The 69,776-nt window shown below is 44.4% G+C and overlaps 5 protein-coding genes and 2 long non-coding RNA genes across 17 annotated transcripts in view; 5 read left to right on the top strand and 2 right to left on the bottom strand.

The window, feature by feature from the left end:
• Window positions 1-12,654: 12,654 nt before the first annotated feature.
• On the top strand, window positions 12,655-14,869 carry LOC120696175. Of its 2 annotated transcripts, none has more exons than XR_005684031.1 (7): window positions 12,655-12,742; window positions 12,827-12,910; window positions 13,222-13,316; window positions 13,404-14,076; window positions 14,157-14,216; window positions 14,316-14,426; window positions 14,671-14,869. It is a non-coding gene; the product is annotated as an uncharacterized LOC120696175 (long non-coding RNA). The 2 variants fall into 2 exon arrangements; XR_005684032.1 differs by lacking the exon at window positions 14,671-14,869 and adding an exon at window positions 14,532-14,608.
• A 439-nt stretch (window positions 14,870-15,308) lies between these two features.
• On the top strand, window positions 15,309-30,179 carry LOC120689076 (pre-mRNA-splicing factor ATP-dependent RNA helicase DEAH7-like). 2 transcript variants are annotated; one of them, XM_039971419.1, is made up of 16 exons: window positions 15,309-15,651; window positions 15,757-15,886; window positions 16,066-16,281; window positions 16,692-16,753; window positions 16,874-17,138; window positions 17,224-17,403; window positions 17,522-17,652; window positions 18,280-18,377; window positions 18,757-18,862; window positions 19,340-19,517; window positions 20,078-20,307; window positions 20,394-20,573; window positions 27,343-27,591; window positions 27,910-27,971; window positions 28,094-28,246; window positions 28,337-30,179. In XM_039971419.1, exons 1-16 carry the CDS (start codon window positions 15,646-15,648, stop codon window positions 29,931-29,933), a joined length of 3,843 nt encoding a protein of 1,280 aa, XP_039827353.1. In that variant the 5' UTR covers window positions 15,309-15,645; the 3' UTR covers window positions 29,934-30,179. The 2 variants fall into 2 exon arrangements, with proteins under 2 accessions (XP_039827353.1, XP_039827359.1); XM_039971425.1 differs by having other exon boundaries at window positions 15,763-15,886; window positions 28,337-29,933.
• Window positions 30,180-32,004: 1,825 nt separating this feature from the next.
• LOC120689046 (transcription factor GTE12-like) lies at window positions 32,005-40,771 on the bottom strand. 4 transcript variants are annotated; one of them, XM_039971402.1, is made up of 11 exons: window positions 40,531-40,534; window positions 39,677-39,835; window positions 38,694-38,902; window positions 38,558-38,606; window positions 38,405-38,451; window positions 38,233-38,287; window positions 38,102-38,146; window positions 37,843-37,964; window positions 37,682-37,748; window positions 32,668-32,789; window positions 32,005-32,579 (listed from the first exon to the last, which is right to left on the bottom strand). In XM_039971402.1, the coding sequence occupies exons 2-11, from the start codon at window positions 39,702-39,704 to the stop codon at window positions 32,310-32,312; spliced, it is 1,014 nt and encodes a 337-aa protein (XP_039827336.1). In that variant the 5' UTR covers window positions 39,705-39,835; window positions 40,531-40,534; the 3' UTR covers window positions 32,005-32,309. The 4 variants fall into 4 exon arrangements, with proteins under 4 accessions (XP_039827336.1, XP_039827346.1, XP_039827342.1 ...); XM_039971412.1 differs by lacking the exon at window positions 38,694-38,902 and having other exon boundaries at window positions 40,531-40,771; XM_039971408.1 differs by lacking the exon at window positions 38,694-38,902 and having other exon boundaries at window positions 39,677-39,840; window positions 40,531-40,753.
• A 1,001-nt stretch (window positions 40,772-41,772) lies between these two features.
• On the top strand, window positions 41,773-46,203 carry LOC120689028 (protein MAIN-LIKE 1-like). Of its 2 annotated transcripts, XM_039971385.1 has the most exons (7): window positions 41,775-41,995; window positions 43,932-44,021; window positions 44,106-44,759; window positions 44,851-45,012; window positions 45,092-45,475; window positions 45,559-45,853; window positions 45,959-46,203. In XM_039971385.1, exons 2-7 carry the CDS (start codon window positions 43,938-43,940, stop codon window positions 46,126-46,128), a joined length of 1,749 nt encoding a protein of 582 aa, XP_039827319.1. In that variant the 5' UTR covers window positions 41,775-41,995; window positions 43,932-43,937; the 3' UTR covers window positions 46,129-46,203. The 2 variants fall into 2 exon arrangements, with proteins under 2 accessions (XP_039827312.1, XP_039827319.1); XM_039971378.1 differs by having other exon boundaries at window positions 41,773-41,995; window positions 45,559-46,203.
• Window positions 46,204-57,118: 10,915 nt separating this feature from the next.
• Window positions 57,119-66,652, top strand: LOC120689019 (serine/threonine-protein kinase 4-like). The gene is made up of 20 exons (XM_039971372.1): window positions 57,119-57,417; window positions 58,621-58,677; window positions 59,186-59,213; window positions 59,325-59,447; window positions 59,605-59,716; window positions 61,706-61,743; window positions 61,863-61,916; window positions 63,515-63,583; window positions 63,656-63,772; window positions 63,880-63,948; window positions 64,197-64,276; window positions 64,365-64,490; window positions 64,563-64,806; window positions 64,879-64,971; window positions 65,060-65,224; window positions 65,313-65,437; window positions 65,536-65,662; window positions 65,895-66,019; window positions 66,109-66,270; window positions 66,347-66,652. The coding sequence occupies exons 1-20, from the start codon at window positions 57,323-57,325 to the stop codon at window positions 66,384-66,386; spliced, it is 2,049 nt and encodes a 682-aa protein (XP_039827306.1). The 5' UTR covers window positions 57,119-57,322; the 3' UTR covers window positions 66,387-66,652.
• Window positions 66,653-67,463: 811 nt separating this feature from the next.
• The window catches only part of LOC120688996 (protein TPX2-like), a 5,184-nt gene continuing 2,871 nt past the window's right edge, over window positions 67,464-69,776 (top strand). The window contains exons 1-12 of one of the 5 annotated variants that reach the window (XM_039971355.1): window positions 67,464-67,606; window positions 67,641-67,848; window positions 67,984-68,072; window positions 68,175-68,190; window positions 68,266-68,314; window positions 68,416-68,452; window positions 68,535-68,599; window positions 68,693-68,799; window positions 68,902-69,094; window positions 69,176-69,284; window positions 69,370-69,465; window positions 69,625-69,720. In XM_039971355.1, the coding sequence (XP_039827289.1) occupies window positions 67,692-67,848; window positions 67,984-68,072; window positions 68,175-68,190; window positions 68,266-68,314; window positions 68,416-68,452; window positions 68,535-68,599; window positions 68,693-68,799; window positions 68,902-69,094; window positions 69,176-69,284; window positions 69,370-69,465; window positions 69,625-69,720 (1,014 nt within the window). In that variant the 5' untranslated portion in view covers window positions 67,464-67,606; window positions 67,641-67,691. Of the gene's footprint in view, window positions 67,849-67,983; window positions 68,073-68,174; window positions 68,315-68,415; window positions 68,453-68,534; window positions 68,600-68,692; window positions 68,800-68,901; window positions 69,095-69,175; window positions 69,285-69,369; window positions 69,466-69,624; window positions 69,721-69,776 lie in introns of all 5 variants that reach the window. The other 4 variants (XM_039971366.1, XM_039971351.1, XM_039971361.1 and 1 more) reach the window with 4 other exon arrangements.
• The window catches only part of LOC120689024, a 4,110-nt gene continuing 4,022 nt past the window's right edge, over window positions 69,689-69,776 (bottom strand). The window contains exon 2 of the long non-coding RNA XR_005681208.1: window positions 69,689-69,776. This exon is cut by the window's right edge and continues 459 nt beyond it. This is a non-coding gene — a long non-coding RNA (uncharacterized LOC120689024).

The raw sequence follows: 69,776 nt of genomic DNA, 5'->3' as shown, positions 1-69,776 counted from the left end.
CGGAGGCCGAGGATCGCTGACGCGTGGAGTCGTCGCTGGCATGGGCGTGCGGCATGGGCGCCGGGAGCTGTGAACAGAGGGAGAAAATGGTTCAATGAAACTTAGCTGGATTTTGACCGTCCAAAACTCAAACCTTTACATTAAAACTTGAATTTTGGCCAAAACAAAAGTTATAGAGAAAAGAAAAATCTACAACTTTTATGTTGGGCAACACTTGATTTGAGCTTTAGATTTGGCAGAAAAATAAGGATTAAGGCTCAGCTGACATGAGATGCCACTAAGCGAGAAAGATTAACATTAATGACAATATTTAAGTGAGGATTAGCGACTAAGCACGAAATTAACACCAAAATTAACATGGAGGTGTTACAATCCTACCCCCTTAAAAGAATCTCGTCTCGAGATTCAGAACGGAAAACTTCTAAGGAGTGAGGAGCAGATCAACCACCAAAAGCGGCAGGAAACAGTCGCGTCTGAGAAGATCGATGTTGATTGTAGGAGTCGTTGCAGATAAGAATTGAGAACTTAAAGAAAGTTTAAGAAGCAAAGTGTAAGATACAAGATATCTCCCACAATTTTGTCCAACGGGTAGCTTGTCCAACTTTACATGTTTTATGCCCTCTCATGCCAACAATAATGGCATATGTTGCTTGATCATTGTGGTAAGGTTCCTTGTCTACCACCTCTTGCAGTCTTCTAACATTTTCATCCATTAGCAGTTCTTTCAAGATCATCCCTTTGGTAACTTCGGAAGGAATACTCACTAGATTTAGGTCCGTTATAGAAAGCTCCAGACAGAGCAATAAGAGATAGACTTGGACAAGGCTCACGAGGAGCTAACACACCGGAGTAGTGGCCTAATGGATCATGACTAGCAACCTTGATACTAGTGTGTGTCGAGTAACACAACCATGTGTCGATCACCCACAGGGGCCCTTGGTTTCGTCACGGCACCGTCATTTGTCCATCATAACACCAATACAGAGATACCACCAATGAGAATTCCTATGTAGCATCGATAGATCATGCATGGACGGCATTATGAAAAACAGGGATAGCAAGGAGGTGATCCAATTATGACATAATAGCAATAGAGATTTTAAACGCCAAAGGCTACAAGACATAAGACTCTTGTATTAGCTTCACATACAGTTGTGCCCACCAAGAGACCGCCAGATTGATAATCAATATGAGATTTGGTCCGGTTGGCCAGCAATACGAGATCAAGCCCAATAACCATTCAGATGCCTGAGGAAAGTAGAGATGAAATAGGCAGAACATGTGAAACAAAACTGATATACCATCCAGAGACCTGGCTGATAAAGCAATGACATGATTTGCAAGGGAAAGATTCTGAGGCCAAGGCAGAAAAAAGAGATTAACATTGTACCAGATCATCTTTAGGATAAGCAATAGAGAGGTTCAACAATGAATGCCAGGTATGGTTTTGACCAACAGGCACATGAACATACCACAGACATAGACAAGCACTTGGTGAAACTTAGCTAGGGTAAGCGGGTCAACGAAAAGGTCTACCGGATGCATAGATCCTGGATTTTTGCAGCACAACAACCGTAACTAGCACCGCACATAAGATTTGCTAGCTCCATACCTTGATCAGGGTCATTTATGGAACTCAAAAGATTACGAACGCATTCCAGAACTAGGATTTTACTACTAAGGCGAAAGGAACTTCCTCTTTGCATGCAGATGGGGATGCCTCCCGATGACGACGATTGCTTTTAAGTGAACACCCGAACTCGATTCTTACACGGCTCTTCAACTAGAATGGAGAATTGAGTTGTGCAAGGTTTTCAGATCCGAAAGAAAAGTTAACCGAACAAGGTATGATGATGAGACAAAGTGGTCAGTTTTCACAATGATAAGATCATCACATGAGGAAAATAATGTCGGTGACATTCACCACAAGACTTATAGATAGAAAGGAGGATAGCACAGAAGATTGGTTTAAGAAGAGATTCTGGAACATCCTTGTTCAGGATTATATTATTTGAATGAGTTGCACGATGCTAGTTGTAAAACATGCTTATTTATGCCAATGCAATCAAGGAATAATGACAAAATATTCCAACTCATAGTGCACATGCTCGATACTCATGATGATGATGCACCCATGAGATGTATGATTGCAATGGTGGTGCAATGCAATGATGGGATGTTCCATGCACAAAATGAAATGGTGCAGCTGACACGATGCAATTGTCATGATGCTGACCCAATGATGCATACACCATGATGCAAGGATGACGATGCTCTTGTTTTATACACGTATGAAATGTATGAAGCATGATGCATACAACATGAGTTTATGATGCACACAATGCAACACACGCCTTATGATTGTTCCCTCGCTCATGACTAACCTCTCGTTAATCTTGTACCCTTGAGATGGATTAGAAGTTAGGACACTAGTAAGGGTTGTACAAGAAGCGATTGAGGTGAGTTATGTCACATATACCGAGGCACCAGCGCGCTCCTAGTGGCTCAATCATGTGGCTGCAGCGCACATGAGGCCCTAGGTTTCGTCGCGGCATCATAGTCATGTGATTAAACACCACCATAAGAAAAAGAGGAATAACAACCCAGTAGTGCCAGCATCGACAAGATAGACTTAGGAAACCGAAGACAACCCGAAGTTCTACTCGGAGCACACCAGTTAGTTAACTCGCATTTTACCGATGATGATGTGACACCATGCATTGAGCAATGACATGAAATAATGTGGTGCATAACTATTGTAGCAATGAATGTATTAAAAAAATTATGACTATCATGAACCTTTTAAGTTAACCAAATATTAACTGAGCAAGAATGAAGGTACAAGCTTCAGGTGTTGGAATCAGAATAGCCAGCAATATAAGGTACAACATCCCTGAACGATGGATTGAAGGGTTTGCTGACAATATCAAGGTTTAATCATTAAAGGAAAAAGTACCAAGCTTTGGCCGGAACAGGTTCAAGGCATTTAGCGAGGGTTTGATTTGAATGACAAGATAAGATTAACAGTAAGGTTCGCACATGATCTAAAGGCTCTGACTTTCGAAAGATCTTGTCAACCCACGATTAGGCTAGCAGATTATGTTGGCTCCACTACTACAACACAAAACTAGACGGATATTCAGATAAAAGCAACACATTTTAGTAAAACGACATAACAAGTAAGGCGATCAACCAAACCAAGACAACATGATGCATGCACGTTCTATCCTTCCTCACCTAAACAATTGCCAATAACTAGGCATACGGGGACAATCGGTAGCACAATACATACTCTCCCTATATATACTAGTCGTTCTTACGTTCATAACTTACGTAACGTGGTTAGGGTACCTGCAGAAGAACACAAGATATATATAACCACTTCTGGACCCTTCGTGCCAGCACTCACGAATGGTCCCCATGTGTCCTACGCCATATGGGTAACGCATATGCAGTTTCCCACATATTCACACATACATTACCATCCGCTATAGAGATGGCACCCAAACGTTCGATGCTGAATGGGTAGCATTTCATACGTCATAATAACATATTCACTTCTCATACACTCGTCTTACGGGACATCCAAGGGTAGACGTGTCCCAAGGGTCACAGTCATAGCCAACCGCATGACAGGTCTACATCTCGTAACATTGCCTTACGAGATGGCCGTGGTTACAATCACACGGTAGGAAATCCACGCTCCATATCAGGCGGCAGATAGTGATAGGCTCGTTTGAATGGAGCCTTATCACCTCCTCGTATGCTCAACATACGGGACCCGCGCACGTATGAAACACGTGGGCTATTCTAAAGGACTACCAAGAATGCTTACCTTAGCGTAGGTGCGTCGTTACGGAATATTAGATATCGGTCGTGCCAGAAAGTAAGTTTTAACAGAAAGTAAAGTGCTGGAAGTGCTGGAATAAAATAGATACTTAGATGCCACCATAACTAATAAAACCTAGATAGGGCATATGAGTTATCTATCTTATTCCTTAGCGCAACTAGTGTCAAATTTTCAAAACCGACAATTTTGCAAACTAAAAGTTAGTTTTAAACTTAATTAAGCATGCAAGTAATCATCCCCAGTGCGTTTCGGCTCTGATACCAGCTGTAACAGAACCGCCCAAATTAAACTGGCTTATATGCGCTAACTATCATCTTAATGGTTAATCAAATTACCACGCACTTAAAACGGTGTAATCCGGTCGTCTGTTGGGTTAAGGATCGAGAAACACTGGAAGTCTCGCACGAAGACGAGCACAAATAATTACAAGCAGACAACAATTCTCAAGTTTAACTTACAAGCAGAGCTTTACCAAATAAGTTTTAAATAAATTATCAGAGTTCAACATGCAGCAGAATTTAAATAGAAGTTTAGTTTAGAAAAACAACGATAACTACGATGACGCGAGGACGTCACATCGAGCCCACCGATGTGATTCCTGGTTAGCTCCCACCAGCAGCAGTTACCTGAAAACAGGGTGATAACAAACCCTGAGTATACTAATACTCAACAAGACTTACCCGACTATGGTATATACTTAGCCGACTCCTAGTATGAAAGGCTTTTGGCTCTGGGGTTTATTTGGCTGGAAAGCAACTAATAGTGGATCCTTACTTTCAATATTTTAGCTCAAATTTTAAGATAACCAGTACCAACTAGGTTTGCATACATATCTAGAGCAAGCATGATATAGCACATTAATCTTTCCAGAGTATCATCATCATTCCATTCTCATTCCAATTCTTTACTACGATGTGACAAAGAGATCAAGGCTCACATAACCGCGAGTCACGGTGAATCGATCCGATTTAACCTTGCAAGGTGGACCTAACCAACACGGCATGTATATGCCCCGTCGGACTATACACACCAACCCTTCACATATGCACACCGAATAGCCAAACCGCCCGCGACCCGAGACTGCTAGCCCCACCGATACCAACGAAGGGTCAGCCATGAGTTTCTATACTAGCTCCACTGGTGAAGACAGTATCGCATCCGCCTACCGGTGCGCATGTGGTACTGAGCTTACCGGTTTCGACTACCTCCTACTTCCGGCATATGGTTAGTACTGTTCAATCCTCGATCAATACTGCCAACAACGGTACGGTCCTCAATCGACACAGACAGGGTCATCTAAGACACCAGGACCCTGTCCTATTGCCATCACATCCATCTCAACATCATTCCCCGTCCGGTCTCCATTTTTCTTTCCTCATTGATTCCTTCTCAAACAACTTTGCCATAAGTAACAAGATCCTATAACTCGCGTGTGACAGGAATCACTCGACTTCTACCGAAACCAATTTAAGCATTGCAGTATTAACGACCTGCACACTAGTAGAGTAACTGAGGAAACCTAGGGATTATGCATCTAAGGTTCCAATCAACTCCTAGAAACGTAAATGCACAATAATTATATAGTAAACATTGAATACTCAAATTAAGAGTTATGCTTCAGGGCTTGCCTGGTGTAACACTAAATCAGTGTTAGTTAGATGGTACTCGCTTGGCGAGCAATCTTCCTTTGGTCATACATATCGGGGTCTATCCATCCATCTTCTAGATGTATCCATCATTCACCGTCTTCTAGCTCGGCTCCAAAATCATGTACTTCTAACGTATCTAAATGAGATGCGACAATGCATACGTATGAATGCATGGAAGTGCAACACGCAAGGCATTCATAAAAGTACAACATACTAGCATAAGCAGCTAGAGCTATTTAACTTAACCATCACTCAAGCATCTCATAGAAGATGACAAGCACATCAAGCATGCCATACAAATTAACTTAAATTAAACCACTGCAAGCATCCACCATTCAGGAATTAGCCAAACCTTCTAGCCAACAAAATTTAGCATGATTCACCCAAAAATGACATACTTGAGGTATTGAACCATGCAGAAAAGAATTGGTTAGCAATACTTTTGGAAAGAGAAAGATATAGCTAGAAACTAAACAAATGCAAAAACTTAACTTGATGACATGATCTAGCAACCAAAATTTACCAGCATGATGAGCTATTGACAAAGCATGCAACAATATTTTGCCAACATTTATTGACAATAGAAAACATTTAATTTAGCCCTAGCAAGACAAACAGAACAAAAATAGATTTACAAACATGCACATAGCTTATGGTTCTGAAATTTTTACAGTGAACTAAACATTCAAAGTTTAAGCTACTGCATAAATTTCATAATTTTTAACATCCAGAACTGCAGATATTAAATAAACAAGATAAAACAAGTATTACTCATGATTAAATCAATACAACATATAAACATTAAACAAACAGCAGTATAAATATTTTTCCGAAGTTCTACAGGTCAAAACAAGGCTAACCCAAATGGTTTGACATTTTTACCAATTTTCTACTATTTACTATGCATTTTTCAAGGCTTGCAACCACTTAAAATAACATTTAAACTACAGCAAAAACTATTTAGAAACTGAAGATTAACCTGTAAGGAAACTTGTAGATCTTAGAACAAGGAATCCAACAAATTTTAGTTTTCATTTTTCTGATTTTTTCTATGATTTACTATGATTTTCCAAAGTTTCAGACAGTTTTCTGCAAAAAGACCCTTCGCAACACTATTCATCTGAGTCTATGGCTGTGCACTTAGCCCCCTGGATTTGTTTGAATTGTTGCATGGGGTCCCTCACGTGAAGTTGGAACAGAGGGGTTCTCGGGAATTCGATTTTGGCAAGGGGAGGCCCCGGCGGCTGCAGTGGGGTGGTGGGTAAGCACAAGGGGCTCATCTAGGGCCGATTTGAAGCAAGAGCCGAGGTCGGAGGTGGTCTGTAGGGGGCCGGCGGCGGAGCAGCAGCTCGAGCTGCGAGGGCGAGGTCATTCCGGTGAGGGGGCAGCCGATGTAGGTTGGGGAAGGGGCCAGGGAGGATGAGGGCGTCGAGGGGGAACTCACCACGGCCTTGATTCGGGCGGAGGAGAACCGGAGGGAGGGCTCGACGGGCGGCCCGAAGCTTCAGGGGAGCTCCCATGGTGGCCGGCCAGAGCGAGGGCCAATTCGGCCGGGGTAGCCCTCGGCTGAGCTTGGGGATGATGGAAGTGGGTAGGAGGCCAGGTGAGGAGGCCTTGGGCGCGCGGAATCGAAAGGTGCTGCCGCAGGGGAGGTCGGGGCGAGCTCGGACGGCGGCTCAACGTGAGGGCTCGAGCGGCAACCATGCTCGGCTCTGCTCGGTTTGAAGATTGGGGAGAAGATAAGAACGGGGGCGCCGGGAGGCTTCTGGAGAGGATAAGGACGCGAAGCGGAGGCCGAGGATCGCCGATGCGTGGAGTCGTCGCTAGCATGGGCGTGCGGCATGGGCGCCGGAGCTGTGAACGGAGGGAGAAAATGGTTCAACGAAACTTAGCTCGATTTTGACCGTCCAAAACTCAAAAATTTACATTGAAACTTGAATTTTGGCCAAAACAAAAGTTATAGAGAAAAGAAAAATCTACAACTTTGATGTTGGGCAATACTTGATTTGAGCTTTAGATTTGGCAGAAAAATAAGGATTAAGGCTCAGCTGACATGAGATTCCACTAAGCGAGAAAGATTAATATTAATGACAATATTTAAGCGAGGATTAGCGACTAAGCACGAAATTAACACCAAAATTAATATGGAGGTGTTACAATGGGCGACGACCCTCGAACAACAGTACGGCTCTTGACCGGGGGCAGACCTGCCCGGCGGCACCCTCGACGTCCCACCTCATCCGACGTAAGGTACTGCGCGCCCAGCGGTCATCGCCACGCCGTCAACTGGCGCTACGGGACACGGACACGCCCTGGGCACAGTCAAAGGACACGCAAGGACGACGCTCACGCCCAACGCCGCGCTCCACAGCGCTCGGTGACAGGGAAGACTAATTGTTCTCCCCCGGACCGGAGAGAGAAGAGCTGACCCGTAGATATCCTACACGTGTAACTCTCCCCTCCTTGGTCTATAAAAGGAGGAGGCAGAGACTCATTCGCGCAGACGACCCAACGCTCGCTCACACACAAACACTCACCCTAGCGCACAAGGGACCTAGGAGCTTTCCTCCCTTTCTTGCTTAAGCTTGTACCCCTATGAGCACTTCGGTGCAAGTAATACAGCGTGCACCCCTCTGCTGGACGTACGGCCACATCGGCCGGAACAGGATAAACATGGTGTCATTGTGTTTCTTCTTGCACCAACCATCTGGAGGCAGGGACACGGAGCACATTCACTAGTTGGTGCCGGGCCGCGGGTTCAGGACACCGACAGGAACTAAATTATAGCTTGAGTTGATATTGTGGCACACAGCTAACTTGAGTCCTTCTAAAAGAGCAACTCTAAGAGACTCTCTATATCTTTTCTCATTGGTAGAAATAGAAATTTTGATAGAAAAAGACTCTCCGACAGCTTCTCTAAATGCTTATCCAAATATGACCATCCTCAATTCCACATTTCTCGCTAGCCAAAAATAGATAACAAAAATAATTTTTTAGAGTGTACTTAAGATATAGAAAAATTGTTGGAGAGTGAAAACATATACAAAGCGAATTTTGTGCAGAAGGCTCTCCAAATAATAATTTAGGGAGTAAAATTTCGAAAGATTTTTAGATATGCTGAAAAGCTCCAATTAGATATCGTGGATTCACAGATATATATTGGAATGTGCATTTATCACTGTACACAAAAAGAAGTTATAATCCAATTTGGGGTATCATAATATTTTTTCTCCATTCCCGCATGGTCGAGCTGTTTTCTACAAAATTCATGCAACAAAATCTTGGTTTAAAAAACCCGGCTATACAAATTTCTGAATGTTTTCCGACTAGATTTAAAATTCAAATCCGTCCCTCCCTCTAGTACCGACACTAACCGACCTTTGCCCGCGGGCCTGCGGCCTTTGACAATTCGCGCCCTGACCCCACCTATCCAAAAATTTCTATATGTCAATTGTGCACCGCTCGGCGCGCAGGCAGGATGTCCACGACATCAAAAATTACATACACCGTACGATTACCATCTGACGACACGCAACGCTGCGCTTTCCCCACAGCTTATGGCCCGCGACGTGTCGCACTTGGATTGGCTGTAACTTTCTCGGCTTCACAAGCGCCGCCCGTGACTCCCTTGACCTTATCGTTTGGGCTCCCTCTTCCTCCCTCCAACTTCTTCCTGCACTGGACGCCCTTCTTCCCTACCGACCAAGCTGCTGCCGCTGCACCACGCTCTTCCTCTGATCGAGCTCCAACACGGCGCATCCCCATCCCTAGCAAGCGGATCCCCAGTGTCTACGTCGCAGATTCAGTTCCATCCGTACGGTATGTCCTCTCACTATAGCTGCGCCAATCTATCCAGAGCAATTTGTGTTGGTTTCCGTATAGGCACTTCTACAAAGCTTTCTTAAACTTTGTTTGGCTCATTCAGATCTGGATCCGTAAATGTGACTCCAATGACTGCCATCTGCGCCTGTTGCTTCTCCGTGTGTGCTACCCGTTCACAAGTATGTTACATGTTTGTGAATCTGCCCAGATTTAACCTAAGTGCCCTGAGTTCTATTCTTCATTCACTGTTTACACAAATAAACAGACCTAATGCGTGTTCCTACAAGATAATGCACTAGCTTCTTAGTACCGATGCTTCCAAGTGTGCTTCTGGTTCACAGGTTGTTGACCTCACTGCACATTTGTTCAGAACTACTTAAAACCTGGCAAACACCAGCTGCTTAAACAAGGAGGTCCGTCCTACAAATTTTAGGGGGGGGAACTACTCTTCCAATTTTAGCTACCAACATAATGTCTCTCTGTTTCAATTTGCATCATACTGTTTTCCCCTAGATGTTGTTCCTCATAAATGTTGAATTTGTTTACAGACATACGTTTCACTAAGGAGTACACTGGAACCCTTGTGACTTTGACGGAGCACCTAAAACATTTCACTAAGGAGTACACTGGAACCCTTGTGACTTTGACGGAGCACCTAAAAAAATTCCTGGTACTTATTCAATAACACCACACTTTCTTTTCCATCTTAATATTCATTGAACTTGCCATTTGTTCGTGCTTCGATAAATTATTCTCTAAGGCATAGCAAGTTAATACGTATTGGTATATTAACACTCCTCAAACAAACCAAACTGCCCACTGTTACATTTCCACTATTTGCTATCTAAACTATCAAGTTGACCACCATATTGATAAATACTATATATATATATATATATATATATATATATATATATATATATATAGCCTGGACTGGCTATTATATTAGGCATGCTGTCTCATATTAAATAACTAAAAACTACTATTGTCTACTATACTACTGAGACCAGTATGTGTCTCTAAATCTTATCCCTTTCCTTGCTCTTCCTTACTCTACCTTGGCTACATAATTACACTTTTTACTACTAATATTACATTAGCCAACATTTAAAGTAATTATCTTATCTAACTACCATTTTCCCTGTGCTTTTATTTTATTTGATTTCGTTTACTGTACCTATTTTTTTGTTTTCTTTTTGTTTTCTCCTCTTTGTAAAATAGCCCTAGGAAGCAGCACTGCCATATTGTACCAAGCACACCATGATCATAAAGGAAACTTCTCCGATAGCCTTGCTTCATACTGCGGCCTTGGAATGCCACCTGCAATATGTGTCTCTCATCACTGAGATAGCAAGTGATCAGCTTTTGCGGGCCAACCGCCGGACACTACCTAGCAACCGAAACTCGACGAACCAGTGGCAGCGCCAGAACTTTGATCTTGCCAATCAAAATTAAAAAATAGAGACTTTATATATAGGCTAATGTATGTGGAACCATTAATATGACAGTCGTATGTTGTGTACCTACATATTTCATATTTGCAGAACTAAATACTTTGCAAACACTAGCTGTAATCAGACATAATACTTTTATGTGCTTCAGTGTACCTAATTATAGAATTATATTACCTACTACATGCGCCTACATAGTAATTACAAGCACGAATATAAAACGAAAATGCTACTATTTGGTTCAGATAAGCACATTCCCACTACACTATCAAAATTCAAATTATAAATAATGCCATTATTTCTTATTATTCTTAAAATAAATCCATTACGATCAACAAAATGAAAAAATAAAAAAGAAACTGTCATTCAAACTCCGCCAGCCCAGCAGCAATGCAAAAAGGGGGAAAAACTACACCTCAACTAGAAACAAATCGATAGGCAGAAAAGGATCCATACAGCTCACCCCCACAGTCCTAGAACTTTCCACACAGTAGGCCACTGACTCTAGTAGAAACTTCTCGGTTCCAAACCCCTTCCACTGCCTATAAATAAACAGCCAAACGTTCTGCCAACATTCAGTTTCAGATGAAGAGAAAAGAAAACCAGTCCACCTTAAGAAGCGCCGACACCATGCCAGAATCAGGAGCTACTTCAGATCAGGTATGTTCACCTCCTTCACTGCTTACCTAATTACGTAGCATGCAAACATGAAAGCTTCCACCGAATACCTATTGTCACATAGATATGAACCAGGTTCTTTTTCTAGCTTCAATGTTTATTACACCTTAACACACACTGCAGTACTATGATCCTTCCAAATTATCTTATTTGCATAACACTGTTGCCTATTTTCATAAATAGGAGAGTACTAAAAACATAATGATATTAACTATACTCTGTTACTTAATCCAGGAACCAATCACCATCGATATTGATAGAAAATTTCTCTTTGATACTGTATCCAAGAAGCTAGGCTTGACCATCGATGATAAAGAAATATTAGAGATCAGACATAATGACTATTCATTTAAACTTCAAGAATCTGGTATACCATGCAATGACAGCCAACAGAGAACTGCAAAGACTTTCTACGGTGATTTTGCCCCAACACCAAGCCATGCAACACAGAACACATATAATGAAGTTCTAAAATACCTTACCTCTGAGAATATTATTGCTATCAACGACTACAATTATCCTGCTTTATTGGAGACAAAGAAAGACTTGGATGAGACAACTGCGCATTTATTGATAGCCAATTATGTTGAAACTCAATTTGATATGTCACTAAGCTGCGTAAAGAGTGGCTACAATATTATCCTCTCTAAACTAGATGATATATTCATCAAGCTCTCTGATGTTCTCCCAATAACTGTAAGTCATCAGTCTGATGAAGAGAACAATCAGGCTCCTTTAATATGGAGTACACAGGTCCAGCTGATCCCAATGAGCCATGTGCATTTCTAGCAAAATTCCTAGTGGATCTAAGGAAAACTACTATTAGCCTTATGTAATTACGTAGCTAATAGGCTAACTATCTACCCTATAATCTTTTGTATGTACAGCACAAAGTTATATGTACCAGCTCTGTACGGCTTTATGCATTGCAGAAAACGTTGCCTACTTTGTAATATATTCTCCGTTTAAATATTATATTAGTACCACTTTATATTCCACTACACAGTATAATCTTCGTCGCAACCTTTACAACAACCCAACATTTGAATATTTTGCTGCAATAAAAAAAGCTAACAAAAGCTTCCAACATGCAGTAAATTGAACCAGCCCAACGGAACCACAAAATTCAGGAGTCAACCAGCCCAGCCCAACAATACTCTGTAACTTTCGAGCACCTTCTACTGCCTCCTCAAATCAACTACACACTAGCACAACACAACAGACCATATACATTCCATCGTCTTCCCTGACCATCCTCCCCACCTCGCCATTGTTCATGTTCATCATCTCTGGTAAGCTCCACTCCGATTCAGCTCACCCGTACTTTTTCCCTCCTCTTCCTCTCACGTTTCAGCCTTGTTTTGTGCGCCGCACAGATCTGCAGTGGACATCATCACTAACCATTACCATTTCCTACAAAAGTAGATCTTCCCCGCCTCTTTTTACCTCTGAACTAAATAGTAAGTTTCACAATTTCCTCCCTTCACTATTTAGTCTACCTTTGCCTCTGTCTTGCTCTTTCTTCGTATCACTTTTCTGCTCAAATATGCACCTCTATTCAGAGGAGGAAGGAAAACTAAACCTACTTGTACTAATCGAATACATAGCTCTGAAACGGCTTAAACACAAACAAATTTCTTTTGGGATCAAGGTGCCACTATTTATCTAAAATCTCATTTCCCTAATTCTACTTAAAATAATAATGACCACTCTGTTATTTAATCTTTATTATTGTGAACTAATTATTAAGCAAATACATTTTCTGTACCAGTTACGGCCACACCACGAGGAAAAACATCCCACTGAAATTAGCACTTTAAGAGTAGAAGAACACAAGTTGCTTCCGCAAGGGGAAAAATTGCGATGGTAAGAAACAGACTGTCTTTCTAATTACACATTTCTCTTTTTTGATTGATAATAAATGCAACTAATACTTAATATTCCTTATTAAAGGCATCAACTTCATCAGTTGCCCGCGGACTCATTGACCTTGGCGAGGAGATGGAAGCTGCCATAGCTAAACTCCAGTTAACCATTATTGCAAAACCAATAACAACTACTCCACAAGTACCAACAACTGCAGATGTTGAAGCAATGTTTTCTGATCATTATCGGGCATCACCTCAACCAGTAGAAATATCCTACTTCCCACCAGATTTCATTCTCCAATTTGATAATAAGGAAAACTATGACAAAATACTCGGCTATCAAATCCTGACTGATAATAAATATACATTTTCATTAACACCATGGACTAATGATGCCAGATGCCACTTAGAAGCATGGAAAACTCCAGTAACTATAGACATTCATGGCATACCTCCCCATGCATTCCATCATAAAAGTCTTTCAGTACTACTAGATCCATATTGTGAAATTGAAGCTTATACCATGGACAAGAAATCAGGTATCTGTACTGTTGAAGGCACTGCATGAAGTGTAAACTCTATCCCAACAACAGGTTTCCTCTCATATCCACAGCGTACTGGATATGAAACAGTAATACACACATTTCCAATTACCATGCAAACCAACTTATTGACTGTACCTAAATGGTACTCTGACTGGCATCAACCTCAGCACTTCAATATACAGCCGATCTGCAATAATCCATCTTGCACTGAAGGTATATGCACACATCACAACCTCTAGCACTACCACAAATCTTATCATATTTATAACATTAACCATACCTTTTCATGCTAGAACGGGAACAACAAGAAGACTCCGACATGGTCAGACAATGTGATAGAGCTATATTTGAAGGTTAGTAGCTCATTTTCATAATTTCTGACTAGCTATATCCATATAGACCATCACATAACTAGAAATGCTAGTCAAATTTATTATTTATGCCTACTACAGCTGAACTGGAAGACGAAAGAAGAATGAATAACCCACCAAGCTTTCATGGATTTGCGTACTCTGAAGAAACTTCAGATGAGGATGACCCCAATGACGCTTACTACTATGCAGGTTAGTATACATACTCTTTGCTAACTTCAAATAGCAAACCTATTTCAAACCATATAAACTACGCATTTTGATATTTAAATTACAAATTTAATAAAAAAATTACAGATCCAGATCGTGAACTCAAATATTGGTAACCTAACTAACCAAGTGCGTATTCAGTGCACAACAATATAATCTTCTTTTTTCCTTTTATTTTTCCTTTTTTGTTGAATTTAAAAACTATAACTGATTTCTTGATTGTCAGTCCCTGCAGCAAACCGGCAAGGCCCCCAAAACATTCTCGTGCGAAGCAAGTGGAAAAAATACTATCATTTCCAAGACTCCAACTCATGTCCTCTTTCTGTGTATATACTTATATATGTCTATAAAACTATCAGCTTGTGTATAACTAGATATCTATTTTGCATATCAACAATTTATGATACCCTATCGATATCCAATTAGGCCCTGTTTAGTTCCAACCCCGTAAACGCAAAAATCCATCACATCGAATGTTTCGACACATGCTGGAGTACTAAATAAAGTCTATTTACAAATTTTTTTGCATAGATGGGCTGTAAATCGCGAGACGAATCTAATGAGCCTACTTAATCCATGATTTGCAATAGTGATGCTACAGTAACCATCCGCTAAATGTTGATTAATCATGAATTAATTAGCATCATTAGATTCGTCTCGCGATTTACAACCCATCTATGAAAAAAAATTTGTAAATAAATTTTATTTAATACTTCAAATTAGTAAGATTCTTTTGAATTTTTTTTTACAAAGTAACTAAACACAGCCTTAGCTACATAAAATACAAAGTACTTTTGCACTGAGAAAGCCAACCCGCAGTATTAATCATTATAAACACACAACGATATCGCGCCAAGGGCGCGCGCAAAGCAATCGTTTCTCAATCCCCAATCCCTCCCCGCCTCCAAGCTCCAGATCGGGGGGCCCAATTCGAGCGACCTCGCCGCCTCCCCCGGTATCTCTCGCCGCCGCCGCCGCCGCCGCCGCTCGCGCTCTCCCTTCCTCCCGCCCGCCTCCTCGCTTCCCCAGCCACATGCCACTCGCACTCTGCCGCATGAAGGCCAAACCCTAGCCGCCGCCGCCGCAGCAGCAGCAGCAGCTTCGGCGGGGGTCGCCTCCTACCTCCCCGAGCTGTGATCCGAGGCGACTCAGTGCCAGCCCACGACCTCCGGCTCTCCGAGTCCTCCCGCCGACCATCACCATGGAGGTTGTCCCCTGAGCTAGTTCGTGTGTGCTTCGAGTCCGCTGTGTCCTTGGCTTGCGCTTACGTCGAGACGGCTTTCCGTGTTTGCTTCCTTTCCGTCTACTACAGGGGAACGGGAACGGGGAGGTCGACATGGACGCGACGATGGCCACCCTTGGCCCGGAGGACGACACGACACAAGGGCTCATTTTGCCGAGTAAGGTCATGTATCGGCCCCAGGCTGGGAAGTCCGTCCTAGGTATGAATCTGGTGCTTATGCGGTGTCTATTGAATGCTTGGGTGCTGTATGGACCCATGTTGCTTGTGGTTTGCTTTTCCCTGATTAACAACGTGCAGGCCTGTGGACTGATTGCTGGTTACAGTTCTATTGTGTCCATAGAATTTCAGTGAGATAACTCTAGGTCTGTGCTTTGGCAGGTCTTGATGACCTCGCTCGCAGAAAGCGGGCCTCAGAAGGCGGCAATGTGTTTAAGCCTCCCCTTCCCAAGGTAGCTGTTGCTGCCAGTTCTGTCGATGAAGATGAGAAGCCAGGACCTGCTGAGAATGACGCGAAGAGCCTGTCCACAGTGGGTCGCAGTAATTCATCGCGTCGCTATCGAGGAAGCGCTTCTGATGATAAAACATCTTTGAATGGTGTGTCTTATTCTTTGAACAAAATACATGAGTTTGAACAAAAACATCTTCGAAGGGCTTAGAGGAATGGCTACTGGTGCGGGCAGGTGCCAGTCAGTGGTGCTCACCGCAGGGGAGTGAAAAAACTGAGTGGTTAGTGAGGGGTGAGTGGTGTAGCTGCAGTGAATCTGGCAGTGGGAACACCGTGGGAACACCGCTGGCGCTAGTGATGGGAGGATGAGGATGTGTGGTGGCGACTCCCTGTCAAGGCTGGCTACTGAAGTCTTACCAGGGAATCATGGAAGAGTGACCTAATAGTGCTTCCGTTAGCTGATATATAGACCCTTCTAGTGCTATGTTTTTATGTCAGTTCATTTGCATTCATCTGTAAATTGTAACTAAATCTTTCTCTTCGTTTTTGGAACCAACAGTTGCTGATGAGGATGAAAGGGTCCCAATACCCAGCAGTAGGGATGAGGCGCACCGGCATGAGGTCAGTATCACATTGAAAATACATACCCACCTGCTTGTTTTGGAAATTACGGTAATAATTTCATCACTTTTATCTTGACCTTACTAGCAAGTCAAAATTGCTATGCCTGTTACTTTACAGACCCACATCTCTAGAAGCTCTCAAGGTTCCCGTGCTTATGACACTCCTCGTAGTTATGACTACTACGATGATAGTGGATCCCGTGATAAACGAGGTGACCGTGAGAGATCTGTATCCATTGGCTATAGAAGTAGTGGAAGGCGAAGATACCATGATGATAGGGAATCTCATACTAGGCGTGATGAGCGTGAGAGATCTGCATCCATTGGCTATGTTAACAAGAGAAGTCGACATGAGCATGGCTCGAGGAGCTCAAGAACACCTGGTACCGTTTTGGCCTGGCATTCTTTTTTAACTCGAACTCACTGGCTTGACACTTCACTGAGTATGGTTGCCATTGCGAATGTTAGCAAGATCTGATTGGGATGATGGACGCTGGGAATGGGAAGATACACCTCGTCGAGATTACCGAGATGATCGGCCTGGCTCTCGAAGGCAGCATCAAACACGATCTCCTATGCTTGCTGCTGCATCCCCAGATGCTCGTTTGGTGTCCCCTTGGTTAGGTGGGAACACACCACGCTCAGCAGGTAAATCAAGCGCAGCTAGAATATCTGCAAGACTGCTTTGTTTCTATGAAGTACTCTACATCTCAGTCACTTGAATGAATCACTAAACTAACCATAATGTGTTATTGCGAATGTCCAGCTTCCCCGTGGGATAATGTATCCCCTTCACCTGCCCCCATACGCGCTTCTGGTTCCTCAAAAGGGTCTTCTTATTCAGGTTCTGGTGGAAGATCACACCAGCTTACCTTTTCATCAACAACTGGTTCTAATGTAAGCTATAATTTGATTATGTACAATATAATTTTAGCTTTTTAGGAAAACACAATTTTACTTCATGCTATCAAATATGATTTTGTATTCTATTTTCTACTGCATAATTTAATCAACCATATGGTTTTGTCCAGTCATACAGTCATCCAATTTTGTAGTGTTTTGACAACAGTCAGTGGCTACTTCTAGATGTCTGTAATGGGAAGGTCTATACGATATAGTTATTTTGTTTGGATGAACATGTACACCTCATTGCCTGCTTTATGCTGGTCCTCTCTCTTTATGTTGATTTATACTTAAATTTAATAAACAATGAGTCATGAGCTAGGATTGTTATTTAGTTGATGTAGTTACTTCTAAAAAGCTCTATAATAATATGTGTTTTAGGGTTGCTTATCTTGTTTTAGGAATCATTTTTTTGCTTTATGTAGTCATTTAGTCAATCAACATTGTGAAACTTTATTACATATAGTCAATAAACACACTGATAGCAACCTGGTGAGTTGATGATCTTTAAATTCCATGTTTCTTTAGCTTGCCGTTAGACTCTTAAAGGTCATAATTTTATTTCCTCAGCACGTTTTTATCATGAGCTACAAGTTTATAACTGCTACCTTGTTATCCCAGGTCATTGATGCTGATAGGAGCCCCTCAGATCCTGATAGGAAACATGAGATAACTGAGGAAATGATGCAAGAGATGGATTATAATGCTGACCGTGCATGGTAATTTTCCTTAAATAAACCTTACTTAGTTTTTTTTACAGAATGGCAGTATTGTAGGTGTTGTATGATCTTTGTTGGCATCACAATTATAAGCAAAAGCTTTCCTATTCTGCATTTTGCAATGTTTGCTTCCAAAAAATATGGCAATGCCATCTGCCAAAGTGGTGAAGTATATTTTATATATATATTAGTTTACATATTGAAATTCTGAGTGTGAACATATTCTATTTGTATTTTGCATACAATCCTAAGTTCTTGTACCTTAGCATGGTTTCTTCAATGTTCTGGTGCAGGAGAATCAATACATGACCGAACAGTCTTATAGCCATAGAACACCAAATATAATTAACCAATCCTCTAACCTTTGCAAATTATTCAGGTATGACTGTGAAGAACACACAACCATGTTTGACGGTGATAATGCTATGTATCTTGGAGATGACAGTTCATACAAAAAAAAGGAAGCACCGATGCCGAAGAAGCTGGTAAGTTCCTTGTCTGTTTACCTGATATGATGCTTCCAAGTACATCATGTACTTTGGCTTCACATTTCATGTAACCACCTGGTAGCCTACTAGCGAAATGCCTGCAAGAAGTGAAAGTAGGGCGTAATAATACAACCACAATTAGAGACATGCTTTGTTTTCCTTGATCATTCTTCGACTGCCTATCTACTAGCAACATGTTAGGTTTTACTCCTACTAAGTTTGCATCCTGATGAGATTGATAGCATATGAAGTGCACCATCAACAAAGGAAATCATATTAATCTTATTGTATGATTCATAATTTCATATAACTTCTTTTCGATATAGTCAAACTGTGTGTTCAGAAATTAGAAGACAATCTAATTTTTTTGTTCCAACATTTCAATTATTCCCAGTAAATTGTAGCTTTTGTAGCCTTAACTTTTGCAGTATGCACTTGTACTCTTTTTTTTACAGCTATTTCTCTTGGTTGCAGACTCGTAGAGATGGTAGTCTGATGACACTTGCTCAGAGCAAAAAGTTGTCACAGATGACTGCAGATAATGCTCAGTGGGAGGATAGACAATTGTTGAGATCTGGAGCTGTTAAAGGAACAGAAGTCCAGACTGAATTTGATGATGAGGAGGAGCGGAAAGTAATACTTCTTGTGCATGGTATGTTCTTTGCCTATCAAGGCTTCCTTCTATCTATTTATTCTTGTTGTTTAAGATTTATGATTCGGTAAGCTTTAATCATACCACATGTTAGAAAGCATCCCTTTGTTTCTCATGGAAGGTTGTGATGGATGCAAACAATTCCTATGAAGATCATTAAGTATGTTTGTGGTAGGGATGTCACTAGGATAGTGCTATTTTACTGATCAACACGGAGCTGTTTTGTCTCTGTATTAGTTGGTATTAATGGCTAGCAGATGATGGCTCTTACCTGATAATCCTTCAGAGCAAGATGCGGCTATTGTTAACATTTATGGGATATATTGCACACAAATTTCAGCACACATGTTCCATTTGTTCTGTGTCAACCTGAAACTTATACTATATCTTAATGTAGCACCCCTTTATATTTCCTTTATGTCATTATTTGTACATAAGACACAAAATAAAGTAACATGTGTGTGAATATTTATTCTTTTACTTGTGGACAAGGCTTTCTGTCTATCTACAGTATCCTGATGCAGTTGAAGTTGACAAGCTGTTGTCTTAATCTTTGGCAGACACAAAGCCTCCGTTCCTGGATGGACGAGTTGTATTCACAAAACAAGCAGAACCTGTAATGCCACTGAAGGATCCTACATCTGATATGGCTATTATTGCACGCAAAGGTTCTACTCTGGTTAGGGAAATTCGTGAAAAGCAGAGCATGAATAAATCAAGGCAACGATTTTGGGAGCTTGCTGGATCTAAGCTTGGGAACATCTTAGGTGTTGAGAAAACGGCTGAACAGGTAGCTTTTCACATTTCTACATGTGTCTATGTATTTTTAAAAATACAGTTCCTTGTCCTTTATCTTACTCACCTTTGAAAATTCAGGTTGATGCAGATACAGCTGTTGTTGGCGACCAAGGAGAGATTAATTTTAAAGAAGAAGCAAAGTTTTCTCAACATTTGAAGGAAAAAGCAGAAGCTGTCAGTGATTTTGCCAAATCAAAATCTCTTGCTCAACAAAGACAATATCTTCCCATATTTACTGTCCGGGATGATCTGCTACAGGTTTGTACTCGGGTTTGTATTTATCTCGAGCTTTTTAGTTGTGTTGAGATTTCCATCTTAGTGTCTTACTTTCCTCTGCTCCAAGGAATTTAGTATATTGAAAGCTGTATCACAAGTTCTGTATACTGTAAATGTTCAACATCCAAAAGGATTGGAACTTTGAGCTATGGCTTTGATGAATGAAGAAATACCCATGCATAAGGAGAAAGGACATGATGCAAATTGTTACTCTTTCATTTAGAGAACTTTGATAATTTTATTGTAGGAAGGAATAATGGATGATATTCCTCCAACCCTAGAAGGGTGGGTATATATAATTCCTATACATGAGCCTCTAGATGAGCCTCTATACACATGGGCTCAATATACACCAACACCCCCCCCCCCCCCCCGCAGTCTGAACTACCGGCACAGCGGTGTTCAAGACTGGACAACAAGAAAGCCAACCCCCCTCGGTCTGAACAACCGGCGCAACGGTGTTCAAGACTGGACAAGAAGAGAGTACAAGGGGCAAATACCCCCTCCCTCCCCCCCGGCAGCCACAACTAGCCACCGGCTACGTTGAGGCTGGAGCGAAACTCCGAGAAGGTCAAGAAGGACAGTCCCTTGGTGAAGATGTCAGCAAACTGGGAGGTAGTCGGGACATGGAGTACCCGAACATCGCCTATGGCGACCCTGTCGCGCACGAAGTGTAGGTCGATCTCCACATGCTTCGTCCGCTGATGCTGGACGGGGTTGGTGGAGAGATACACGGCGTTGACGTTGTCGCAGTAGACGAGTGTGCTCTTGGCGAGCGGGCTGTGGAGCTCCGCCAAAAGCTGTCGTAGCCAGGACGCCTCCGCCACGCCGTTAGCGACAGCCCGGTACTCCGCCTTAGCACTGGAGCGGGAGACAACCGGCTGCCGCTTGGACGACCAGGAGACCAGGTTGGCGCCCAGGAAGACGGCGTAGCCGGAAGTGGAGCGACGAGTGTCCGGGCAGTCTGCCCAATCAGCGTCGGTGTAGACCACCAGCTCAGCAGAGGACGAGCGAAGCACCAGGCCGAGGTCCACAGTGCCACGGACGCATAGTCACAAAGTTCCTGGGTCGACCGGGTCGAGGAACGGGGTCGAGGGTCGTCACTTTATAAAATTGTGATACAAAGGGGGTATACCTCTATGGAACGATAAATTATTATGTGGAACGCGACTCTGATTCATCCGGGTCGATATCTTTGGGTCGATGCGTCTTTAAAAAGACAAAAACTATATATATATGTGCTACTAATGAAGAAACTAATCTGCACAAACATATAAGAAACATACAAAATAGTACATCTAGATCATACTACACGTACTCAGCTTATTATCTAACAAAAACCACATCAATCCGCTATCAATAACCTTATCCCAATTAAATTTGCTAGCAATGGGGCTACCACCCCTCTCAAACCGGGACGCGATCCAACCTTGAATGGGACACTGACCCTCTTTGACCCCGACTCTCGAATCGGAACGGCGTTCCCGGGTCGTGGGACAAGGCATCGACCCCGAATTCTGTGACTATGACGGACGTAGCGGAGGAGACGCTTTAGCGCAGTAAGGTGTGACTCCCGGGGATTATGCATATGGAGACAGACCTGCTGAACAGCGTAGGTGAGGTCCGGCCTGGTGAAGGTGAGGTACTGCAAAGCGCCAGCCAGACTCCGGTAGGCAGTAGGATCAGCCACCGGATCACCTAGATCAGCAGACAGCTTCGCCTGAGTGTCGACAGGAGTAGAGCAGGGCTTGCAATCAGTCATCCCAGCCCGCTCCAGAATATCCAGTGCGTACTGCCGCTGGTGAAGGAGAAGACCAGACGGGCGAGGCTCAACAGTGACGCTCAAGAAGTGGTGGAGCTGACCCAAATCCTTCATACCAAACTCCTGCTGTAGAGAGGAGATGACACTCTGAAGCAACTGCTGACTGGAGGCTGTGAGCACAATGTCATCGACATAGAGCAACAGATATGCAGTCTCGTCCCCACGGCGGTAGATGAAGAGAGGCGTGTCAGACTTGGCCTTGGCGAACCCCAATGTCAGCAGGAACGTGGCGAACCGAGAGTACCAAGCCCGAGGAGCCTGCTTCAGACCATAGAGAGACTTGTTGAGCCGGCAGATCATATCCGGACGACTCGAGTCCACAAATCCCGCTGGCTGAGAGCAGTAGACAGTCTCTGACAGAGTGCCGTGAAGAAACGCATTCTTCACGTCCAACTGGTGCACAGGCCAAGAGCGCAAGCGAGAGGACCGTGCGCACCGTAGCGGGCTTCACGACTGGGCTGAAGATCTCATCATAGTCCACACCAGGTCGCTGAGTGAACCCCCGGAGAACCCAGCGAGCCTTGTAGCGCTCCAGTGTGCCATCAGCCCGACGCTTATGCGTCCAGATCCACTTGCCAGTCACCACATTGCAACCAGACGGACGCGACACGAGGTCCCACGTCTGGTTGGCAAGAAGTGCCGCGTACTCCTCTTCCATCGCGCGACGCCAGTGAGGATCCGCCAAGGCGTCGCGGACAAAGGAGGGTACTGGAGAGACCCGCGGCTCTCCCTCGGTGGCGGAGAGAGTCCCGGCCTGAGACGCCATCCGCCGAGGCACCATGGGATGGATATGCCGAGGATCCCGATGGATGACTGGCGGGAGGTACACCTCCGGCTCGGCTCAAGAGGGAGCCGGAGGAGGCGGCGGCGGCGACGGCGACGGCTCCGGTGTAGTCGTCGCAGGAGCCTCCGAAGCAGGAGGCGGCACCGGTGTCGGCGCCGAACGGCGCCGGTACACCTGCACCGGCTGAGTGTACCGCTGCGGCGCCGGTGTCGGCGCCGAACGACGTCGATACACCTGCACTGGCTGAGCATATCGCGCAGGTGCAGGGGAAGGCACCGGGGCCGCGCGTGGCGCAGCGGGAGACTCCGGGTCCGCGCGCGGCACGATCGGAGGTCCGGGGGCCGCGCGTGGCGCGATCGCGGGTACCGGGGCCGCGCGTGGCGCGATCGCGGGTACCGGGGCCTTGCTCGGCGCAGCAGGGATCACCGGAAGCGGTGCCGGTGTGCCGGGAAAACCTGCAGGGAAAGGACAAACAGGTAACGGTGGCTGAACCACCGGGTCAGTCGGAAACAGAGACTCCAGCTCGGGGTCAGGAGGAGTGGAGGAGGTGGAGTAGGGGAAATCCGACTCGTCAAAGACGACGTGTCGGGAGATCAGGACGCGGCGAGAGGTGAGGTCAAAGCATTGGTACCCCTTGTGGTCAGGGGAGTAACCGAGGAACACGCAATGAGTCGAGCGGGGCGCCAGCTTGTGAGAAGCGGTGGCGGAGGTGTTAGGGTAACACGCACACCCGAAGACCCGAAGGTGGTCGTAGCGAGGAGGGGTACCGAAGAGAGCGTGGTGTGGAGTGGGAGCAGGAGAAGCAGTGGACGAAAGGCGGTTGAGTAGGTAGGTGGCGGTGTGGAGGCTCTCAGCCCAGAAGCGCGGGGGCAGAGATGCCTGGATCAGAAGGATGCGCACGACGTCGTTTGTCGTGCGAATCATCCGCTCAACCTTGCCGTTCTGAGGAGAGGTATATGAACAAGACATACGCAGCTGAACACCCCGAGAGAGGAAGAAGGAACGGGAGGTGGAGTTATCGAACTCCCGCCCGTTGTCACACTGGACGGCCTTAACGGTGAGGCCGAACTGAGTGGACACCCAGGCAAAGAAGTGGGGAAGGTCTCAGACTTGGCGCGCAAAGGGAAAGTCCAAGAGTAATGAGAAAAATCATCAACAATGATCAGATAATATTTATAGCCAGACATGCTGAGTACAGGTGATGTCCACAGGTTACAGTGAATAAGATCAAAAGCATGCGCAGCATGCGAAGAAGAAGAAAACGAAAGTCTAACATGACGACCTAACTGGTACGCATGACAGGTGCTCAGCAGGAGCCCTAGTATATGGAACATCGGTACTATGACTGAGTTGAGCCAAAACGTCGCGGCCGGGGTGACCAAGCCGGCGGTGCCAGGTGGTGGAAGAAGGCGTCACGGCAAAAGCAGTAGACGAAGAAGTCGAGGACGGAGCAGCGGAAGCAGGAAGCCGAAGAGTGTAAAGGGACCCCGGGCTGTCACATCTGAGGAGCGGACACCGGGAAGCCGAATCCTTCACAGTAAGACCAGAAGTCAAATTCGATAGAACAGGAGTTGTCAGTAATAAACTGGCGAATGGAAAGAAGGTTGTGAACCATTTGAGAAGCAACAAGAACATTAAGAAGACGAGGAGCAGAACCCACGGCGGTGACAGGAAGGCAAGACCCATCACCAACCATGATAGACGAAGGACAAGAGGGGTGGGGTCGGACAGAAGAGAGGATACCAGCATTAGGAGTGGTGTGGAAGGACGCACCCGAGTCGGCGATCCACTCGGTGCTGACCGGCGGCGTCAGTCCCATGGTGCTGAAGGACTGCGATAGAGCGGCCTGGTCCCACCCCCCAGGCCAGGTCGGCTGCTGGCTGGGCTGAGCGGGCGGGGTCCAGTACGGCGCGGAGAGGAGAGCAGCACCGGTGAACATGGCCGCCGGCTGGAGCTGAGGACAAGGCCTCCCTCCCGGGCCCTGGAACGGCCACATCGAGATGCGTCCTGACCATGGGTTGCTGAAGGATGGCCAGGGCGTACCTCCAGGGGCAGGGGCAGAAACGGGAGTCGGAGCCGGAGCCGGCGGAGTTAGCGCGCCCCGACGGCCCCCACTGGTACCGGTACCCCCAGAAGCAGAGCCACTAGTTCCACCACTACCACCATGTCCGCCCCGCTGATGACGTCCATGCCCCCCCCCCACCTCCGGTCTGCCCGGCGGGAGCAGCACCAAGGAGAGAGGTGGCAAGGGCGGCGGAGGAAGCCGGTGGAGTAGCAACGAGCGCGGTGGAGGTGGATGAGGGCGATCCGGGCACAAGACCCCTGGTGATCTCGAGGGCGAGGTCATCTCGGACCGCAGGAAGGAGGGGAAGGGCCTCTGGCGGGCGATCTAGCTCTTCAGGTGGTCATAGGTGCTGCTCAGGCCCCGCAGGACATTGAGCACCAAGACCCGATCGGACACCGGATCCCCGAGGTCGTGAAGAGCATCAGCCATGCCCTTCATCCGCCGGCAGTACTCACCAACGGAGAGGTCCTCCTGCACGAAGGTGCGGAAGGTGGCGTCGAGCTGGAAGGCGCGGTACTCGGCGTTGCCGAGGAACTGCCCCTCGAGCGCCACCCAGGCCTGCCGCGCGGTGCCGCCGTGGGTCCTGACGAGGTCCTGAAGATCTAGGGAGATGGTCCCGAAGATCCAGGACATGGCGACGCTGTCGAGGCGCAGCCACGCCACGTCCTGCGCCTCGATCGGCGTGTCGAGGAGGACGTGGTCGTCGAGGGCGTAGCGGCGGAGGGCGAGCAGGACCTGGTCCCGCCAGCGTCCGTAGGAGGACATCGGGTCGAGGAGGGTGGTGGCCAGGGCCCTGATGTTCTGGACGCCAGCAGCCTGGAGGTGGAGCTGGGCGACCATGGGGTCGGTCGTGTCGTACCGGGCTCCAGATCCAGCGGGCGGGGCCTGGTGGGAGGAAGAGGTGCCGGGCTCGGGGGCGACAGGCCGGCCGGAGGAGACGCGGAGGAAGTGCTCCGCCTCGGCGACCCGGAGAGCGGAGGCTTCGGCCGCGGCGCGCTCGCGCTCCTGGGTCGTCGAAGCCTCCGACTTGGCGGCGAGGAGGGCCGCGGCGAGAGCGGCGTCGGCCTGCTGCCCAGGGCGGCGGCGGAGAGCGGCGCATCCGCGGGCGACATCCCGAGACCGGTCCACGCAGGATCGGCGGCTGCGGCGGCTGGATCGGCGCCCGCGGCCTGCAGCGCGGCCTGCAGGGCAGCCGGATTGGCGGTCGCGGCCTGCAGTGCAGCCTGCAGGGCGGCCAAATCGGCGCCTGCGGCAGCAGGATCGGCGGCGGCGACGGCCAGGGGCCGTACGAGCGGCTGCACCCGCGTCGGGGGCTCCAGGACGGGCGGCAGCGGCCCAGACGGCGACTGGGGCGGCGCAGGCAGCACTGGCGGCTGCGGCCCGGGCGGCGCCTGAGGCGGGGGTCCAGGCGGCAGCGCGCCTCCCGCGCCCGCACCACCAGCAGCAGCGGCGGCGGGGTCGGGCAGGGGCGCAAGGGCCACCAGGGCGGCGGCGGTCGCAGCAGGGGTCCTTCCGGCGGCGGATCCGGGCGGAGCAGGGGTCCAGGCGGCGACGGAAGCGACGGATCGGGGCCAAGCGGCCGGAGTAGGGGACGCGGCGGCGCCAGGGCGCCAGGCGGCGGCGCCTGCAGAGTACGCAGCGGCCGGCCAGGCGCTCGGCGCAGAGGGAGCGCCAGCAGCAGAGGAAGAGGAGGGGAGGGGAGGGGAGGGGAGGGAAGGAGGAGAGAGGAGGGGGCGCCTGCGGCCGGTGGCCGGCCATGGCTGCCGGCGGCGGCGGCGGCTGGGAGGTGAGGGAGAGAGGAAAACCCTAACACTAGGCTAATGATACCTTGTAGGAAGGAATAATGGATGATATTCCTCCAACCCTAGAAGGGTGGGTATATATAATTCCTATACATGGGCCTCTAGATGGGCCTCTATACACATGGGCTCAATATACACCAACATTATATTAAACATCCTTTGGGATTCCTTGTGTGTACATCATGCTTGAGGAGAACAATTAATTTTGCATTTTGCTTGTTTGAAATGATAGTAGCAAGGTTTAGGAATAACCTAGTCTTATTGATGTTATCGAGCAGGTAGTGCGTGAAAATCAAGTTGTTGTGGTTGTTGGTGAAACTGGTTCTGGGAAGACTACTCAACTAACTCAGTATCTGCATGAGGATGGATATACTAGCACAGGAGTTGTTGGTTGTACCCAACCAAGGCGTGTGGCTGCCATGAGTGTTGCTAAGCGAGTCAGTGAGGAGATGGAGACTGATTTGGGAGATAAAGTTGGATATGCCATACGATTTGAGGACGTCACTGGTCCAAACACTATAATAAAGGTAATCTGCTAGTGGCTCGTTTGTTTTTATGCTAAAGTTCCAGCACATTCAGACCTTTGCCTTTCTGTCTCAGGTTTTATTACTGTTTTAGTGTTCTTTATTGCCATTATATGTTTAGGCACTGCATGTGTTTCTGCTCGAATACAGCTTTGTAGGAGGGCTTATCATTTGTGATCACATCTGACCGCGAGACTGAAACTTGGGCCAGATTTCCACTGTAAATTATTATGTTACTTTAACTTTGGTAAAGTTTTAGTTGCTTTGTATGGTTCTTCTACCATCCTACAAATAACAAAATTAATCGTTGGCCATTTGCAGTATATGACAGATGGAGTGCTGCTCCGTGAAACCTTGAAAGATGCTGACCTGGACAAGTATCGGTATGTTGCTAACTTCTCCCTTTCTCAGTATTTGATAGAGCTTTGGATGTCACAATATACCTTAGATGGTCTGAGTACGATTTGCCATACTAAAATTTTCCCCTCTCCCCGTTCTTTTGTAGTGTTATTGTCATGGATGAAGCACACGAGAGGTCACTCAACACTGATGTTTTATTTGGTATATTGAAGAAGGTTGTTGCACGCAGACGGGATTTTAAACTAATTGTCACATCAGCAACCCTAAATGCAGACAAGTTCTCCAAGTTTTTTGGAGGGTAAGATAACCTGATAGATATCTTTATTCCAAATAAAATGTTGGACATGCTTACATGTGCATGACCGCTAACTCTTTCCTTTGTTTGCAGTGTGCCGATATTCCATATCCCAGGCCGGACATTCCCAGTTAACATTATGTTCAGCAAAACGCCATGTGAGGACTATGTGGAAGCGGCAGTGAAGCAAGCAATGACTATCCACATAACCAGTGGCCCTGGTGATATTCTCATCTTCATGACTGGGCAGGAGGAAATCGAGGCTACCTGCTTTGCTCTTGCTGAACGCTTGGAGCAGCTGATATCGTCATCCACCAAGACTGTGCCCAAGCTGGAGATTCTGCCCATCTACTCACAGTTGCCAGCTGACTTGCAGGCCAAGATCTTTCAGAAGGCTGAAGAGGGCGCTCGCAAATGTATTGTTGCTACCAATATTGCTGAGACATCATTGACAGTGGATGGTATATTCTACGTCATCGATACTGGATATGGGAAGATGAAGGTGTACAACCCACGGATGGGTATGGATGCGCTCCAGGTTTTCCCTGTCAGTCGGGCAGCTGCTGACCAGCGTGCAGGTCGAGCAGGAAGAACTGGCCCTGGAACTTGCTACCGGCTGTTCACAGAATCAGCCTACCAGAATGAGATGCTTCCTAACCCTGTGCCTGAGATCCAAAGGACCAACCTGGGGAATGTGGTTCTTTTACTGAAATCCCTGAGAGTTGAAAATTTGCTCGATTTTGATTTCATGGACCCTCCTCCCCAAGAGAATATCCTCAACTCCATGTACCAACTCTGGGTGTTAGGAGCCTTGAACAATGTTGGTGGCCTTACAGAAATTGGCTGGAAGATGGTGGAGTTCCCATTGGATCCGACTCTAGCAAAGATGCTTCTCATGGGGGAGCAGCTAGATTGCCTTGATGAAGTGCTGACCATAGTTTCCATGCTATCGGTACCCTCGGTCTTTTTCCGGCCCAAAGATCGAGCAGAGGAGAGTGATGCTGCACGGGAGAAGTTCTTTGTCCCAGAATCCGACCACCTAACGCTCCTGAACGTGTATCTTCAGTGGAAGTCCAACCAATATCGAGGAGACTGGTGCAATGATCACTTCCTCCATGTCAAGGGTCTCCGTAAGGCTCGGGAAGTGAGGTCTCAGCTGCTGGACATACTGAAAACCCTGAAGATCCCCCTGACCTCATGCCATATGGAATGGGACGTGGTCAGGAAAGCTATCTGCTCTGCATACTTTCACAACTCTGCTCGATTGAAGGGTGTTGGGGAGTACGTCAACTGTCGTAACGGGATGCCTTGCCACCTCCACCCCAGCAGTGCACTGTACGGGCTTGGCTACACTCCAGACTATGTCGTCTACCATGAGCTCGTCCTGACCACCAAGGAGTACATGCAGTGTGTCACCGCGGTTGACCCTCAATGGCTAGCGGAGATGGGGCCCATGTTCTTCTCGGTGAAAGAGACAGATACCTCCCTTCTGGACCATAAGAGGAGGCAGAAAGAAGAGAAGACAGCAATGGAGGAGGAGATGGAGAAGTTGAGGCAGGAACAGGCTGAGGCTGCCCGCATTGAGAAGGAGAAGGAGCGGGAGAAGAGAGCGAAGCAGCAGCAGCAGGTTGCCATGCCTGGTCTGAAGAAGGGCGCAACGTATGTGAGGCCCAGAAAGATGGGTTTGTAGATAGAGGTCGAGAAACTTAAAACAGTGAACTGTGATTTCGTTGCTAGGATGAGATCATGATAACTTTTAACAGTGAACTGTGATTTCGTTGTTAGGATGGAGATCACTTGTACAATACCCTTGCTGATTCGTGGGGTAATGTAACCTGTACTATGGAGCATGTAAAATACGATACACAAATGACCTTTTGAATATAACAGCTACAACATGGAGAAATGAAAAAAAGAGAGGGTAGTATCGAACCTAGATTTTGCATCGATTGATTTTAGCTTCTCAGTGTCTTAAATCCAGGGGGCAGGCCGCAGGTGCTTTTAAATTATCCTATGTCGATGTCTGTATTTATACACTGACCTAAACAACGTCGTATTATGTATTTCGAATTTTCGATTGAAAACTATTCCTAAGAAGGTAGCGGGAAATTAAAAAAATTTAAAACTGTGGCCGCTGGGATTCGCGCCCAGGTCTCCACGGCCACAACGTGGAATTCTCATCACTAAACTACGGCCACTTTGTTGCCTTGTGTCAGTTAATGCAACTATATCACGTGATCAGCATCAGCTAGTTCCATCCCCGCTATACCGCTTGTACTACTTTGTAAGAGGGTGATTCGATCCATATACTAATATCTCAAAGTACTAAAGTTTAGCATTTTACTTTAGCTTACCAAACAGGCCCACGACTACATGCTAATTAGATGGTGTTTGGATCAGTGCTAATGTCTAAAAGTGCTAAACTTTCACTGGCTTCTTTAAGGGAACATATCTGGTGAAAACCACAGTTTTGATGAAAACTCGTGCAAATCACGGTAAAAAAGTCATCTAAATTCACAAAAAAATCACACATGTAGATGATATGATAATGCACAATCTTGTAAAATATCTTGTCCAAACTCGACTTCGTTTGTGAGATATAAAAATAACAAATTTCAAGCCAAGAAGCTGTCCAGATGATTTGTTAGAAATTTTTTATTTTATATCTCACAAAAGAAATCGAGTTTAGACAATATATTTTTCAAGATTGTGTATCATCATATCATCTACATCTATATGTGTGATTTTTTCGTGATTTTAGATGACTTTTTTGTCGTGATTTGCGCGGGTTTTCACGAAGGTTTAGTTTCCACCAGATATGTTCCCCTTCTTTAAACATGAGTGCTAATGAGCTAGACTATACTTTAATTAGGGAGCGCTTGGATCTAAGTGCTAATAATGTCTAAAAGTGCTAAACTTTACCACTACCTCCAAACAAGAGTGCTAATAGGATGGGCTAAATTTTAACAAAGACTCAAAACTTTAATATATAGTATGAATGAATTTTAACTAATAGCTCACCAAACACCCCTTAAAAACTTTAGCATGAGGTACAAAGGTGGTAATGGAACATGACTCATAGTGGTCTCTTCGCAATCCAACTTGGTTCTTAAATTTTTAAACTCAAAATCATATAAAATTAGAACCGACTCTTTTAGACCCCGCTCCTTAGATTATCTAGGTTAAATTTTAAAGCCGTTTACCACCCCGTACGAGTGCTAATAGGTACTAAAATTTAAACATCTAACTTTAGCTCATCCAAACAGACCCTTAATGCAGTAATATATAGAGCTAATTTCATAATTATGCCTATGGTTGAAATATAGAGAATTTGACCTTGCAGATTGATCGAACATAATAATTGCCCGTTGACTTATTGCAAAGCAATACTCCCTCCATATTCGAAATAATTGACGTTTAGGACAGCAACACGGTCTCCAAAATACAACTTTGACTTCTTATTTCTCTGAAAATATTTATTAAAAGTGATATATGTATACTTTCATAAAAATATTTTTCAAGACAAATCTATTCATATAATTTTTATATTTTCAAACTCAACAACGTGAGAGTTATTCATGATTTATATTCTCAAGGTTTGACTTAAAATTTGTCCAAAACATCAATTATTTTGAGTATAAAGGGAGTACATTACTAAATCCATAAACGGTGCCTCGCTGATTCATAAATGGGTACAAAACGGGAAAAAAGAGCAAAAAGAATGGCAAACCCAGCTTATAACAGCTTATAACACCATAAACTACAATATAACTGACACTATTCTTTTTTATTTTTTATAGAAAGTCCAATCAGTAGCTTGTCTGAATAGCCTATGACTACCTATAACATACATTGGCGCATGACAACCACAAAAGTGATGGTCATGCCAATATTATTCTACTCCAGCATACGGCAGAGACATTCTGGGGCAACTAGATTAGATGACACAGCAGACCACATGAATTGACACTAGTTTTACTCTGCTTATGAGGTTGCATGAAGGCGGAATAGATTACATAGCACACACATAATCCAACAATTCCAGATTCACAGTCTGAGAGGTATGCTATTGAGAGCAGCTGATCTCTCCTTCCTCAACATCAGCGTTCAGGGAGGTTGACACACTGTCCTCCATTTCATGTTCAACCTCTTCCTCAAGATCATTCTTGATGAATAGGCCAAGTGCCTCCAGTGGGCTCCCTAGGCCCTCTGGCAACTCAATCCCATGGACAAAATCTACGATCAATTTGCTCGGAGGATTCAATTGCCACTTTTGGCACAAGTTCTCCAGGTCCTTCAGAAAGTCACTATTATCAATATCAACAGTCTTCTTCATCTACACGCCAAAGAGAACACCTCGAGTAACCATAGTGCAGCATCAAGCATAGAAATGATCTGGTAAGGAAATGGCAAGCAGGAAGTACCATGTGCAGTGCCAATCGTGCGGCCTTTCTTTCCTTCTCGCGCTTTGTCCTCATTTCTTCCTCTAGCATTAATTGCGCAGCAGCTTCAGCAGCCTTTACCTGGGCCTCAATTCTTGCTTTCTCTGTAACATGGAAAAATTTTGAACATGAAGCCATGTAAGGTCAACCTTCATAGGACAGGCCTGACATAACCTTGTCAATATTTTTAGAGAAGTAGCTAGCATAAAATAAGGCTGATAGGCAAATAGTGAAACAAATAAACACGTACAGGAACGAGAAAGAAAGAAATGCCTCTATCAAGTTATGTTTAGAGAGTAAAAGTCCAGCAAAGTTTGGAGAGACAAACTATGCTTTGCTCTAGCCTAGACTTCAAGATGTCAACTAACTGGAACTCAGAGTTCTGAAGGCATACAGAAGGGTAAAAACATCCTGATCTACACGCAAACTCACAGTAAAAAGCATCCACCTTATAAGGCCAGCTAATATTTTGTGGGACATGAGTGATGTTGACCATACTTGTAATATTGGGCAAAAGCTGAGTCACGCATGAATTTTGTTTCAAATTTTAAGTTTTTTTAATAAATTTGAAAGTTTGGAATTCAAGTTTGCCGGCGTCCAGGGTATATATGATGCAGGTGGAAGACTATTGCCATCAACTATTAGCTGCGCTCAAAACAAATGTTCATGCTGGGCTACCCCTAACACCCTTGGCCCCACCCCGATCAAGCCATTGCCAATTCACCATCTCTTATCTCAAACCACAAATTTGCGCAAATGCAGTTACACATCAGTTTAGCAACCCTAATGTTATGGAGCTTCCAGACACTTATGAGATGCACCACTTTGGTAACGCTCTAGAGCAAATCTGCCCTCTGGAACAGATAACCAGGAGGCCACCATCATCCCTCAGCATGCGACGTGCACCTTCATAGCTCACAACTACAAAAGAAATTCTTCATGCCCAGCTCATAAAGAGATAATTGAATCAGAAGTTTCAAACTTAAATTGTCACTCGGTGTATGCTCTTTACTGTTGACGCAAAGCTAGCAGACTAGATTAGGATGGATTGTGGGGAAAGACCTTAAAATCAATAGGCGTATACTTAATAAGACTAAACCAAGTATAAATGAGATATCTTATGTGCTGCTATGCATCCCCTGGCGTACTGACGCTTGTCTATTTAACTCCCTCAAATACAAAATCATGCATTCGTGCTCTAACTAACTCTATGCTGGTTTGTGGCATGACACATTACGCCAACAATGACAATGGCATTGGCCCCACATATCTTGCTTCTCTCTCCTCTCTTCCATTCCAACCCACCTGCCATCTATTTCTTCTCACTTCTCCTTCATGCAATGACAGCATGCAGACCCCTGTGGCAGTAGGTGGATGCAGGTGTGTTTTGAGCACCGAATTCACGCACAGGCAGGCAAGCCAACAGGCCAAGCTCCAGATCTGGCGGTGTGGTGAACAAGCATGAAGGCTTTTGCAAGGTGCGCGCGAAGGGGCACTTTGGGCAGCAATGAGTCCGCAAACTGACGCAAGAAGCCGCATGCCTAGGGAATTCGGCACACACAAGTTGACCAAACAGGCAACATTGTCATATCTGGACAATTATGATCACGTATTAAATTTTTTAGCTACATCGAATGTCAAGCTTCTACATGACCATGAGCCGCACACGCAGTCACGGAGAGGTATGCAGGGGATCCATGAGCTCCTGACGACTTGCTGATATACAATGGCAGCAGCACTGCAGCAGTACAGGTGGGGCTGGAAGAGGAAGAGAAAGAAGCATGGAGTGCGCAGTCAATGCCATGTCATCATCCACATAACCTGCCCCAGCAATGAAACAATTTCCTAATTCACCTTAGGAGGTGTTTTAGACAATATTGAATATTTTAGGGGCCAGAATACCTGCTTTTATATTGAAGACAGTATTACTCATTCGAAATTTAAGTGGATGCTATAATGTAATGCTAATAGTGACGGAAATATTATTCGTGCAGATGCTACCAGCTTTCTAGTGCAGCTTTACAGGCACAGTTTCTCTATTGTGGCCCATTGTGTGTCCAACATGGCACTGGTCCCACAGGTCATTACCATTACCATCTCTTCCTCTTACTAACTCCCACTATCATCATCACGTTCTTCTCTGTCCTTCCTTTGGGTAGTAGTGCATGCCGGTTCTAGGGAGCCCGCCGCAAGTGATTGCATATATATACGCACATTTCACACATATCTTGCTTTAGACAAAAGGGTTTGGTGGTTCTTGCTGCAACAGCAAAGAGGCTACTATTGAGCAAAGGCAACGACAGGGCCATACTCACTAAAAAACATGCAAACAAGCCTGGAAAGCCCCAACAGTGCCATCAAAACATGTCCACCTACTTGTACATGATGGGGGACATTTGCAGAAGGGGAATGAGGAAGATCCCCCTCTACCCTCCGTCTAGGGCACAATAACAACAAAAGTAGTGATCAATTGTTCAAGGTGACAAAAGTACTAGTAAATTGTTTGTAGCATCATGACAAGTCATTGTCGACATAAAGTGCCGAACGGTATGAACAAAATATATGAGCTGCATCGCAAGTCTAGGAACAAGATATTACACTCAGGACCTACCAAGGACTGTTACTAATCAAGCTAGAAGCACAGCACTTTTTTTTTCACAAACTAAGAAACAATGAAATGGAGGGAGTATAAACAGCAGAGCAAAGAAAAAGCTGCACTGCTCCCCTCTCACCCTTTTCTACACAATCTTCCAATATGCGAGTCACTTTTCCCTTCCTCATGAAAACATCTGCCTCTATTCTTGCCTATCCAGTAAGAGTCTGGTGTGTATCTCACCATATCTGATACACGTCCATACGTAAAATTTTGGACGCACGTATCCATGTAACACTGGTGAAATACAGTGCTCTCAATGGAACTGGAAAATTTTGCAAAGGACAATGTACATGAAGATGGCATAGTCTACGGTAGTCATTGGATACGGTGAAAAGAAAGTGCCACTAGCAGAACTGAACATGGTAGACAAGGTTGTGCCATGGAGCTCCAAGAGGTACTATAATATCGATCGATGGGAATGGAAATATTCAGGTAATCCAAACCAAAGAAGCAGAAGGTAGACACTGGAGGCAGCAGTCAGAGGTTCAATTACTGTATCTAAGGTATAGCAACAGAATCAATGAAGCAAGGTGCTGCTACTATCCCCAATAGTGCCTGAGCAAAAAGAACATTAGAAAAAGAGAAAAAGAATAGGTGGGAGCAATCGAGTTTAGCAACGCGAATGAGGCAGAGGGTGAAGGATTTGGGGTGGGCAGACTGATGACTCAGATTTTTTGCTCGCAATTTTGGAGGCATCTATGTCACTCATAATAAAATATGACTTCATAGCATTTGCAACTGAATACCGATAAATTTCAAGAGTGGGAGGTTCTATAGTAAATTCCTAAGTACAGTAAAAGTCAATTCAAAATCCTACCAAATTTGCAGCTAAGCGCCAATGGAAACTCTCCAAATCAGCTCGCCATTTCAAACGAACTCCCCCTGGCCCTGACCTCACAACCTTATCTATTCTATCGACCTTCTTAAGTAGAATGCTACAGTTTCTAACATGACATGAGTAAAAAAAAATTCTAACCAGTTCATTGACAGCCAGTTATTGCACACCAGGCATTGATTAGGCTGGTTACTGCCAGTAGCTAGAGAAAGATGGTCAAAATGCATCTTCAAAATTGTAACCCTCCCAGAGCATATAAGCTACTAAAACACTTTTTCCTAAAGCAAGTTACCCACCATGTGTACTTGTCTAATCTATTTTATACTTTTTTCGAGAATGCTGCCACTCGGACTCGAACCGAGACGCATGAGCACTGCTTTCTAGGAGCAGGGTGTCTACCAATTTCACCATGGCAGCTGACTCGAAATAAGAGGTAACTTTAAAAATAGATCCTTATGAAAATGGTCAAGGTTTTAAGTTCAAAAAAAGGTCAAGGTTGAAGATCCATTGGTATTTAAGAATATCATCCCACAATTATATGCAATGCTCTACAAATTTTATTGCATCACACCAAATGTTGTCTACACCCCACTATCCGTATACAGAGCTCCATACTATTCCATATTTTTTCCCCCCAAAATCCAAAAGCTGTACGATAATTTCTTAAACTAGCTTCTTTTAACTACTCCACAAATACTAAGATCGTTTCCATGAATGACTCGATGAACAACAAACTGACCTATAATATCATCACAGAAAATTAGAAAAAAAAAACTGGTCTTAGAATTGACTGGCATGTTCAAAGGTCCCTCCATCAGTTCTTACCCATGATAAATATCATGCATCGTGCTACTATGTGACATGCTTGAGACCATATTAAAACGTAGGGCACGCCTGGCACTTAGGGCTCTATCTGGATAGGGGTGAATTTGATCTATCCCCTCAAATTAGCACAAAATTGCAATTTTCCCTCATAATCTAGATTCTAGGGGGAAACCCCTCTATCCCAACAAAAAAATATGGTGGAACATTGTTTATTCAGAAATTCTATTTAGAAAGTATTGTAATGAATATTGAGTAGAATAGCAAGTTCACCAACAATCTAATCACCCATATTATTGTATTAAAAAGGGACAGGACTAGTGAGAGCTCTTCATGAATACATAGGCTGTCATGGATCTAGATCGGGATGGCCCTGGACCCAAGGAGCGTGGCCTCGCAACGGCGGCGGCCGCACTCCAAGGGCAGGGATAATAGGTACTAGATCTAATCTATTCTAAGCCTATCCTTTGATGACTCCCTAACCTCTTCTTAAATAGACTACTAACCCTAGGCGCGCTACAGTAGCCGCGCCGCTACAGTAGCCGCATGCTGCGGTACTGGGCCGGCTACTGTAGCCCGCTGGCCCATAAGTCTGCCCGTGACATAGGCACAATTGAATCGACTAAACTTGGCAGAGGTAATCAAACAGATCAAGCGCATACAACCATCAGAACATTTCCTACCTTCTTGCTGCCTTTTTTCCAGTCTCTCTTTTTCCAACTGCAACTTTGCAATGTCTACTTCCTTCCCCTAGAAAATCAAAACGACATTCAGTAAGAGCCATAGAAATGTCTTCTGAAAAAGTTGTCGTGTACGATGTTCATTATGAATCCAGAAATATTACATGATCCAGAAGTGCATTTTGCTGTGCCTTCACGATTGTTCCAGCAAAACGACTCTTGAGCATTGCTATACGGAGGGCCTTACTTGGTGACAAAGGTTCAAGGTGTGCATAACTTTCCTCCCCTAGAATTCACATCACAAGATGCACTATATTAGCAAACAACTATATGTAGAAAATAAAGTTCAAGCTGTTATAACTATGAAGTAACAATGTAAAACTAAAATATAAGCAGGTGCATCAAATAACTGATAGCATCTACCTTGTTCAGAGGAAGCAAGAGAATTGCAAGACACTGACTCATTTCCTACAGTCATAAGCAAGTTTGTTAGATAACTGATAACATGGTATAAGTTCATAAAATTTGGTCGAAAGTATCAGCACAGACCATACCATTTGATAAAACCCTGATCTCATTTGATTGTATTCTTGATATTTTATCATTCTCCTGAAGATAGAAGATATTGCATAAGAGGGTAATGGACCATCATTGAGCTACTGATGGCACTATCAGACAAAGATAGGCACAAGTCAAAAAAGAAATAAGGGCAGTCAAGCCAAAAACCTTGGTTGAAGCAAGTGAATTATCTATTGAACGCTCTTGGCTACCAGCTGCATGAAAGGATTTCCCCCCAAAAAAAACAAACCATTAAAAATCCTATAGTGGATATGCTATATGATGAGAATCATCAATTGAGAGAAGATATGTCATTCAAACCTTTGAGGGAGGTATTCTCAGAGCCTCGGACAAAAAATTTTATTTTTACCTGTGTGGACAGCAGATAGCAATACATTAAAAATGTTATAAAAAAAAAAGAAATACCATCAAGTGGACAGGAATATAATTATCCTACATTCGAGGATATTGCATTTATTGATGGCTCCTTTGCCAGTGAATTTGAGCATGCGACCAGCCCTCCAGTAATCAAAGACTTTGATTTCATGGCAGCTTGAGGCTTTGTTGCCTTCATCGGTTTCTGCTCTTGTACTGAGTTTCTGACATTCCATTTTCTTATCACTGATCGCCATTCCGAGTCAAATATTCTATTTAACTGTTCAGCAACTGCATGGACATGATTTCCTGGAGGATTATACTTCATTGCATTTGCGAATGTAAGCCGCATGTCTGCAGCAAACTCACTAGCCGTAACATATTGCTTGTTTGAGAGTTTCATCTGAACAGTACCCAAGTCCATTGGATTACGGATAACATCAAAGTAATCAGGAATCCCATAAAGAACAGGGTCAACTGGTTTGTGGAAAAGCCAACCACCTTTGTGATCCATGAGCTTCTTCAGAATTTTCCCACACAGCTTGTGCTGTATGGGAAATCCTCTGTGAGATCACAGTGTGGCTAGCCGTGCTGTAGGGAATGGCACATCTGTGTTGTTTTGGTTAGATGTATGGAATGGACACTATCCCCAAGAAAAACTGCCAAGGCTATTCTCCTTTGCTAAGAATCAAAAAATTTCAGTGGCTGCCTTTCTATCAATCACTGACATGACCAGCCACTTTCACCTCCCTCTGTCTGAGCAAGAACATCAAGAATATATAGAATTATAAGGAATCATACAGGGCATCCAATTGAGAGAGGAGGACAAAGATCATGGAGCTACATTTGGGGTACAAAAAAATATACGTCAAAAAATTTCTATAACCACATGTACAAAGACCTTCAACCTCCAAGGCCCTTTCTCTGGATCTGGGAATCAAGGTGTTGCAACAAATTGAGAGTGTTTACATGGTTACTGCTAATGGATAGACTCAACACTAGAAATCTACTAAAAAGAAAAAATTTCAAAATTGAAGGGAACAATTACAATTGTGTCCTCTGTACCTCGCAAAGAGAAGAAACAGCTATGCATCTCTTCTTCACTTGCCCTTTTGCGATCAAATGTTGGCAAACGATAGGAATCCAATGGCAGTATGGAACCCCCTTCTTCCAGATGTTGGAGATTGCTAAGCACAATTTCAATGGCACCTTCTTCATGGAGATCTTCACTATTGCAGCATGGCAAATTTAGAAGCAAAGAAATGGTCTAATTTTTTAAAATTGTTCAGTTAGCTTTGGCAGATGGAAAAGCAATTTTGTGGATGAATGCCGAAATCAAGCTCATAGGATGAAAGTCTCCCTTAAGAATCCTTTTTTACCTGACTCAACACTACTGTTTAGAATCCTTGTACATAGGGCCTTTGTACTCCTTTTCTTTCTTTCTTTCTTTCTGTTTTACAGCCTAGCTCTCCTCTGTAAGTATCTTTTTGTAACTTGCTCTTTAACTTGTTTTTAATAAAAATCTTTACAGTGGGGGGTCTCCCTCGCTGTGTTTCCGGTTCAACAAAAAAATATAGAACAAAGTTGCATACCTTGCGCCAAATAAAGTGATAAACCCAAAAAGGAAACAACAGCAGAACAGTAACAGAAATTGCTTCGAAGTTACATGGCCAATTTTAAGCAGGAATTGTTTTACATAACTTCTGACAGTATATAATTCTTCAAAAGATTGCATCACAACACTATAACTTGCCCAATTATCCAACCCAATCTAAAATACACCGACGCCCACCGGCAAGCTCGAAGCAAGCCAAGACACATGGCAGCTTAGAAACCCTAGCCAGGGGGGGGGTCAAACGACCCAACCACAGCGCCTACTCTGTCCTCTCGAGACAAAACGCAAGGAGAGAAGAACCAACCTGGTGTCCGCTCTGCCGTCGCAGAGAGCGCGGGGCTGCCGCGCTAGTCCCACCCCCCGCGGCCGTAGGGTCGGGAGGCCCCTCCCTCTTCGCGCTCCCGAACCTCCTCAGATCCCACGAAGGCGCGGGTTGGGTCGGAGGCACGCGCGCGCCAACAAAGCAGCCGCCGCCGCTGACGCAGCTGCAGCTTTCCACCAGCGAGCGAGCGAGCGGCCGGTGGGAGGGGAATTTTTCTTTTTGAATAACATACCTGTATTATGGTTAAGGAAACGTACACATACCAGTACAAGTACGTATAAAGATACAGAGTACAGCTGTCCCCCCTAACTTTACAAAAAAGACCTCAAGAGAAAAGAAAATTGCAACTAAGTCCCTGGTCCCTTTCCCCGAGCAACTCCGAGGCCGGAAGGAAACGCCACCGTTGTGATCTGAAGGAGCTCCATCGCCTGAAAGCTTTAGCGAGCCGCAGTTGCCGTCCAACACGAAGGCTGGAACGATGTCGTCGTTGAAGAAACCTCGGCCGGGGACGCGCCCCAAGCTCCACAGATCTCAAATCGGCTCCCGCCATCGACTAACGCCGAAAGGAAGTCGAGGCCGATCCGCTCATCATCCGACCGCAGCTCCCACAGCCATCTCTGCACCTATGACGAAACGCATCACGAGCACTGCCGCTCTGCCGCATCGACGAAACAACAGCCGACGTAGACTCCTGTATAGGAGCCGGCGAAGCCAGACTCCACCTCCACGAGCTCGTTGGCGGCACCGGAGTGGAGCACCACCAAGACGAGGAAGAACTCGAGAGGACCTTATTACTTCGCTGCGCTGCCGCCCCCGCCCCGCCGCCGCAACCGGACACCGAAACCTAGATATACTAGGACCCAAGGTTTTAAATCGCCGGCTAAGCGGTTTAGTGGCAGGGCTGCCGTTACGGCGTTTAGCGGGCTATAGCCGACATTTAGCGGGCTATAACTAGTTTTAGCGGACTAAATACTATAGCGGCTGTCCTTTATAGAAGCTATAGCGGTCGGAAACTATAGCCGGCTATTTAAAACTTCGCTAGTACCTAAACTACACCGCGCGGCCGAGAAGCACGGATCCCCTCCACATCCAAAGCCGGAACGGCCATCAGATGCGGAGAGGATCGGCGTCCTGGCCGGCGGGAGCACACGGGGGCGCGACCGCCTCCTTTTCGCCTCTCCCAAACTGTAGCACTCGCTCGGTCGGGCTCGAATGGCTTCGATCCACCGAAAGGTGGGACCCACGTAGCGACCTGAGGACTGGGCCCCGCGTGGCAGCGGAAGAGACGCCCTCTCACTTGACGCCCTCTGTTGTCTCTTCTCTCTCGCACGGTCGCTTCGTTCTTCGCAGGTTCCAACCTCCAGCAGGAAAGTGGGAGGGGAATACGGGATCGGAGGCGCCCGGCCCCCGGAGGCGGAGGAGCGGCGCACCCTCGGACTCCTCGCTGGTAACAGTCGGCCGCGCCTCCTCTCTGTTGTCGCTCTTATCCCCATCAATTGTTGGAGTCGAGGGGAGCCGCATGGCGCAAGCCCAGATCCGGGGTACCATTTCGCGCCTTGGTTGGCGATTCTTAGTTGATCGAGGCATTAATGCACCGATTTCACTTCCCACAGTCTAGCTTCTGAGAATCCTTGGTTTTCGAGACACTGGTTTTTCGTGTGGCAAGGCCCGGCCGTGGTAGGATTAGGAATGTAGGACGTAGGAGGTCATTTGTGGAATGCTGCGAAATGTTGTGCAAAATTAGGGGGAGCTTACTGCATAAAGTACTGGAAGCATTTTTCAGTTAGTTATGACTCCCTGATCTGCTGTGGCTCTGGTTGGTCTGTATATTTTGGGATGGAGGAAGTAGTATATATTAATCAAACTATTACAGTTGGAACCTTTTATTTTTGTTATGTGGGAGGTTACCACCGTTCATACTCAATCTGTTATGTGCAGTATTCAGTATCACAAGAAGAAGTGTCACACACAGGTGTCCGGAATTCCGGATCAGCCATGATATCTTATCTTTAGGTTTTGGTTTCCTAGTCAGTTTAGATTGGTTTGTTAGTTCATTAGCTTGGGTTGTTAGCTTGTGCTCACAGATTGTAATCTGGCCAGACTAGGAAGAAAGTAAGAAGAATCAATTTGCTGTCTGCTCTCTCATCCCCCTTACTGGCTTGACGCCACTTGGGGTCAGCCCAACTAAGGGCAGGAAACCAGCCAAGCGACCACCCATTGCTGCCCAATACAATCACTTCCTCACGGGAGTGTCACAATTATTTGTCCCCCAAGGACTATCTTTTTAACACAGGAAAGTGGCCATATGTTTCTAGTCACCCAAGATATATACCACTGCTCGCAAGAGACTCTGATGGGGTTCTATTTTCCCAATTTCGCAACTGTTATAGTTTTTTTAGATTTGTAATATAGTGAAATAAAAGTACCAGAAAATGGAAAGCTATGAATGTATGTCAGGATGCAGATTAGAGTGGGTTGACCCAGTGACCCATTACCCAATTTTGAAATTTCAGTGCAAAAACTCTATAGGGCCAACCCACAAATATCTGGTGTCAAATTGGGTATGACACCGTGGGCCGTTGGGTTACCCATTGGGTCACACAACGTCATCTTCATGCGTCGATCTATCGGGAAGAATGCGACTCCTGCACGCGATGTCCGGAGAGGCTGCAGACGAGGCGATGAAGGGAGATTGACAGCTTGACCCTGCTGCGGCGGCGGCGTGCGGCGGCGGCCCGCAGGACAGCAACAGCGCCGGGCTATCGAGCAGGATGTACCTGTCGATCGGGCAGCCTGGTTACGCCATTGTCGGAGATGGAGGATGCCTCGCCCCTTTCATCAGATTATTGTAGGACACCAGATGCTCGCTCCTGCCGCTCCCTAGTGTTCTTGCTGCTGCTCAGCCATTGCTTTTTTTTGCTGCTGCAGTTTGGTGCTATCCAATTCAATGGTCGCCATTGACGTGGCAATCAAGCTCGCAGACAGTAACCTAGGGGCTAGGTCGGCATTAGCCTGTGTGGGATCCATCAGCTAGGCAGCTAGAGATTGGTGTGGGTCAGGGGTGCAGGGCGTCAGGCAACGACGAGGACTGGAGAACCGGAGACGAAGAGCATGTTGGCCTCTCGATCATTGTTGCGGCAGCATACTAGGCTTGCATGCTGAGTCGACCTAAAACACCAAAACCCAACAGACATTTGGATTGGGTCAACCCAAAACCTAGTAATAATTTGTTGGGTACCGTGGGTTAGTGTTTGGGTCAACCACTACCAACCCATTTTCATCCTGAAATGTATGGCATGTATCCGTTTATCATGTATCCCATTTTTGTTTTCATGTGTTAACTGTTGCTGCTGCCATCTTACCACTGCAATCATGTTTCTCAGGACAAAATGGACCTGGCATCAGAAGGTTTGACAGCACAACAGCAGAAGGCAAATAGTCGAAAACCAGTTGGTAGCTCACAGATTTGGACAGTACGTCTCTTTCTCGTTCCTTACTCCTCTTATTACTTGGGCATCTTAAACAAGTTACATACTGAGGTACTCTAAATTTTGTAGCGATATGGTGTTCTGCTTCCAAGCCAGCAGACTCGAAAGCTAAAGGAATGGGTTCTGACTAATCAGCAGCAACAGCTTGTTAATGCTAGTGGTCTTGGACATCTTGCACTTACCACTGGGTTTACCATTGATCGTTCTTTGCTTACATCCTTTTGTGAGAGATGGAACAATGAGACAAACACTGCACATTTCATGGGATTTGAAATGGCGCCATCACTTCGTGATGTTTCATACATTCTTGGAATTCCAGTGACTGGTCATGTTGTGACCGCAGAGCCAATTGGTGATGAAGCTGTGAATCGAATGTGCTTACATTATCTAGGACAGAGCCCTGGAAATGGAGAGCAATTGTGTGGCTTAATTAGGTTGACTTGGTTGTATAGGAACTTCAGTCAACTGCCAGAAAATCCTACCATTAATGAGATCGCATATTGCACCAGAGCATACCTTCTATACCTGGTTGGTTCCACCTTATTTCCTGACACCATGAGAGGATTTGTATCCCCAAGATATCTGCCCCTGTTGGCGGATTTTAGGAAGATCCGTGAGTATGCTTGGGGGGCTGCAGCCCTTGCTCATCTGTATAGGGGATTGTCTGTTGCAGTAACACCTAATGCCACAACACAGTTTCTTGGCAGTGCAACTTTGCTGATGGTGTGCTCTTTGTCCGAATGATTTCTGATTATTATCTGTGGTTTTTGTATTATCTGCCTCACTAATCTGGGCTTCCCCTTTTCCCCACAAGGCTTGGATTTATGAGTACCTTCCTATAACTCAACCACAACAGAAGAATCAGAGCACCTTGCTGCCCCGGGCTTGCCGGTGGAACTTTGGAGGAGCAACACGTGGACAAAGAAAAAAAGTTATGGAGTGGAGAAAAGTTTTCGAGCAACTTCAGTTATCTGAGGCAAGTCCCAAATTACCTACTTGTAATCGTGTTCCAATGTTTGAACTGTTATGTTATACTATCCCAATTATGTTTTCAGGTCAATTGGAACCCTTACAAGGACATGAATCCAGCAATTGTTCCAGAATATTGCATTGCTGCAGATAACATCTGCTACTCACGGACTTGGCTAATCAGCTTTAACATAAAGGAGGTGTATGTTCCTGACAGGTTTGCTAGGCAGTTTGGAAGGGATCAGGGTCGCCTCCACGGCGTACCAATGTGGGCAAGAAGAACATGGAGTAAGTGGAAAGACTGGAGGGTTGAGTATGCTCGTGAGATTGAGGAGTTCCATCAATTGGTTGGCTGCCGTTTCACCCCTTCGGCAGAAACCAATATCAACTCCCTACCACCAGATGAGTCTGTAGCTGGACAGAATGCTACTGGATGTAGTCAGAATACCTCTCATGACATTTCTTCAATGGTAAGGCCTTTACAGAAAGTTGATCTCTTGTGCATTTTGCTTACATGGTGGGCTTCGGTGTCCTTATTGTTTGTGACTTGCAGATTGTAGATTTGAAGAATGATCTCCCAGTAATTGATAGGTATCTTGAGGGACACTTGCTTCCTGCAGAGGTTGCAAGCTTCTTAGAGAAAGTGGGTACAATGATCAAGAACTACTCTCCACCACAGGGCAACAGAAGGAAGCATAAAGCAGCTCAGGGCCAAATAGGCCCGGTCAGGTCGAAGAACCCAAGGAAAAGGGGGAAACCTTCACTCTTTCAGGATCCTTCAAACCCTCATCAGTATCCAGGCGCGCTAGTCCCATATCAGGCAAGCAAGTGTGACATGGTGTTTGATGGTACGGTTCCTCTACTAAATGGGGGTGAGGAGTACAAGGAACAAGAGGCTATGGAGCCTTGGCAAACCTCCCATTTGACAATGACCCCGTCATCTTCGTCTCTAGGTTCAAGCTCACCAGAATCAATGAAGCGGGTTCGGCAAGATGAGGGCGAAACTCAAATTCCAAGGGACTCTGATGGCCTCCGGAGGAGTGGAAGGCTCTGCGTGCAGCTGAAAATGTTCAAGCACAGGGATGGAGTGGGTGCTGAGGCAGCTAATCCAATTTTTCTCTGACGGAGACTACCAGCTCTTGGCCTTCGTATTGTACAAAGTAGTGGAAAAAGAAAACTTATTTTGTTGCCCTGCTGAGTGATGACAGTGTCGGTACATTCGGACAGGAGTACACTCTCCTACAAGACAAGGACGAAGGCGCTCAGGAGCGGCAACCACGGACCACGGGTCCAGACCCCCGCGTACAGGTCCCGAACCTCCGCGGGCTGGACCTGGGCCTCTACAAGTGGAAGCCGGACCTCTAGGAGGCCTGAGTCATCGAGCCAGCCAAGGGACCTGGACCCAGCACCCTATTTGGGTAGGAGTCCGGAGCCCTCGCAAGCCCGTGTGGGTGCGGCCGCCGACCCCATGGTCCGGCGCCGCCACGTGTCCCACAGGGCCGACCTCCACTCCCCGCTTGGGCAGGGGTCCGGAACCGCCACGTGCCCCTGTGGGCGCGGCCGCCGACCCCCGGGTCCGGTGCCGCCACGTGTCCCACAGGTACGAGTCTTCTGCCTGAAGCCAGCCCTTCTGCCGCATTAAATGCTGGTGGTTGGGGTGTGCGCTGCCAGAGCAGGGCATCGGATACTCACTCACGGGTTGGACAGGCGTGACATGACAACACGGTAAGTCCGCCTGTTTCCAAGGCGGCTCGTCTGTTACCGAGGCACGCAGCAGTGTCTCAGCGCCGCGCGTGTGGGCGACGAATCATGATGACCAGCTACTAACTGGAGCAACAGTGCACGCTGCTACAGCGGACTGAGTCAGTAGTTCGGCGCTTCATCATGACCTCGACGCGCGGCTCCACAGGTTAGACTCTACTCCGACAAGACAGCTCAAGACCATCCCTGGTCAGAAGCTACGCACGGAAGCCGACGATAAGATCTCCGGATTTGAGGCATTGAAGGCCAAAGTGTAGTTTATAATACATCGCCGGGCCCACCTGTCGGTGTCCTGCTCAGTGTACTGCTCCCCTTGGGCTTATAAAAGGGAGAGCACGCACGGTAGAAAAGGGGTTTTTTCCACAAGTTTTCACACATACAGAGACAGGCATAGCTCCTCCCCCAGCTTGCACACAAGCTCAGGCAATACATCACACATTGGATGTAGGGTATTACGCTCCGGCGGCCCGAACCACTAAATTTTTGTGTGCTTCTGTGTTCTTACGCATCTAGATCGAGCATTCCTTAACTGCCCCAAGCACATCCTACACTTAGGATTAGGCGGGTGTATTCCGCCACCTGGCTGTAGTTTTTCCACACCACAACAGACAGTTAGCTGGTTGCTTAGGTTTCTTGGCGTTCCTGATAGTGTGGATTAATGTGGCTGTGCATAGCACAGCAAGGAGCCATTGCCCTCTGTCAGTGCGATTAGCAATGATTTCCCATTTTTATATCTCAGCATGTAGCGCTAAAGGCAGTCGCCACGGTGCAGTCTATCACCTGGAAGATGACCTCCCTAGTTAATCTGCAGCTGTACAAATTTTTGTTCTAGATGATGCTGGTGCTAAGCTTCAGTGCCCTTGTTTTGCAATCATGGTTATTCTTTTTTTTTACACCGAGCATGGTTAATCTTGAATCTTGACTGCTGAATCTCCGTGCTTGTAGCTGGCCAGGTACTGTGCGCTTGAGTAACCAGGAACATTGCTTTTTGAAGTATTATGCCTCCATCTGATTCCTGGCCTGTTCAGCGGAGTTCCGGCTCCTCCAAAAAGGGTGGGCTCCTCTGGCAGCTACCTTGGTGGAGTTGGAACCGATTTGAAAAATATTTGGCAAAATAGCTTCACCTATTGGATTGAGGTTGTGAAATATCTAAATTGTCCTTTCCTATATTTTTTTATATTTTTTCTTTCCTTTTTCTTTTTTTCTCTCCTTTTCTTTTTTCTTTCCTTTTCCTTTTTTTTCTCTTCTTTTCTTTTTTCTCTCCTCTCGTCCTTATCCAATCACCCACCTTCCTCGCCTCGCTGCGCAAATAGCCCTAAGATTTTAACAGATATATAAAGTACTATATTTACCCCATGTAAATATAATTATGATGCACAATATTTACCTCATGTAAATAAATATTTTTGTGACCACATGTCAATAGAAGTTATATCATAATATGTATTATAGATGAGTTTACCACAGTAAATTCATACATTCGAGTTCCTATTTCTATAGGAATTTCAGTTACATGGTTCAATGAGTTTGCCCACGGCAATTCCCAATAACATGTAACCAAGGTGTTGAGTATATTGTTCAAAGTGTTTTCATCAGACATCCCAAATAACAATATATTCCACTTCATTTATTTTTTATGCAATTTATTTTGTATGCAATTTATTTTCCATAAAATTTATTTTTGCATTTCTATAATTAAGCGCATTTACTTATTCTTTAAGTTTTCAAGTGCTTAATTTATTCTATGCAATTTACATTTGTGTTTTTAATTAAGCACATTTACTTATATTTTAAATTCCTAGTGCTTAAATTATTTCATGCAAATGTTTTACGTGATTACCTCTTCATTGTGCATAATGTTCTGAAACTTTGCATATTGGCCAACCACAAGGTAGTACCATAGTACTACTGCGAGATCTACACTATGTCACACATAGTGATTATCTTCAACGTGCGTATCCAATATCAAATTTTAGAACAAAGGACATTCACCTTCATGGTTGTCGCGGGCTTTTGGGGGTACCCACAGCCGGGTGGTGGAACACACCCGCTTATTCCCCGAGGGGGAGTACTCGGGGAAGTGCTAAGCTATTAGGCCGATCTAGCTTCGGGGCAAGAACACACGGATTTAGAGTGGTTCGGGCCGCCGGAGCGTAATACCCTACATCCACTGTGTGGTGTATTGCACTAGGAATGAATGAGTCTATCCTCTGCCCCCAAGTCTCTCTTTGGACTTGACCTTTCTCTAACGGGCGTCTCCCTTTTATAGAGTAAGGAGGACGCGTACACAGGCGTCGGACCCCGACAGGTGGGCCCAACAAGGATGTATATTTTACTAGACAGTAGTGGTGCTACAGTGATGGAGAATCTCTTGCCGGATACACTTTATCGTCCTGTAGACTCTCTGGTCGAAGGGGGTCTTCTCCTGTCTCATCGGCGAGGCGCCCGTTGAGGCAGTGTAGGTTGCGGCGTAGACTGTTGGGTCTACCATGTAGGTGTTATGATACTCTGTCGCCGAGTTGTCGTGTCTAACTGGTGTAGCAGACTGACGTGCGTGGCGTGAGTGGCGCCAGCGGCTGTACAGTGTATCTTGGTAGCGCGCGGTCAACAGTACAGCCTGGCGAAAGTCTCCTCGGGCTCTGCTGTGGCAGAGTGCTCTTAACGCCTCCCGCATTGAATGCGGTAGGTGGCCAAGTCTTCCCGAGGAAGCTTGGCAGCCGCGCGCGTATCTGCGTCTGCGGACACGCGGCGGCTCCGGACCCCCCAGGCGGGGTGTCTGTTCCCTCCCTGCCGAGGGGTCCGGATAGTATATGGGGGTCCGGGACCCCGTGGGAAGTCCGGGGCCCCCGGCTGTTTTGTCTGAGTGCTTCCTTCTCCGGGACACGTGGTGATACCGGACCCGACCCCGAGCGGGATGCGGGTCCGAGACCGTTGGTCCGGTGAGATGGAGTCGGACCCCAGGGGTCCGGTTGCTCAGCTCCTTTGGGCGTAGTTACGGATAACTACGAGTCTTGACACAGCAAGAGGGGTACCCTAGTCCAGAGGTACCGACAACGGTGACAACTTTTGTTCATTACAAAATTGGTCATACACGCATGGTGTACCACAGTACCACCATAGGATTTCATCCTCAATATATGCGTCCCAATTTTAAATCTCATCCTCAATATATGCGCCCCAATTTTAGATATGAACTACAAAAGAGGTCTACACCTACAGGTGCTTGCCATAATTCATCTTTGAGATTGGTCATACACAAGTTAGTATCACAATACTACTGCAACATCTACACTATGTCCATCACATAGTGACTATCTGCATGTGATTATCCAATCTAAATATGAATTGCATAAGGTTTACATCATTTGGATGTTGACTTTCAAAACAATAGTCTCACGATTTGAGGTCTACACCGTGTTTTCTACAAAAATATTGACTACCTCCGAGTTCAATCACCCAATAAGGTCGATGTCATATGACCACCTTCAAAGTGTGATCAACTCATATTATTGGCATAAACACAAAGGTAATGGGATGACATCTACTGCACATACACATATTTGCAGATTATGCTCCCTACTACAAGGTCACCAATTTGGTTTGCGCTTTTGTGTGTTAAATTGCTAATATCAAATTGAGACTATATCTTGGCAATAATCATTGTACATAGTGATGATAGTAGTGATTTTCTATCACCTATCCAATATGAGGTAAACACTATATGTGATTCAAGACTCATCTTGACTTCACAAAATTATGCATATGCCTATTCAAGACACATCTTGAATATGAAGTTATTTAAGTAACCATTTACTTAAATAAATAGCATATATAGCGCATAATTTGGGGGGGCTATTCTGTCGCATACAGAGCCTATGTTTTGGCAAAGATTTCACATCATCTATTCCCACAGGAATAGATCCCAAAACATCTTGAATCCCCAAAAGTTTTGCCCTTATGCTATACAATTTACTCTTCGAGTAAATTTATACATGATAAACTCATGTAGGACATGGCTAATATATCCAGCTTAGGATATATCCAACCTCGCATTGAATGGAATCAATTTTTCCTAACATGAGCATTAAGATATCAACGATATCATTAGGGGCATATGGCATAACAACAGTTATTCCTCAACCCCCAACCAAATGCTCAATCCATTCTAGATATTGTCATACTTATATTTATTTGCATTTTTATGCAACTCCAACACTTGGATTTTTTACAAATCCGTGTATTGAAAGGAGTGAGATCCATCTACCCTTTGCATGTCCCTCATTGGGATTTCAACAAAGGATGTAATTTTGCCCAAATCATAAATGATTGTTTACTCATTCATTTATCAAGGATCTTCGATCCATGGCAACTTACAACTTATGAATCCTCATGAATGCAAACATTTTTTTCACTTAGCAAAGTGAATGTGTGTGACATATCTCACATTTTTCAAACAAAAATGTGATTGTACAATCCATGTACACAGAAATGCCAAATCCAACATTTGGCTAAACTATACCTCTAACTCATTGGAGGCAAGCGAGTTCTTTGGATCAATTTAAAGTTGACTTTCACAAGCGAACGCTTACAAAAGTCCTCATATTTCCATTGAAAATATTATTAGCCTAATGTCATACTACTGCATGTAGTATGATGTCCATAATATGTACCTCATACATGTTGCGTACAAAATAATTTTCTCTCTTGATCCATTCAAGATTTGGCACATTTGCCATGATCATTGTACAAATGATGAGAAAATTATTATCAATTCTATTGGTCATAACATCAATGCGAGCCACCAAATTTCTTGAAGAAATTCAAGAACATACATGCGACTCCATTTGCCATCTTATGGACCATAAAGATACTATGTAATGCACATTTATGCATCTACAATGTTGTCCTAAAAGTGCGCCTTACTCATAAGGTACCACAAATCTACCAAACTCATTGCTCAAATTCATCAATTTGAAGCAAACGATCCTGGACGCGGGGTCTAATCCATTTACATGGAACTGTTTGTTTTAGGGACTACATCATTAAGTATCTCATGTTCATACACATAATGGCCAAACTGAATCTCTCATCAAGAGAATCAAGTTTGTTGTTTGATGACCCAAAGTAGAATTGCAATTTGCCAGCATCAAGTTGGTGACATGCGTATTTACACAACGCATCATAAATCCAAATCCATCAAACTGCATCATACGGCTCCCCCCGTTGCAGTTAGTACGTGGATATTTGGCCAACAGCCAAATATTTCCCATCTGCGAATTGGTAACGTTTTGCACGTACCAATATCACCACCGCAACATGCATCAAAGGGCATTTTTGAGATCAACATGAGGTATCATTATTCGTCATTCAATAATATCTCAGATCTCAAATAGGGGATTCATTCATTGCCTGTATGTTGAACACACCTTTGAGGAAGATTCCAGGCATTAGGAGGAGATACTCACATAGAATGCCATGAATAAAAAAGAGAATGTCACTATTGATATTCGATCCTCAAATCCACGTACCAAAGAATCTGAACCAACAGTTCAGAATATCTTATATTTGCAACACATTGCAAATACTCTGCCAAATGCATTTACTTGTCATCAAATTGTCACCATATCTGATTCCCATCTAATGTGCCAGAAAGAGTGGAGATACCTAACAAAACCACTTAACTCCTGAATCTAAATAAGAGGGGAAAAATATGGCCACGTAGAGATGCAGCTTCTTGCAAGCATTCTCGGATTAGGGGGAGACAATTATCCAAGACAATACATGCATATCAACCTCATGCTGATAGACAACATATGGATATTTACTATCCAAAGCCTATGGCTGTTTAACATCCAAAAGCCCAGCACAACTTGTGCACAAATATAGGCGCTGGGTCATTGGGACGCCCTAACTCTGTTATTATGGGAAATAACATGAAGTTCAAAAGGGTCAATATTTCCACATGCTAAAATTGGTTCCATTGAATCAATCATCCAAAAGACTACAAAATGTCGACATACTCCTCAATATTGCCACGCACCTTATCTGGATCCAGACCACAAGTCCTAGGCAGAGTGTTCCAACACTCATCATATTGGGTCAATCAAAGGTGGCAATTAAGGAGAATTGCTTTCACTCAAAGTGAGGAATCTTTACTTTGTTAATGGTTTTTCCTCACAATGCTTTCTCAACGGAAGCACTATGGATTCACAAATCCATAAGGTGGTGAAATAGTGAGAGCTTGTAGCACATGGTTTCACGCAGAGACCTAGCATAACATACCCATTGGTATGTGTGGAAATTATGTTCCTATATCAATAATTGGCAGATCAAACTTGATTTGGATAGATTTGGATTGTAAGTCCCAATGGACTTTGTATTCTAAATCGAAACATAAGTCGCAATATCATTGTGTATAAATCAAGTCACTCATGACTTGAGATAGTCAAGTTGCTTGTGGTACAACTGACTAGGTGAGTTCCTTCCACAGAAGGATGTCTTCCATATTGATGATTTCACCTAAGTGACCACAGTAAAATCCCATTGGATTTTATACATCTCCTATGGCACATATCAAAACAGGTAGTCATCATATAAGACAGATTTGAGATGAAATATTTGGGTAAAACCAAATTATGCTTGACTCCATAACTTAAGCACACATCAGTCTTCCAATATTCCATTGATATTGTATACCAATATCTAAATAATATTGGACAATCATACTACCAACAATATGGTCATTCAATCCCTAAATATGGATCACTATCCATGCTGACCCTTGGGATTGCAACCTTAGTGCCATCAAAGTGCTCATGTATCTTGCATATCGCATCAGGCCTGATATTGCATTTGCAGATACTTGCTATATCTCAAAATAGTGCTACTTCTACACCACAGAAAGGTGGGAGTCAAAGTAGATATCCACAGATATCTATAGGCACAAAGGATCTTGATTTATTATTATCTAAATTAAGATATGATCATGTGGGGTAACAAGATATTTGCTATTTAATCCCCTATATTGCCATATCACATACTGATGTTATGGTGATAAAGTTCTCATAGGAGTCATCAAACTTGGCTCTAATGGCTACTTCCACTCCTCATTCTAAAGTATTACATGAACATGTATAACTTCATCGAATGGTCACATTTGATTCCATCGAATCCCTAGCCATTACATTTAAGATAATGCAACTTGTGTTGCTTGGATGTCAACAGGTTACATAAGAGCAATATCACTATATTGCCTTCTAGAAATGTTTATTCCCACAAAAGTGAGGAGATAAACACCTCGCGAACTAAATCAAGTGATAACTCCACGAGATTTATTCACAAAGCCCCTACCAATTTCCACCTATCACAATATGTTGTTGAGATTGGTATGCGATGACTTTGATATTTGCAAGGTTCAGGGGGAGACTCCTCTTGAATCTATAACCTGTTCAAAACATCATATTGCACTCTTTTCCTCTATGAGTTTTTCCTCACATAGGTTTCTCATAGAAGGTTTTTAATGAGGCAATATCAATACAAGTTCATATGTCATATATCTCTTGTTTTCCCCACAGGAGTTTTTTGTTTGGGATATCAAAGACATAGCCTATGTCATATCTCCTGTTTCCCCCACAGGGATTTTTGAGGAGGTATCAAAGACATATAATTATAATTATGATCCTCAGATCATATTTATTGTTATCTAAACTTTGTCATGGGTTTTCCTTCCAAGGTTTTTCCCATATGAGTTTACAATGAGACAATAATCAACATATGCCATACCAATTTTATCCTAATTTTTCCCACTGGGTTTAAAGGGGTTTTAGTGGCATATTCATACACATGTTCCTCAATTTTTTCCCCATAGGGTTTTTATTGGAGGAACGTGGATAAGACAATGACTCAAAAAAAAATGCCATATCTCGTTTTTTCCTCAACAGGTTTTTTTTGAGATAATCAAGGCATAAATTACTCCTTAAACCCTCAGGTTTATAGTAGAGTAATCACCAGACATATTATTCCTATTTTTTCCACAGGGTTTTTCAAAGGAATTAAACAACATTTGATCTCAAGGAGGACTCGATCAAAAGGGGGGAGTGTTACGAAAGCTCTTTATTTGATCTCATCAAAGCAGCTATCAAGACCATGGTAACAGCCATGGTTAATGATATAAATTGAGTTTATTGCTATGCTATGAATCAATTTTATGGCTGCCATAGTGCCATTAGAAAGAGAAACTGATGTTCTAAATGCCTAGTCTTAACTAGGTTGTAATCTCCCTATATAAAGGAACCTTGAGATCAATGAGAAAATTTGCTCCATTCACTACATTCTTGTCCCTACAATTTTCATTCTCTAACAGAAGCAATGACAGAAATGCCAGCCGCATGATCCACCAGAGACTGAAGCAGCTCCAGACACGCCTGCACCTGATGGCTGATGTTGCGCTGCAGAACGGCGACTCGTCCAGCACCAACTCTATGGCAGAGCGCGCTGGCATGCCGAGGAAGAAGGTGGCAGTGCGGGAACAGGAGGTGGAAGGGCAGAACGCCGACGAGGAGGCGTCGAGCTGCTCCGGAGGAGCAACAGGGACTGCGACTGCGTTAAGGTCAAGAGGTTCAGGCACCGGCGTTCACAATCCTGTTTGGTTTGTGTTCTAGAATTTCTAGAATGGGTTTGATCACTAATTAGAGGTGTCAAATAAATGCAATTTACAAAATTAACTCCAGAATTCTTGCGCTAGAAACCGTGAAGAATCTAATGAGGCCTTTGATCGCACGATTATAGGATGGTTACTGTAGCATCATTGTAGCCAATCACCGATTAATTATAGTTATTAGATTCGTCGCGAAAAATTATACTCATCCATGAAGAGATTTTGCAAATAAACTTTATTTGACCCTTCATGCATGTAAGATTTTTTTTCTCGAATTGTGTATTTTAAAATCTATAGAAGAAACCAAACAGGGCCGCAAGTGCTAGATAGAAGGATATGGATCACATCTCCTGAAATCCTGATACTTGCACTATTCACGGCCTGTTTGTGCAACATCTCCCAGCCAGGCCAACCTTGATGCTAAGGGACTGTACTGCGTCCCATTTGTTCTCAAAGCAACAACTAATGGTAGTTCACTCTTCACCGTCACACGCTTGCTGCAAGCATGCGAGAACATCGATCCCTATCAATCATCACCAGCAAAGCACGATAGACCGAAACTTACAGGCCAAATTAATGCAAGCATTTTCTTGAACATGGTGTTTGCTGCGTAACAAAAGAATATGATTTAGACAAATCCTCTGAGGGGTTGTTTGGATCATCTTATTTTAATAAACTAGGTTATTTGGTTTAGAATTTGACATCCTACTACTTTCCAAAATTTAAATATAAACCTATCCTAAATTTATAGCGTGGATATACGGAATATATTTGTATATTATTGTTGACCCACGAGGAAGATATTTATGTGATATATTTCTACTATAGAGAAGTGAGCCAAAAAGCTACCATATGTTACGAAATAAAACCATAGTTTGGTGGTGCATAAAATCAATTTCCATCTTCCATGCTAGAATCAATTTCCATCTTCCACGCTAATAGCGGGCAATAGCGGGCTATTAGCTATTTTGTACATTGGGTCTAAATTATAATTATCAGAATGGAATTCAATTTTAAGATTCTGAACGAGATCTGATTTTATTTCTCCAACCAAATATTTTCTTAAAAAAACACTCCAGTTATGTTGTATCTCACGTTCTCGCTCCCTCAGTTCCAAACTATTAACGTGTCATTCATTTCTCAAACATTCATCCATCCATCCCACGAACACAAGGGTTGGTTCGGTTCATAGAAAACCACTGTATGGAACAATTTCTAGTCAGATTGCTCGGCTAAGATTTCATTTGGTTTTTTAATTTAAGTTATAAGTCCCATCACATCGCATATTTACACACTAATTAGGAGTACTAAATATAGATTTATTACAAAAATTAATTTCATAAGTCGTGACGGGACGAATCTAATTAGTCCATAATTTGACTACTAATTGCTACAGTAATCTTTCACTAATTATGCATTAATTATGTTTAATAGATTTGTCTATAGCTCTGAATATTAAGTTGGTATCTGCACATTCAAATTGACATCTGAATATTCAATATGATAGCAATTTAAAAAATCAAATCTGGCCTCATGTACCTTTGATCTGATGTATTCTTAACGAACCGAACGGTACTCATTAGCAGCTAGGAATCGCGAATTTATACAAATCATTTTTGGTCGAGTACTTCGCGGATGGGACATTATAGAGGGCCCCACACAGCAGTGTCTATCGCGTCCCTGACCTCCCCGGACGAACAGACGCAAACCAGGCACCAACGCCAAATCTCGCGACCTGTCGAAATGGGCGAAACCGGAGGCAGCGCCTAGCGAGTAGCGCGAGACGAACGCCGCCCCGAATCCAAACCCTAGCGCCAGGAGGAAGACGGCGACCGAACGCGGCAGCGATCCCGGCCCTCCAAAACCCTAGCCCGGCTGCTGGATCTCGGGGTAGCGAGGCATGTCGGACTCGGCGTCGATGGCGGCCGCCATCGAGGCGCGGTTCAGCAGCCGCGACCTCATCGGCCGCGGCTCCTTCGGCGACGTCTACAAAGGGTACGGATGACGCCCTCCTATTCCTGCCCCCAAATTTTCCTTCTCGCCTCCTATTACATCGCGCGGATTTCCGAGCTGATGCGCGGCGGGCGGTGGCCGCGCTCGATTGAGCCGCTAGTTTTGCTGCCGGTCGAGCGGCATTGCGGATTTGAGTGTTGGGGCTCGAGGCGGGGCTGGGTCCAGCGGGGAATTCGTGCGTTGAGTTTTGGGAGTTAGGTGACCGAGTGGCCAGCGGAGTGGCGTTTGTGATGTTGTCCACCTGCTTGTTCACGTTAGTTCGGTGGCATTGGTGGTTTCATGGGATCTGGGGTGAAATGATGCGGTTTTGAGTGCTGGGTGAGGGATTTTGGCGGACACGGGTTGGTATAGTGGCTAACTGAGATGAGCTTGCAGGGCATGACAGCTTTAATTGGGTGGTTTTAGTATTGGATGGCAGCTCTGCTTCTAAAAAACCGATATGCAGGTGGCACCTAGTGAGTAGTGGCCCATTAGGCAGGCTAGGCAGCAACTTTGGGGCTCGGCAGGAGCGTGGCGTCTAGTGCCTATGCACCGCCCAGGCGGCTACGTAACCAACCTTTGAAATAGTGATCACATGCTATCCAACTTGTTTTCTATGTATTAATAGCTATCTTTATGTGGGGAAATGCCATTCTTGTGAGGACTGAGGAATATGCTTGCTCACATGACTGTGTTTTGTTCATGTAGACAATAACTACATAAGCGCTTTATGATGTGACACACTTAAGTGAGGGGTAGGCTGTTGCTAGTTGCTTTCCTCAAATTTTCAAAGAAAATATGTGTGGGCTTCAGGTGTTCTAAAAAATAAAGGGTGTGCGTGTTACATGGAGAAATTGGTTAATAATTCGTTTGTAACTCACTGCCTAGGCAACTTCCATATGATGTTTCCTCTATACTTAAATTCCACTATGTATTTTGTATCGGGCCTCATAAATTTATACTGTTTATTTCACATATAATTCACATCAAAGTTGGTGTGCTATTTGCATGGAGAATGGCAACATTTATCTTATCTCTTCATTCACTTCAAAAGCTATTGAATATTTTCTATCATATGTTCTTATCCATAGGCATCGAGCCCCCTTAAATTTCACACATGAGTTGTACTTCTATCCTTTCTCCTACCTCATTTTATGTTGAATTTCAATGCTTTCTCAATATTCTTTTGTGTTATTTTTTTTGTAGGTTTGACAAGGAATTGAGTAAGGAGGTTGCTATAAAAGTCATTGATCTGGAAGAAGCGTAAGCCCATAACATAGATTTTACCTTGACATATTAGTTATTATTTTCACAATACCTGTAATATTTCCCCCAATTGTACACAAAAATGCTTATTTGTTTTGGGTATTGAATACCGGTGGTGTGTTTATGTTTTGAAAAAAATGGAGAAGGAATGGAGAAGTTTTGCTTTTCTGTGGAATGGATGCCCATGTCTAGCCTTATGGTTGCATGCATTTCCACTCCCTCTATTTCTTTTTTGATCGGCTACTCCCTCTAATCAATGTCAAAAACTTTCATATAATTATATCACCACTAGATTTCCTTGGAAAGGATGTCCTTGTCGTAAAATTGCAAACTTTACCAGGTCCTGTACCTCATTCTTCATCTGTAACTAAATTTTCCTTGGAAAATACTTAACTAATTGGTACACATTGTCATTACAGATTCTTTGTTTTTTCTGGTCTGTTTTGTGTTTTCCACCAAAAATTTATTCCAATTTATTAATTTCTTTTCAACCAATTCCATGCAGTGAGGATGACATTGAAGACATACAAAAGGTTGTAGTTTCACCTCGTGCTCTATATTCGATACTAGGTTATCATAGGATCAACTTAACATGCATTTGTATGAAAAGTTCTTTCCCTAAAAGGCTTTATTTCCTGTTGCAGGAGATATCTGTTTTGTCACAATGCCGGTGCCCTTATATAACTGATTATTACGGCTCTTATCTTCACCAGACTAAACTGTGGATAGTAATGGAATACATGGCTGGTGGTTCTGTGGCTGATCTTGTATGTTTTGTATATCCTTTATCAATTGACCCAACACAATGCTTCATACAATGCAGATAGAAGTGAAGTTAATGTTATTCCATTGTCATGTGCCAAGTATCTGATAAACTACTTGGGCGATAATTTAATGTTGCTGTTGCTTTCATCTCTGTAACAGCTTCAAGCTGGCCCTCCTCTGGACGAAATGTCTATCGCATGCATTCTGAGGGACTTGTTACATGCAATTGAATATCTGCATTCTGAAGGAAAAATCCACCGTGATATTAAAGGTCTTACATCTCCCCTCTTTTCTTTTTCTTACCTGGATGTTTCTCTTGAAAACCTGCAACTATTTGGTGCAACTACCAACCAATAGCAATTGAAGTCTTCTGGAATGAGCCTTCCCTTAAGTTGTGTTTACTTTAGGTGGTAGTGGATAATATTCCAGATTGACTCACCTCGTTGCATAGTGTATGTGATATATATTGATAGATCTTTTCCCGTTGGTTTTGGTAATCCCTTTGCTAGTTATGTATATATCATTGCCATGGAAATAAATGTATCTAGTTGGAGGTTGTGCAGCCATTTGATTGATAACAGCCACAGAGACATAAGCAGTGTATTAGACCTTCAATAACTGTCTGTCTGCTAACCAGAAGAAACTAAAACCAATGGACATGAGTTTTTTTTTATAAGGATGGTGTTACTGTATTCTGTAAACATAGTAATACAACAATTGCTTGGTATCAGTATTACTCTTGCACTACAAAATATTTTTTTGGAAACCTATCCACTCCATTTGAACTACCCTAATCAAGTAGTCACTCCATTCCCGTCCTGGGATGCATAGAACATATCTTATACTGCATGTCAAATTAGTTGACTATGACTATTGATACAATAAAGGTGGTGTTTGGTTCGCCTATTTTATCCCGCAATTAGATCACAGCGTTAATGGATTACGTTAGTTTCTGTTTGGTTTTGATGGGCTGTAAGCCGGTTGCACGACATCCGTTACCAGCATAGTGTAATCCAAATAATGCTCAAAATTCCTCGTATTAGATACAGCGGCGCAGAGTTGATCCCTCTCTCAGCCTGGCCTCGATCTGTTGCGAACTCGGCCTGCTGCCTCATGATTTTGGTCCCTGCCACGTAGCCGCAGGCGTCGAAGAGGGCCCTACCCTGCCATAGCGTCGCGAACACGTGCTCCGCGCCCACACCGCTGGACTCTGGCCGGTGCACGGTTAGTGCAGGACAGTGGTGCTGAGCTCCTGCGCTAATAACTGCTGCGCAGTTTCGAGGGCACGAGGCCGTGAACATGGACAGCCTGCTTGTAGGATGTCCTGGCCGCAGACATGAGCATTGCGCCACCGATTAGATGGCCATGACGGTGGAGAACAGCAGTAGAGTTCCCAAGCATCGGCGAACTCCTCCAGCGCAGGGAGCTGACATGGCCCACAAACTGGGAGAGCGAGGCTGCAGATGACGATTGTTACGATGCCCAGCTGAGGATAACCAATCTGCATCTATCTACCAGTAAGTGAGCACGCCTTGGGTGATTGAGGTACCGTCACCTTATAAGCAACTTCCAAAGAAAGGCAGTAATCAGTTACCTTCATACCTTGTATCAGATCCCGCTGTTTTGGTTTACCGTTACCCTTGCCGTCTACATTTCTCAACCAAACACTACCAAAGTTACTTGAACTTTTATTAATTGTTCCATTTAAATTCCTTGCTTGTATGAAAACATTTGGATCTTATTTGCTATTCAATTCAAATTTGGTTGGGTTAAGAACTTAAGATGCTGAAGGTGTGGCGGAAGAATCGTTACTCCTGTTGGTTACTTGGTAGTAGCATGAGACCGGACAAATGCGAAATCTTAGAGGTGCTGGTGGATATAGAGGGAGAGCAATGCCAATACCAAACGGCCAAACCACCCTAGTTGCAAATCTAAAGGGTACATTTTTAATGTACATCCTTCCACAGGTATAGTGATGCGAAGGGTTATGGTCAAACAGATCTACCTTAAAAGTTCTATGCGGAAAGATGAGGGTTAGCATCCAATTCTACGGTAGCTAATCCAAACCATTTACTCAGTGTGACATGTAAGGATTCATTATATTTGATACTGTTAAACATAGAGCTTATTACGCAAACACAAGAGATCCTGTTGTTTTGCAAGGACTATTTAATCAGGATATGCTGTTGCCAATGCTGTTTTTTCTTGTAATGCCTAGCATGATGTAAATTGCAATGATAAATTGTTTGATATTTTGCAGCGGCAAATATCCTCCTCACTGAAAGTGGAGATGTGAAGGTATAATTTTCCTAATACTTGTGGAAGATTCTGCATTTAGGAATGTTTTTCATTGTGACTGCTATTCTTCATATCTAACCTATAATACATATTGTGATGTTACCATGTGTATTCCACAGGTTGCAGACTTTGGGGTTTCTGCACAGCTAACTAAAACAATGTCTAGGAGAAAGGTACAATCTTAACCATTCTTTGATCATGTTAAGTTGCTAATACTTCTGTGTATGCATCAGGAACCTTTTAAACCCTCAACTATAGCTCAAATTGACTGGCCTAGATGATTGATTTTACGTTCTACTCATTTATGAAATCCTCGGTATAAAAGATAATAGAATCAAACCCCCTTATTATTTCTTGTAAACTGATTAGCTATCATTTCCAGATGACTAAACTGTCAGTCCCTATTGAAAACAGTACTTGTTGACTGTGTTTACCATATATGTGCTGTGCTGCTAGACATTCATATATGATCCTGTTCAACTCAATGGAGCATGTAGGTACTGTAGCATCTTTTAATCATTACATCGTTCGTACAGCTAGGAATAACCTATGTAATCCATGGCTAGATTTGAGAAATATGTTTATATTCAGTACACAACTCTAATATCTATGGCTAAAAATGCACTTGTATTTTCCATACAGCTATTGTGGATCTAGTAAAAATGTACCTTGTTATAATCTACTCCCTCCATATTCATGGATTAGATTTTTTTTTCTTTCTCCTGATTAATGTAAGAATTTCTAGGATTTCTTCTCGGGCTTTTCTGATATTAGTATTATTGTGGTGCCTTAAGTTTAACCAATTGTTTTCCATGTACATAAATAGATAGATAACCTTTTCCATTCTAGTCAATGGACTTCTGGTGACATTTTTAGACATTAGTAGCTTTGTCCTTGGGAGTATGTTGGCTGGGTACTGAGTCCAGCCTTCTAAGAGGCATCCAACCAAGTAGGAAAAAACACTGTTTTCCGGAAATTTTAACTGGCAATTGGTGATGACAAACTCATAAATACCCTTTTTAATGTAACTTGGTGAATTATGATTCCCGGACATATTCTTTCCTCCTGCAAGATGGTCGAATCATTATTGACCATTCGTGAAGTGCCTCATCATGGAGGAAAATGCCCAAATATGCGGTTCCTAATAACTGATAATAGACCTGTTCATGATTGCTGCTTACATTATTTACAACATCACTGTGTGATGGAGCATCGCATATGGCTTGAGGGTGTATTTGGTTCATGGAAAAAGTATATAGCTTTATGTTTCCTCCGAAAGTGCAAATACTCTATTACTATTTTTAAGCATAACTGTGAAAAACTGAAAATGCTTCCATGAGTCATGCTACCATATATTGACCGGTAGTGAGCCAGACAGGTAATGCGCATCCATTATTGGCCTGTGTAGTGGGGAACTGGTTGAGTATAGGCAAGGGAGAGAACTAGAGAAGGAATGGAGGGTTCATTCATGGAAAGTTAGAAAGAACTCAAGAACTAAAGTTAAGTTTTTTCTTTTGTAATAAAAACCATGGTAGGATTCAAAGTTGGATTTGTAAACATGCACTTGTGTGTATCGTCTGACTGACTGTGCTCTAGATGGAAGGCTGTATCTATCACTATATTGATATTGTAGGAGTTTTAACACTTAGCTTAATGACAATCCTGCAGCCATCTGTGGGAAGCATACTGTGATTTTTTTTTTTGCACTTTACAATCTGCATAGATTTGAGAGCGAACCTTGTGTTGCTGCTAATGATTTTGAACTGTTCAGACATTTGTTGGAACTCCCTTTTGGATGGCACCTGAGGTGATTCAAAATTCTGAAGGGTACAATGAGAAGGTAATTATGCATTTGCTAAACAGTTTTATTCTTATTGATGGCTTATTTAGACAAAGTTGTGTCTCAATGCAGGCAGATATCTGGTCGTTAGGTATTACTGCTATTGAAATGGCAAAAGGTGAACCCCCTTTGGCAGATATTCATCCCATGAGAGTTCTTTTCATGATACCTCGTGAAAATCCTCCACAGGTCATTTGATTCATTTTCAATAATTGTTACCAAGTGTGTTGCAACTTACCAAAAGCATCTCTATGCATTTCTGTGCAAGAGGATAAATGATATTTATTAATATGCAGCTTGATGAGCATTTCTCTAAACCAATGAAAGAGTTTGTGTCACTATGTTTAAGGAAGAATCCAGCAGAGGTAAAATCCTTGTTCTGTATTTCTACCCGTGTCATGACCCATTTTTCTTCACTATTATGTACCTGATTTGCGTATTTATTATATCATTTTAGTTACTATACTGTAGTTTATTTAAAATCCTGGGTCATTGTCGTGGTTTCTTATTTGGCAGTAATTGACATGGTAATTTAATATGTAAGCTGGAATGACATTTAAATTTATATTCTCCTCACTTGTGCTTAATGTTCTCTTTTCTCACTTTCTCGCAGAGGCCTAGTGCCAAGGATCTTCTTAAGCATCGTTTCATAAAAAATGCACGAAAGACTTCGAAGCTTCTGGAGAGAATAAGGTTAATGGATACACTATTTGAACTGATAATTTATTGTATCAATGTTCATCTCAGTCATGCTGTGTGCTTCTATTGCTGGTATGGGCAGAGAGCGGCCAAAATTTGCAGCGAAACGCATGGATGCCACACAAAATGGCCTGACACATGTTGAAGAAGATGTTGGTACATGTACTATCAAGGTTGATAGGGCAAAAGATGCAGCTCCACCATTGAGGTAGATTTAAGAAATCAGTAAGTAAACTTCATTTCTGTCTTTACACACCTGATGATTATTTTTTTACTGTAGTCAAGGAACAGTCAGAAAAGCTACAGGCTGGGATTTGCCTGATAGATCAGAAGGCACGGGAACTGTCCGAGTTGTTTCCAGGCCCCCTCAGACTGCCTCCACCAAGGATAGCAGGTTTGATGTGCCTCAAAGTCCAAATACACCAAAACGTACAGCTGATCGAGAAAATCAGTGGAGGGCATCATATACTGGGTCTGAAGAATCTCTGAATGATCGTGGGAGACTAGAAAGCTCTACTGATGATGTGAGATTTTGATCTGTGGCATGCAACTTTGTTAAGTTTTGATGATTTTTACTAACTAAAATTCTTTACCAGAATGACCAATCTGTAAGTGGGTCAGGAACAGTTGTGCTACGGTCTTCAAGAGCATCTCAGCTGTACCCAGCAGCTAGCAACCACAGTTCCAAGGTAAATTAAAAATGTTGTTGTTAGGTTTGTAAAATGAATAGGCCTACTGTCCTGGGAGTAGCAGCAACTGATACACCTCATTTGTTAGCCTCCCAGCAGATTCTCCTCATATGAAGATATGTCTTCCAGTGGCACAGTTGTTTGGAGTCAAAGTGAAGACCCAGAAACTCCAAGATCTTCAAGGTCAAGGCTGGGGATCCAAGAAAAGGCATCAAGCGCTTCACTAGAGGATAGTGCTGTTAACCTTGCTGAGGTGACGCAGATGAATAATTTGTTTCCTGTATTCTGTATGTGGTTATTAGTAAATGCATAGTTTTTAATGTACTATGCGGTACATACAGGCAAAGGCTGCTTTGCAGGCTGGGTTAAGAAAGGGAAATGCTCGAGAAAGACCTGTTGTCAGCAGGCATGAAAAGGAATCACATGCGCATAGATCTTCTGGTGTAAATAGTCAAGATGTTCAAAGGTACTTCCAAGTTTACTTATATCCGTGTTTTAAATTTGAAGACAGAAACATTGTGCCCCATTGTAACTGTTTTTTCAAAATTATGTTCTTCATCCTAGTGAGAGTCTAGACATGCAAAAAGGTCGCAAATCACGGCAGTTACCTGATGGACAATCAGCTTCTCGAGCTTCTAGTTCTGTAGCTTCACCTGCAATCTCGTCATTGATAATCCCTTCTTTGAAGGAGGTAATGTGTTTTGCATGCTCCCTCTCTCTCGTAGTTCTTTCTCAATTAGATTCTAGTATTCTACTAACATGTTCATTCTATCTTTCAAATCACTACATTCATTAATTCATCCTCATTTTTGACAATGGTTTAGTAGTGCTAGTGCATTTGCTAAGACAATTCTTGTCTTGATAACTTTGAATCTCTCCAGTCATCTATTCCAAATCAGGACTTTCTTGCAATTATGCTGCAGGCTACTGGTGACAAGTTTGAACGACCTGCTGTTCATGCTTTCCTTGATTCCTTGATGGATCTAGAACATGAGATACCTGGATCATGCGAAGTACTGATTGACAGATTGCTACACCGGCTAGGGAGGTTGGGCCATCACTTGTTCTCATACTCTCTCGAGAATAGACCTTGGTCATTTCTCAGCTCATAATTGCTCATGATTCCTTTTGATGCAGCTCAAAGGAGTCCTCGTTGCGAGGCCTTCAAGAGACGGCAGCTTCAGTTTTTGCAAAGAAGCCTGAACCTCCCTCCGAACAAGCAAGCTACAAGAAATTAGCTAGTACGCCACCATTGGCTGCTCCTACCGTAAGCCCGCTGGCAAGGTTCCTTCTAACAAGGTTGGTCCGCAATTCCTGTGTTTTTTCCTTGCTTAGTATAGCCATGACAAGGAATGAGTTTCTGCCGTTGTTGCAGGTGGCAAAACCAAGTTTCGCAAGATCTCAATTCCGTTTGATTCATGCGATACAAAATGAAGAGATATTTCATCTTTGATTTGGTGTATAATTAATTTTGAGTGTACATAATGCAATCTTTTGAACTCTTTCTGCTAGATGGTCCCAACCGTCTGTTGTTTCATTTGTTGTGTTCATGGTGAATAACATTTCTGCACATTTTCTGATATGACTTCCACCGCTGTACTTGTATAACATCTCAAGAACAGACATATCCAAATTTTACCAGTTGGCATCTAATTAAAATATGATATTTTTTTTGCCAGAATTCTATCATTTTTTTATAACATATACTAGTGTCCAGGGTTAGGCGGGAACATTTAGCGAAAGTGGCGATTGTGCTCGCGAGTCTGGTTTGAAGCTTTGGATGATAGGTCGGCCATATTTATTGGCGTGCACTCAGTAATTGCGTTGATTGCCAGCTACTACTTGCTAATCACTTGCTGATCGTGGCAGAGGCAGACGTTGTAATCGACGGACTGGACTGGACAATTGGTGAAGCATTCCTAGTGCGTGCGTAGCCAAGTACAATCGCAATTCACAAGGTATAAACTTGCATTCTGCTACTGGTATGCGGCGGTCGGTTTGGACGTTTGGTTGCTGGAATGGTCGGGGACCTGGGTCAATCTGTATCGGTATATCAGGAGTGCATCACTAGTAGTAGTAGTAGCTTTCACGGTGCATCGCTCCCTACTGAACGGGGACCTGTTCCGTGAGAAGTTCGTGTCGCGTCGATCGTGGTATCTCGCGAACGACCTCTTCTCGGCAGGGTCCCACCATCCAGCGACTCGAACACACTTCGACTCTCGACCGGGACAGCGGCCGACGCGCTGTCAGAACTAGCTGGACGCCGGTTGGCGACATGCTTTCCTTCTGCGGCCAGTAGTTTCTGTTTCTGCCCTTGGAATTGGGCTGGTTGGCCCCCTCCGTGATCCGACCGCTCATCTCCCAGGGCCCACCCGCAGGCTCACCGGGAAAATAGCCGTTGCGGCCCGGGCGCGTGCATCCGACCCACCCACCATGGCAATCCATCACTAAATCCTTTTGGCACAGTGTTCAAACCTCCCGACCGTTGGAGACCCCTACCCCTATCCCCACCTCCCCCAACGTTCATCTCCCCGCCGCCAAGGCTCTCGATCCCGTCCAACCGCCGACGCTTCCCCTTCTTCTTCACTTGTGTCTCCCCATCGCTTAATCGCAGAGAGAGAGAGAGAGAGAGAGAGAGAGAGAGAGAGAGAGAGAGAGAGAGAGAGAGCGTCTGATCCCCCCAGGCCCTAGGCAGCGATTCCGCATCCAGCCATCCACCCATGGCGCCTGACACGGGGGCGGCGGCGGCGGCGGCGATCGACGAGGCGTACGAGTTCTCCGCGCCGAGGTTCTTCGACTTCATCAACGAAGAGACGGAGGAGGCCGTCCGCGCCGCCGAGAGCTGGTTCGAGGCCGCCCGCAGCCACGCCCCCTCGCGTACGTACCCGCTCGCCGCTGCGGCCTTCCTCGTCGATTGCCTTCTCCCTCCCTCTCTCCCAGTTCCGCCTCCGCTCCAGCCCTGATTTCCCTCGCCGAATTTTTCCTGATATCCCTCCTTGTTCCGGATTGCAGCGTTCAACCCCAGGATCAGGGACTCGAGGGCGGAGGCCAAGGTCGCGGTCCTCTGCGATTTCGCGGAAACCAAGGAGCCGCCTCTGAAGGTAACAAAACAAAACGGGAGGAGATTGGCCGGTTCCGCCCCGATTTTGGCTATTCCATTCCGTTTTTCTCATCCGGTGATTTGTGTATTTGTAACTGTGCAGGAGGAGCTCGCGGAGGAGGAGACGTCGCGTACATTCTGCGTACTCCTGAACACATGTAAGAAGAGGCAAATAAGAATTAGAGTAATTAACTGTGCAGGAGGAGGAGACGTCGCCGTCCACGCATCAGATTCTACTGTTGGGTATGCGCCGGAGACATCCCTTTCTGAAATTCATCTGCGGTTCATCAGGGTAGCCAGTTAATTACTCTAATTCTTATTTGCCTCTTCTTACATGTGTTCAGGAGTACGCAGGTGAAGAAGGACCCATCATTCGGATCTGTACGTGATTTGCTTCCTGGTTCCGAGTGTTCTCTATGCAGTTTTCAGTAGCAGTTGTGCTCACATTTGAAGTTCTCTTCAGGTCACAACTGAGGGCAATCCTGGTGGGGCGTGTGCCAGTGCTGGGAGCCAGCAGGAGGAGCAAAGGTAACCTCTTCTCACTAAGAATTTGTGTCTCATATTATTTCGTGCTCTGTGATCAGCATATTGAACGAGTTGTGCCCTCCTTGTTTTGGCCAGTGCTTCATATTCCGAGGCAATGTCAGAATCACCGCCAGCTCAAGAAGAGAAAGACGACTCGCCCAAATCTTTCGAGTTCCTCCCTCCTAGAGATCCCGCGGCAAAATGTGGGTTGCCATTTGCTAACTCTTTACGCTTGTGTTCTTTGATCAGTGCGCTGTGAGTGGAATTGTGATTTCTTAATGACTCCAATACTTGCATGGCTTTAGCAGCAGATGGTGATTCTGCCAGCACGCCTAAGCTGCAGAGGCCTCCTCCTCCTCCAACTTCCATCAAAGTTGCGCCCGCGATTTCAACATGTGCGAGATCCTCACTGAAGACTGAGGCACGCACGCCAAAGACGCAGGGGCTGTGCAAAGCAGGTCCTATGGGCTCGATGAGCGTCAAGAGGAGCGTGGTCAAGTAAGAGTCAAGCTCACCTGTATGCTGTATATATTATGCAATCCTGTGATTGTTTCCGTTGTCTGAGTCATTGGCTGTCAGGGGTGGTTATGATTTGGGGATTGGAAAGGCAGCCACTGCTGCTACCGAAATTGTGCAAGAAAACCAGGCAGTGAAGAGGCAGAAGCTCGATGATGGAAGGGTCAGACAGGTAAGGGAGTGAGATTGAAGATGGATCTTGTAAAGTCCATGTCATTGTGATGCTGTAATAATTCATTTGTTGCTGTTGTTCTCAGATACTAAATGTCAAGACCAGGGTGCTGCCTCACAAGGGGAGAGCTGCAGGAAGTTCTGAAATGAGGAGGGCGTATGAGGATGTGCACTCTGTGAAGGTATCTGCAAAATTCCTCCCCTGCCAGGCTGCATAATGAGAGCCTTGCTTTTAAAGTTTAGTGGGGGATTGTTTAGAGATAGCATTGAAGTGTGAGTGTGTGACATGACATGTTCTCTTTTTGGTGAATCTGATAGAGGAATCCTTGGGTGTTTCGCAGGAAGTGACTCCATATGTATCTGCAGCAGAATTGGTTAAGAAGTTTGAATCAGGGACCAGAAAACTGAGCATCGCTAACAACAGATCTCTTTCTGTTGTAAGTATCACATCCCATTTCTGTCATTACTTTGTTATTGTACATGCATTGCAACT

This window comes from Panicum virgatum, chromosome 2K (genome assembly GCF_016808335.1).
Source record: "Panicum virgatum strain AP13 chromosome 2K, P.virgatum_v5, whole genome shotgun sequence".
Lineage (NCBI taxonomy): Eukaryota > Viridiplantae > Streptophyta > Magnoliopsida > Poales > Poaceae > Panicum > Panicum virgatum.
The sequence above is the reverse complement of the archived record's forward strand: the minus strand, read 5'-3'. Positions and strand labels throughout refer to the sequence as shown.

Bases quoted from the DNA above. Each gene is read 5' to 3' on its own strand.
- LOC120689028 (XM_039971378.1), top strand. From the start codon at position 43,938: ATGGACCTGGCATCAGAAGGTTTGACAGCACAACAGCAGAAGGCAAAT. The intron at 44,022-44,105 runs GTACGTCTCTTT...TAAATTTTGTAG, and splicing joins GTAGCTCACAGATTTGGACA to CGATATGGTGTTCTGCTTCC. The intron at 45,013-45,091 runs GCAAGTCCCAAA...TTATGTTTTCAG, and splicing joins AGCAACTTCAGTTATCTGAG to GTCAATTGGAACCCTTACAA.
- LOC120689046 (XM_039971395.1), bottom strand. From the start codon at position 39,125: ATGGATCACAAAGGTGGTTGGCTTTTCCACAAACCAGTTGACCCTGTT. The intron at 37,965-38,101 runs GTAGATGCTATC...TGTGAATTCTAG, and splicing joins TCTTGCTTCCTCTGAACAAG to GGGAGGAAAGTTATGCACAC. The intron at 37,749-37,842 runs GTAATATTTCTG...TTGATTTTCTAG, and splicing joins AAAATGCACTTCTGGATCAT to GGGAAGGAAGTAGACATTGC.
- LOC120689019 (XM_039971372.1), top strand. From the start codon at position 57,323: ATGTCGGACTCGGCGTCGATGGCGGCCGCCATCGAGGCGCGGTTCAGC. The intron at 58,678-59,185 runs GTAAGCCCATAA...AATTCCATGCAG, and splicing joins GTCATTGATCTGGAAGAAGC to TGAGGATGACATTGAAGACA. The intron at 63,949-64,196 runs GTAAAATCCTTG...ACTTTCTCGCAG, and splicing joins TAAGGAAGAATCCAGCAGAG to AGGCCTAGTGCCAAGGATCT.
- LOC120689076 (XM_039971419.1), top strand. The intron at 19,518-20,077 runs GTATGTTCTTTG...AATCTTTGGCAG, and splicing joins AGTAATACTTCTTGTGCATG to ACACAAAGCCTCCGTTCCTG. The intron at 27,972-28,093 runs GTATGTTGCTAA...GTTCTTTTGTAG, and splicing joins GCTGACCTGGACAAGTATCG to TGTTATTGTCATGGATGAAG.